The following is a 72,089-nucleotide window of genomic DNA, read 5'->3' as shown; positions in this document are numbered from 1 at the left end:
CAGGATAATGGACGACTTAGGACAGGGCAAGTAACAATATCCTATTTGAGAGGTGTTTCTGAGTCTATTCGCAGGGCCCTCGCCCCTTTGAATATCCGTACTGCTTTCAAACCCCATCGTAAACTACGTGACCTCATTTCTAAACCTAAAGATTACACCCCCCCAGAGTCCCAGTGCGGTGTTGTGTATAAAGTGAATTGTCTAGACTGTGACGCATCCTACATTGGGGAGACAGGCCGGAAGCGCTGCACTCGCTTAAACGAACACAAAAGGGACGTGGCGAAGGCCACGCATGCGACAAGAGCGAAGACGGAACTCGTAGACCATTGTTGAAATACGGGTCACTGTTTCGACTTTGAGAATGCGTCCACTCTGGCGCGCGAACAAAGGTGGGGTCCATGCAGGTTCGTGGAATCATGGTTCATCCGAAGTGACTCATCAGCTTGCAACTCGAACCGCGGCCCCCTCCCCGATGTGTACGCGGACTTGCTTAAATAGGACTGTTGAAGTTTTTTCTCTCATTCCTGCTTGTAGGTTTCACTGACGATGTTTTCTGCATGGGAGACGAAACGTTTGATTAAATTGTTAATCTTGTTGAGTAAAGTCGGAGCAGTTTTTTTGATCATTATGATTCCCGGCTTTTGGAATATTTTTGCGATCTACTAACCGCCGAATTCAGAAACCTCACTCAAACTACACTCAAACTGAAGGGCCCCTCCACTTCCTCGAGGAAGGCGCGAGGGCCGGCGCTGGCCAATCGCGAGGACGGATCCGTCCTCGCGATTGGCCAGCGCCGGCCCTCGCGCCTTCCTCGAAGAAGAGGAGGGGCCCTTCAGCTTGAGTGTAGTTTGAGTGAGGTTTCTGGAATTCGGCGGTAAAACTCCCTATTAGGGACTTTTAGTACACCGTAATTTATTGGCGGCGAGATGTTTTGGTAGCGCCCTCCTATGATTTCCTCTCGTGACGTCATTACTTTGAGAACAACAAGTTTGATATCGACTGTAATGAGCATGGTGGAAGCTTGAACTCATTGCGCCCTGAAACCAACACTGCAAACACCGTCAAAACTAAAGTTCTTCCATTCCTCTTATTTGCCTCGAAGAGAAATCCTTTGCTGACGTCATAGTCGTATTTGGCCAATCGTAGAAGGCCGACCACAGCGACGCTTTCGATCACGCACGTCGCCAATAGAGCTACGCTTTGCTAGTGTATAACTCGTGCCGTCACTCCGAAGCATAGAGTGAGCACGAGCACGCGTACGATCTGCTAAAACTCTCTGTTAGTACGGTGAATACGGGACACTCCCCAAGGATAGAGAGTTTTCGTAGATCATTTCCGCCGTCCCGTAACTCTCTCCGTAAACCGATACGAGATACGGAACTTTGCAGTCAAAGCTATAGCGACGCGCATGCGTAATAGCTGCGCCTTCGTTGGGGAGAGCTGAGCGAAGGGTGGAAAACGGATCTGCGAAAACTCCATATTACATAAAAAAAGATGACAACAAAGAACCGCGAAAACACGCGTGACGGCGGCTGCGGTGCCGTCTTCGCATACGCGACCCCGTCGACTTCACCACATTTCGAGGCGTCGCCTGTCACGTGCTCTGGCGGCGAGAGGAGGAGGAGGGTGAGGGCCGAGGGTCGCCAAATGAGGCACTCCACCAGGGGAGGATTCGGCGTGGTTGTCGATTTTGTTGAATGCAAATGGAGAGAGTGTCCCGTACTCGCCCTAGCAAAGTATTTGATAGTACATAGAAGACAAGGCCTGCCCCTTACGTCATCACTAGTGGATCCACTCAGCGGCGCCTAGCTTGCGTGAGCATCGTCGACAGCGCATCTTGCAGTGTCTCCCAACAAAAGCGATTCTAGAACGCGGAGACGTCAAGACGGACTCGTCTGACACCGTGCGGCGTCTGTAGTCAACTTGCGGCGTGTTTGCCGCTTGGGGTCGGGTCGGAGACCTCCCAACGATGACGTCATGCGTGGGCCTTAACTTGTAAGTGGTAATGGCTGAGTTGTTCCTGCGATCACGTTGCCACAGACTATGGTTCACTACTGGGAAGGTAAACGACGGGTGACCTTTCTCACTTTCGCTCATTTGTTGGTGTCAATGTTGCCTTGTCCCGTTTCAGGCCACCCAATGTAATCACTCCGAGTCCGATGAGCGGAGTCACGCAGCCCGCTTCGGAGGCCGGGTGAGCATGTCAAAGGGTGAACGCCAGGTCCCCGGGGAGAGGGCCTTTCGTGCACCGCAACTGAAGCACGGCACACACACCGCCGAGACTGCGGTGCACCGATCTCGCATATTCCAGGTCAGTTCTGCACTCGCACATCTCAGAAGCCTGCTTCGCCGCAAGGGATACAGGACAAGTAATAACTCCCCGTTTAATGCATGTACAGCTCGGCTCGTTGAGCATTAGGCGAACCTTGCTTTTGAGACAGCCAATTAAAAAAAACTGTCAAACGATTATACAGGGTGTTGCGATTGACAGCGGTGACTGTTGAATTGTTGAAACATGTGCTTTAGAATATTTGCTTTCAATCGATGTGCTTTAGGATATCTTCTTTGGGCGCTTGGCTGCAGTTTCAGAGCTGCTGCTGTGTGGGCGGCGGAGAAAACAAAATGGAGGGGGGGGGGGGCGTATCTGGATAGAAGTGGCATGGTTTTGCGAGGGACGACGGGGCTATAAGGAGAAAGCGACAGCAACGAGGCGATGGGGCGGCCCCGCGATCACGTAGTTTTTTGCGTACAGACGCCGCCGGAACATGGCGCTCACAGCTCAGCTGTCGCTGTAGAAACTCGGGACTGGATGATGCTTTCCCCTTTTTGTAACATCAGAAAACTGGTGCGCTTATACTGAGTTCCGTAGTGACACCATATCTCTCTGTAAATTTGTGAGTGGAGCCTCTCAATGCAAACCTTTTGTTACAACAGGCTACACAAACAAATTTTCATGTATACGGGGAGGTTACACAAAACGCAGGTAGATTAGTATATAGCAAGACTAATGCCGTATTGGGCACTCACTACCGAAGGACCTATCTTAAGAGTGCAAAGCGTTCAGTATAATTATGTGTCTAATTAAGTTAGAATACCCATTTATATACAAAAAAAATGTTATATTCGTAGTTATAAACTCGTACTACATCATTGAAAGCCTTCGCTTGATACAGTCAAAGAACGATTTAAGCCGAGTGTCGAACAACTCGCAAATTAGAGCGCACAACAGAAGCTGCCGTGCCCTGAACTTTTCTACCGACATCTTAGAGGAATTTCATAACTAAGCTATCCGCTACATTCCACGCAGGTGCCACGGTAGCGCTCATGGACGGCACCGAGCCCTGGACGACGGCAGCGCTGAACGTGACGGAGGAGCCGGCGCCAGCCCTGGCCATGTCCGTTCAGGAAGCCGTGTGCACCGCCCTCACGCTCAGCATCATCACGGCCTTCACCGTGGTCGGCAACGTACTAGTCATCGGTTCCGTCTTCACCCACCGGCCCCTTCGCACGGTTCAGAATGTCTTCCTCGTGTCCCTGGCCATGGCCGACATCGCGGTCGCGCTTCTGGTGATGCCCCTGAACGTCGCCTACTCCATCCTGGGACGCTGGGTCTTCGGTCTACACGCCTGCGAGCTGTGGCTCACGTGCGATGTCCTCTGCTGCACCGCGTCCATTCTCAACCTCTGCGCCATCGCCCTGGACCGCTACTACGCCATCCACGACCCCATCAACTACGCCCAAAAGAGGACCCTTCGCCGAGTGCTCCTCAGCATCCTCCTGGTGTGGGTCATCAGCGCGCTCATATCCGTGCCACCGCTCATCGGCTGGAACGACTGGCCTGAAGAGTTCGACGAGACCTCGCCCTGCCGGCTGACTCAAGAGGCCGGCTACGTCCTCTATTCGGCCACTGGCTCCTTCTTTGCGCCGCTGCTCATCATGAGCATCGTGTACTTCAAGATCTTCCTGGCTACCCGGCGGCGGCTCCGGGAGCGCGCCGGAGCGGCGGCCAAGGTGCCTTCCCGCTGCGAAGCCGCTCTGCCCCTCGATGTGCTACCGTCGTCCGCCGAGGACACGCCGCCCACAGGCCGCAGCCGGCCATCGTTGACTGAGACGAGTGTGGCTTTGAACGGTCGACCGCCGACGGTTAAGGTGTATCCCTGCTGGGAAGAGAAGCAGAGGATTTCACTATCGCGAGAGAGGCGAGCCGCCCGGGTGCTGGGTATTGTCATGGGCGTGTTCGTGCTGTGCTGGCTGCCCTTCTTCATCATGTACGTGGTGGCGCCCTTCTGCGACGGGTGCGTGAACTCGGAACGCTTCGTCAACTTCATCACCTGGTTGGGATACATCAATTCCGCGCTCAACCCGGTCATCTACACAGTGTTCAACACGGATTTCCGCAGAGCCTTCCGTAGTATTCTCTGTGGTACCCGCCGAACGTATCTGTGAGTTCACCGACCCGGCTGCGTCTGTGCAGGACCGTCACTTGCCAAGATACGTCCTTGTGGCGCTTCGGGACGACGCCTCTTTTCCTTTAGTGGTGACGGCTGAGCTCGCACACTTGTTGCTATCTCCCTGAGATGCTTCCGTTAATGGTCTTTCTGACAGTTCTGTAGCACACCTGCGGTATCTACAGCGTGACTTTTGTCTATACATGTATCGCTCCATGTTCGGAAGTAGCATTACCGTACATCACGTAAATCATAGGCGGATGGACGTCCTAGGGTACACTAAGGCCACTAAACGCGCAGCACGCGAAAGTGTTCGAAGTGCTTCCTACGTCAGAAGATTAAGGACATTCCACAGTGTCTGTTGCCTCCCCTTGCGTTAAGCCGCAGTGGCACTGCTCATACATCATACAAAAGACATAGAGACATGAGAGAATTATTTGCGAGCACGCCTCAGGCATGTTCGAAGCGGCTTCGTGCATGCTCCTAACTTGTCTGCAGAGAGTTTTCGTTTGACAAATGTGACAGGGTCGGCATACAAGGAAGAAACACGCCGAAGACAGTGTTTGCGGACTGTTGTTTTGTATGATGTATTCGCAGTGCGACCGCAGCCTCGGAGGCGGAGCTGGACCAACATCACGTGGTGCACGTCTGCACTGTATAGCCAGAGCATTCGATTCACTTAGGTCTTAGGCCTCCATCGTAGACAGCTGGCCAGGAGCGATGTCCCAACTCCGGAGATTGTTCGTCAGCGGCGTGGTCTTCCAGGCTGAGACCACGTCCAGCACGACAGAGAAAAGCGCGTTGGTACCTTACAGGCAGAAACGATAGTTTCTGTCCCCAGTACTCGTTTTTTGATTATACTCGGTGTAAAACCAGACTTTCTCGTGGTCACCACAGTCATCTACTCCATTCCCACCGTAATGAACGTCAGATCCCATCATAACGGTTCTAAAAACGGTTGTTTTTTAAATCAATAGAGTTTCACAAAACCCCCGCTGGCCATCTCAGTATTCTGTGAAACCCCAACTCGAAGCCGGAAGTTTCGTAAACCTGTGTACCTCCACTGTTCGTTTTTATTTTTTTTATTTTCTCTCTAAACAACAAACGTACACAGGTACTTCTTGCTCAAATTAGTTACGTTTGCATTGTATGTACATACATTTTGAGTAGAGTTGCCAACCAGCGACTAGCGCGATTAACATGATTTAATCTCGTTTCACTGAAAGACAAGGAAATTGCAATATCGAATGACGTGGCCAAGCCTAGAGTGTACCCAAATGAGTTCTCCCATTATAAATAAGCGTACTCGCTTATTTCCAGGGCCTTGAATGGTGCATCTGTGATTTTGCTCATTCTGTTAGTCTTTTCGATTCTACGAAAATAATGAGGCGCCACTAAGGTTCATTGTGGCGACCGGCGGGATTCAGTGCAGGTGGACGCGGCTTACAGCTGGACCCTCCATATAGACAGTTTAAAAAACCCTGCCTCAAGGACACACATTCGAAGGGTTTGACCTATTTGTTCCGACCCGAAGTCTAAATATTCATAGCAATTTTTTCTTGCCCAAGAAATTTTGTCACACACTTTCGAAGCTTCGAGGGACATTCTTATTACGACCACCCAAACCTCTGTTGATTCAGCAAGGCTCGTTGTAGAGGAACTTCGCCATAACCCGGGGTGCTTGCGTGAGGACAACATGCGAAGCGCCAAAGCTTCTAACAAACTGCTTATTTGTTTATCTTCAAGATATCTTTATGCATCCTCAGTTAACTATGTAAACGAACTGGTCAGCTCCGCCTTGGTAAAACAGCTCGTTTCAATGGCCAATTACTTTTTTCCCTTCTGAGTTGTTGCTCAAAGGAGTGAAGTGTGAATGGTTAAGTGCACTTTTTTCCTATCACTTGTTGCAGAGCAGATATACTTGTTTATAGAAGATTTTCTGGTGTATCTCAGCATAGAACAGATTCCTCAAAACGCAAGCACATAGAACAAGATTTTCTTTTTAACGGTAACCATTCCATCGTTACGATCGTGAATAGAAATTCACCCAACACAAAGCGAGTCATGTTTATGGACGGCGACTTATTTATTGTGATAAATAAGCTTAAAATCGCACAAGACACGAGTCGTTTTGAAAGAAGTAGCTACATGTGTAAAGTAATCAGGTAGTTCGTGTATTTCGAACACTTTTTTTTTTCAAACCTGAAGTGAAACTAAAAGCGAGAAAGAGTGCCGTCTGCGCAAGCGTCCAGATAAGAAGGAAGGAGGAACCACACCACGTATAATGTTTGAGTACTCCCAGTCATGATAGCATCTAGGCCATAAGTTTCATTTTGAGTGGCAGGTCTTCTCACCAAGCTAAGCGAAAACACAATGACTCCTTGCGCACGGTACTGTCAAAGCCATCTGCCGAATACTCCGCAAAGCTTAATGCCTGCTAAGGTCCTCACGGATTGTAGACGTTTATCAGTCGAACGCCGAGACTCGTGTCTAAATCTAGGCTCTCTAGACATATTCGTTCCCCCTACAAGCAAACATCGTCCTCCTAGCAGACCGACACGAGATGGACGAATACGGCTGGCGCTTGCGAATCGGGCGTTAGCTTGCGCCACTTGGCCAGTGACGTTGACAATGTCTTAATTGGACGACCACGCTGCAATTCGGTACTTCACGTATAGACGCAAATTGGCCCGACGAACCCACACCTTGTCGCTAGCATGCATCGAGTTTTTGCGAAGCATTTTTGGCAAGTTGCGCTCATAGTACGACGTGACACGTGTCGTATAGTTACGTATCTTCTATTGACCGAGGGACGCTTTTATTCATGTACAGACTATTTCTTTGCTCTGGCGGCTCAGAGATCGACTGTACGAGTCTAATATTTCCTACACTTCAAGGCGCGCTCTCGCTGCTCGTAACTCATACAAAAGACACGGTGTTCGAGGCAAACGCGATGGCGGACACGCCTTCTCAAGCATCAAAGTGGAAAATGTTGGGCCAGTTGGTTCATATTCAGATATACATAAAAGCGCCGAAAACGACAGGGACAAAGAAGAGTGGATACAACGCAAGGTTTCTCAAGCATGTTCGCTTCATGCATATGGTAGCTTCGTCACATATGTTAGTTTCTGTGCGTACAAAGTGACAGGATCGCCACACAAGAAAGAAAAACACGACCTCAAATAGTGTTTATAGGCTGTCTTTTGTATAGTGTATGAGTAGTCGGACCGTGGCTCTGTGGGGTATGGAGTTACTGGCGGGACAGCGGAGATACGGTGGAGAAGAAACAAATGCACCAAAACTGTATTAAACGCCGCTAAAGAAAACGCGTGAAATAAAGATAGAATGCGAAAAATCTCGCATACATAGTCCTCGTTCGGGGTGCATGAAAAAAAAAAAAAAACAGAGTGCTACAGTCCATGTCTTCCCACAACACGAAATGTGTCCAGTGAGAAGTGAAGTGAGTAGAAATGATTCCGAGATATGAAATAAAAGCGGCTGTGCGGTGTAATATGTTTTCCCTGATTTCGATCTCTAGTTTCTGGGTATTCATCCAGTGCATACCTTGCATGTTTTCGCCGAGTTTGGTGGACTCAACGTCTTCTTAACACGGGAACTGGGACACAAGCGCGAAAAAGTAAATAAGGAGCGTGTATGTTTAGACGACGTGGAGTCAGCATAAGCCCCATGCAGTGGGCGTCTAATGTACCCGCTGTACGTGAAAAATTTAGCCTGCGCAATCCCAGATCTATATAGCCTGCGGTCTCTAAAGGCCGGTTCTCACATGCAGCGAAGCGCTGATGTAGCGCTCCTCACGTGCCGTCAGCTACTTATCGTCTGCCATGAGCAACAGTTTTGACTGTGCGATACAAAGCTGGTGAACGCTTCCGTCAGCACGCGCTTAGCGCGAGGTAAGCGCTATGCTTGTAGCGCTCCGCTGCATGTGTGAACAGGCCTTTAAGCTATCGCTCTGCGTGCTGCGATCTGCGGTGCATTAACAATCGATCACTGATTTCCTCCTGTTATCCACGATCAGACTTGGGAAGTAATCCGTTACAAGTAACGGTTTACTTGTAATCCGTTACTTTTTAATTTATTTTGTAATTGCCACGTTACTTTTTTTTCTGAAGTAATTTGTAAACTAATTTCCTTACAAAATATTGGTAACGGATTACTTTAATTACTCGTTACTTTTTAAAACATGTGAGCATAATGCAGCAACTGGAGCAATACGAGCAGAACATTCAGCAGCATAAAGAGCGCAAGTTCAACAAAATAGAAAACATCAGGAACGAAAGAATAACCGAAAAGAAAACACGGTTTTTTGTATGACCGGTCACTATAGAACTATACTAGAAAAAAGGCAAGGGCATGTACAAATATACGAAAGTCAAATATCAAGTAAGACAACGCCGAGTAGGCTCTCCGTTGCCTTTCATTGTGTTTTTCTTCTACTCCCAGGCAGGAGAAAGCTCTTCGTGTTTATTTTTTGTCTTTTGCACCGTTTTACCCTTTCCAACTTCTTTGACGGCTCCCGCCACCCGCACAGACATCAGACGCGGGTTCACAACTCGCGTAACAGACGATGTAGCCTCGCGTGAGGGGGTCGAATTCTTTTTGTCTTTGAGGTGCGCTACTTTATTCTAGCACGTTCTTGAGGTACGGCTGATAAGCGCCTGGCACGAGGCTAAGAGCATCGTCTTCGAGGGTACGGATGATACTTCTTTCGGTTTACTTATCTGGCCATGGTGGTCGAGTCCATCCGTTCACTTTACAGTCAACTGTCAACCAAAAGGCGGAAAGGGAGGGAAGGGGGGGGGGGGGGGTGAGCCATTTAAGGAGTGCCGACAGAGAGAGAGAACGCGTATAAGTGCTGTGATCCTCTATTCTTTTGTGAGACCGAAGGCTACCGCTTCTCTCGCTTTCTATGCCCCCTCCCCTGGCCTCCACGAATACGGGTATAAAATTGAGAACCGATGAACGATCGATAACCCGTAACCACCCACTTTTTCTTTGATTGACCGAGTTTCGGTCATGGAGTGTCTGTCGTCTCCATGGCCATTTCTTAATGGGATGTTCAAACTTCAGGGCATTAAAGAGAAGGGAAACCTAGAGTTTCAATGCATACCTTGCTTGCCAAAAAAACTCACACATTGTCATTAGCAAGAACAAAAAACTGTAATCTACGGAAACAGATCAAGGTAAGTGGGACACTTGCATTCTGCATTGGCTATACATAGGGTTCCGTGTTTTCGAGTATTATTTTTTCGAAATTCGGCGTACTTCTTTCGGTGTTTAATTTAAAATTCAAGTTTTTGGTGTGTGTGTTTTTTTTTTGTGTGTATATTTATTCCCAAAAAAGTTTACCGTTTTTTTTTTTTTTTCGGTGAATATGAAAGAAACACCATCGGACACCGGATCAGATGATCCTTGTAGCTGTGATATTTGTCATCACTCAAACAATGACGACACATATACATATGTGGTCTTCGCTACAACTTCCGTCAGGACACACCTCAATATTGCGGAATTCGCGGGCACCTCCGCGCTTTTTTTCCTTCCCATTCTGACGACGTGACCGTCTGAGGGGATGACCGCACAAGTTCAGCGGAATGGCAAAAAAAAAAAAAAAAATCTGTTGTATTTATGTTTTCAACCACAAGGAAGTTTGAGAGAGGGTGTAAAGAAAGGTATTAGCGGCTTTCCTCGACGTGCTCTGAAGTGCATGAAGTGGAAAACCTTATACTAGCCCATGATCCGAGCTTTTTTTTTAGGACCGGGAACTTGACACACTAACCCGATCAAAGAAAGGGCACAGATGTCCCGTGAAGGCCAATGCAAGACCTCTTTTGTTGTACGTTGAACCTTGGAAAGGGGCAATCATGAAGACGTCACAGAATGTCGAACCTTGCAAAGCCCTTTCTCTCTCTGCCCCCGCCCCCCCCCCCCCCTCCCCTTCCCCCAGCCACATCGACGCGGCCCTAAAAAACTTACCTTTTTTCGGTTAAAACTGAATTTTAGAAAACGAATCAAACATATTTCTATCGGTTTTTATCGGTTTAAACTGAAAACGCCAAACCTACAAGCGGACCTTTTTCGGTTAAAACCGAATTTCTGAAAATGGATTTGGCGTACTTTTATCGGCTTTTATCGGTTTAAACCGCAAACTCCGAACCCTAGCTATACATCGTAACGTTAGAACCAAGTTTTTATTTTCTTGTGAATAGCAGGCTTTTGACTCGGGTGCTTCACCCGGGTCAAACGAGAGCTTTTGTAGATCGCTTCTTTAGCTCCGAATCTCGTAGCGGAGGTAGACGCTGCTACTGAGCATGCGCACCGCTAGCTTTGTCTGCACAATTCCACGAATCATTTCCGGAGTTTGTAAGCTAGCGGGATGGCGGGTGTGGTGACAGCTTCGGTGCCTTGTCAGCTTACAGGTGAAAGGAGTGCACCTACACTCTTTCTCTTAATTGCAATATTTTATTTTTACGAGGATTACCATAATACGGGCATATGAGAAATAAAAAGTAGTGTTGCACAACATTTTTGAAAAATATCAAAATTGTTTCTATTGTTTTCTGAATAAGGGTACGAAAAAAGTAACGTGAAAGTAATTTGTAACGTAACGAGTAAAGTAATCCGTCACTTTTCAGCGAAAGTAATTTGTAACGGTAATTCATTACATTTGAGGCTCGGTAATTTGTAATTGTAATCCATTACATTTTTTCAAGTAACGAGCATTATAATCTGTCCACGATGGTGCTCATCGTTGCAAAAGGGCCTAATATCACTACAAGGCCGTGGTGCCCGAGTTTGTACGTCACCTACCGAGGGCCAGGGCGAGGCACACGTCCGCTTTCTGTTCACGGCGCGCGGCGCACGCCGTGTGACACGGCCACGTCCGCTTTCTGTTCACTCGGCGCGGTGCGCACGAGCTGGCCTCCGAGAGGTAACGTAGAAACTCCAGCAACATGGCCTTAGTATCTAGGCGGTGTTGGTTTGCCCAAGGCCAGCGCCTTACGTCATCACTAGTGGGTTGACGGAGCGCCGTCTAGCTCGCGTCAGCCTCGCCACCAGCGTGCCTTGCAACAAAAAGGACGCTTGGACGCCTTCGCTACGTTTCCGTTTGTGAAAATAACGCTTCCGCCGAAGCGTATTTGGCGCTGGCTGAAAACAGGAGGAGTTTACATCAACGTTCTTAAAGGCAACTCCTGCCAAAAATTCAAAATGAAATAAATTACTGGTATCGCTGTAGTGACACAAAATACGACCCCAGCCAAAATATTACGTCCGTGGGACGCCGCATTCTGAACTAATGCCGATAATAAAATTGCGACCCGCCGCGAGCCGCTGCTCGTTAGCGGGCGGCCAGCGGGTTGCCGATCGCTAAAGCAACATTGGGACGTGACGTCAGTATCGTTCTCTTTTTTTCCTCCGGTCCGGGCGTTGCGCTGAGTGCGCTTCTTTGAACCGCTACCACCGCTACTTCGGCTTGTGATTGGCGTGTTTAGCCGTTGCTTTCTTCTGTAGCCCGTGTAGCTTCGGTATAGCCCTTTGTTTATTTGCCCCCTCCCTTGTGAACACTCCAAGACTCTTTTTAGCGTGCAACTCGGTGCGCACAAGACTGCCCGCTGTTCCTCGAAAGATGCCGAGTGCAACTTGTAGCGCTGTGGGCTGCTCAAGCAACCCGCCGCGCAACACGGAGGTGCTTTTTCACAAGTTTCCGACGCACCGGAAATTGGAGAAGGGGTGGGTGAACGCTGTTCGACGAGTGGACTTTGGACTTCGGCTTTTACGTGCCCGAGGAAAAAAGAACTAAAAAACAGACGTGTATAGCCCAGCACACGTGTGTTCGGGCGCCGCGGCGCGCGCGCCGGAGAGCCTCTAAGCTTCGTGTCTGGGACCGACCCGCAGCGCGGAAGCGAGAGGGCCCACAGTACTCTACATCACTGGCAGTGCGGCGTAGAGCAACGCCGCTCCATCCACGGAGCCCCGAAGACAATTTAGGCCTAGCGATGAGTACGGAAAACCGCACACACGGCGACAGCCGCCGAGTGCGGCACCGAACGAGTTCACTCGTTTTCCAGCCGCTAGCTTTTGGGTATACTAAAAGCGACAAGTACAACATAGCGCACGCACGGCGGCGGCCGCCGAGTACGGCACCGCACGAGTTCACGGATTTTCCAGTCGCTAGCCTTTGGGTATACGCACTAACTCTTGCTACATATGTTGGATATAACTACCACGTATGCAGAATTAAGACAAAATCAGCTTACCTCGTATCGTTAGACGGCTAGCGCAACAGAGGTAAGTACCGCTCGGCCTGCGTACTCGTTAAACGAGAACGATCCTGACGTCACATTCACATAGCGGCTGATTTCCAGTGTTGCCAGGGCCTTGAGCGGCTAGTTTCGGTTTTGTTGGCCGTGCCTCGAACAAAACTTTGAGGCGTCGATATCTTTAAAACTACGCACAATAACGAGAAAAAAAATTACATCTTGCAATTCAGGGACGCTGACTGCACTAAAAACAGTCATAATCCCAAATCGAAAGTATGCACCGGAGTTGCCCTTTAAGGCCCGTTCACACTCTTGCGACCGACTTCGACCGAGACAGACCAGACCGGTTTTTAAGCCTTTTGCGACTTCTTAGGACCGGATGCGCAGTAACGGAGCTGGTCCTAAGAAGTCGCACGAGGCTTAAAAACCGGTCTGGTCTCTCTCGGTCTAACACGGTCGCAAGAGTGTGAACGGGCCTTTAGATTAGCTCAGTTACGGAACAGCTCATAGACGCTGCATGCACGAGCAATAACCCCCCACCCCTCACTCACCGCCACTCGCCTCCCGTCGTTCGACGCGCCGGATGGCTGCTATGGTAACTGTGGTGTATTCTATGTAATATGCACGTTTCGACGCTTACAATCAAGATGGCGTTCCACCGTACTCTATGGAACACACAGTTTGTAAACAAAAATCTAGATGGCGCTTCGAACGATGGGAGGCGGACTAAAGTGAGTGAGGGGGGGGGGGGGGGGGGCACCCCTTTCCGCGGGAGTTCCACAACTGAGGTAATCTAGTATCCTTGGTTTACATCTATCTCTGTCAGTGGCGACCGTTTTCTCGTTTGCTCTTCGAACGTAGCGTCTGCGACGAGAAGGCGCGAGATTTCTTGTCGTCTGCTGCTGTCGGCCACTCTGGGCAAGATCTCAGACTCGCTCGGAGTACGTCCAGTATGAATACACGAATAGGTTTTATTCACGTTGTTTGACGCTGGATGGTGCACCCTCCGAGTTTGTTTCGCCCCACAGGAAGAACCGCGCGAAGATGGACAAGTTCTACCGAAAATAAGACGAGACTACGACGACTCGGTGTCTCGTACTTGATATCTGGCAGGACATGCAGCGCAAACCAAGGAATCAGCCGTGCAGCGTCGTCGACGGCGCTTCGCCCCGCACAACCACAACGAGCGTACGGCCCTGTGTTTCCAGTGGACTCTTTTCGCACGAATAGTTGACCTCGTTCTGGGGATTCGCAGGTTTCTTTTCGCTCTCTCATCTTTCCAGCGTTATTTCTTGCGTAGTAGAGGGCTGTGGTGTTCGAAGAGCGTGTGTTTCCTTCAAGCCGGTCGTGGTTTGAATGGTGTCGGACTACAGTCTGTCGGACGCAGCCGCTCGTCACAAAGTGATGCTGTTCACTTTTATACAGAACTCAAATGAACGCTACACAGATTACCTTTTGTCGATAAGGTATGTACGTACGTTTTACTACTCGAGCAGATTGTTCTCAAAAAGGCGACGGGGATCGAAACGTAGACAGGGCGATCATGTTAGCTACGCGATCACGCTTAAAACTTCTCAATCACACGGGCATTCATTTGCCGTGCGCCCTCTACTTGTTGCGTAGCAGGAGACGCAGCGCACACCAAAGAAGCAGTGGTGCCGTCGAAGGCGGTGATTTGTCCATGTCGCGAAAACGCTGTGCGCATGCACGCCTTCTCGTTCTGGCAGGTGACTGTCTATCGAGCCCAGAGCGACCCCACTGCTACAAACAAACAAGACAGACCTGAAGAACGCACCGGGCAACGAAACTTCCGGTAAACGCCGATTGCTTCGCGTCAGGTAAAAAAACTTCCAGCATTTCCACTCTGGTGAAGACGGAAGAGCAGAGGAGCTGTAGGTTCTGTTTTCAGCGGTGGCTTTCCAGGCGAGCGATCTGCTCTTCTTCCGCAAAGGATCAAATCTGAAGTCCTCGGACGCAGTGGAACTTTAGGCGATAGCGGCCTCGCGGCTGTTCCGGAACCATTCACGCTGCTGCGCACATCGCCGCTCGTTTCTTTCTTGCTCTTCTCCCTTCGAAGAAATGTTGCCGCCGTCTATGAGCGACGGCAGCAGCCAGTTGTCTGGTTGCCGAGGCCGGAAAGGTTGCCACGATCTATGAGCAATGGCGGCAAGCAGACAACCGGCAAACACAACACTCTGGGCAGCTACCGCCATCTATGAGCGACGGCGGCAAACAGAGTGCTATGTCCACATTTGTTTGGTACCGGACACGATCCTGGGGAAACTCCGCTGTAAAAACGACCGTTCCGAAAAATCCTCCGGCGACGAGCGGAGAACGCCACCCGGAGCGAAGATACACTCGCTGCCGATAGGCGGATCCGGCCTCGGATTGGCAAGTGCAAACGGACGCATCTGCCGCTTTGCGGCGACTCTCTGCACTCTCAAGAAAAAAGGGTGTAAAAAGGTGTATCGTTACACCTTTTGTTTCATATAATACACCCCAAAACTTTATTTCGACGTACAGAGTCCTATAGTCGAACAGACGGCCCCGAACTTTACAAGGGGCTTGATAACGGTGCCATGTAACGTTTTGATTAGCTAAAGTACGTATCAAAGACCACATAAAGAAAACACTGAGTTTTTGCAGTAGGGCCAAGAAAACTCCGATAATGTTTTTTGTAGTCAGTAATTAGCTATTTTAATAAGTTGTACCGCAAGGCTATCAAGCCCCTCGTAAAATTTGGGGCTGTCTGTTCGACTATAGGGCTCTGTACGGTCGAATTGAAGTTTTGGGGTGCATTATATGGGACGAGGGGTGTAATAATACACCTTTTTTTCTGAGAGTGTGGTCAGCTTCGACGTGTTTGCCGCTTTAGGGAACGATCGGGGGCCCACTAACGACGACGTCGTGCGCAGGCCATATCCGCGCATAACGTAGTTGGAGCAGCTGGAATGTATATTTTTTTTTAATCTATAGAGGGAAAAAAAAATATAGATCCCAACAAAAAGGTGAATATGCGATTTCCTGGTCGAACGCGATGGCAGTCTCGCAAACGCCTGTTTCAAGATTTCCGGGTTTTATCTGGTTGTTTTTCTTTTTGCTTACTTGTTTGTGCATGTGTGTGTGTGTACGCGTGTTTTTATTTGCGAATTCGAAGAGCGAGAGCTTGTTTAACAAAAGACGTTTAAAAAAAAACATTTTCTGTTTTATTGGCGTTTCGTTCATAAACTCAATTTCAATTGAATGCGTCTTTTTTTTTTTTTTGTAGTTATATATTTTTAGGGGTGTTTCGAGAATTTACAACGGGACGCCGGTTAATGGGTGTTGCAACAAAAATAAAAACTTGAGCACACGTGCTCGTCAGGACATCCGGCTCTCAAACGCAATCCCGCGGTAGTGGCATTAGTGGAGGAAAAAAGTGGAATATAAAAGTATAGTTTGTCGCTTAGATGAGGTCATATTCGGCAATCTGTTGAGAAAAAGAGGGGGGGGGGGGGGTGAGGTCGGTGTTAATTAACGGAAGGAAGACAGAATTGAGGCGTGAGAGATCCTCTAGTGTTGGACATTTAAAGTGCAAGAGAACGTTACTAGGCAGGCGAGCTGGTTGTTAATCGGCACGCTAAAACCCGAGGCGGAGACAACAAAGGAGGACAAGCACAAGTTTATAGCCTTAATAAAACATTCCCACAGAACGCATAACATGAAGGAGCGAAAGAGGGGGGGGGGGGGGGGGGGGGCAGGAAATATGGCAAGGAAAAAACTGCTTTAAATGACAGCCTATTCAATAGAACGAAGATTGATCACTAACAAATTATTTAGAAACGGGCTATACAGGATTAGAATGTAAAGTTATTGTATCAAAGTGAATATAACAAAAAGGCGAAAATCGTTTTCTTTTAGCCGAAATTATTGAGACATATAAACAAGGATGGGGTAAAATGTAAACATAATATGTGTGCGTGTGCGTGTGCATGTGTATGTGTGTGTGTGTGTGTGTGTGTGTGTGTGTGTGTGTGTGTGTGTGTGTGTGTGTGTGTGTGTGTGTGTGTGTGTGTGTGTGTGTGTGTGTGTGTGTGTGTGTGTGTGTGTGTGTGTGTGTGTGAAACAATGGACCGGGAAAAGTTAATAAGTCAAAGATGCCTACTGTCAGAGTTATTAATACGAAGTTTATTATGACGTTTCGAGCGGGGACCGTACATATATACATATATATATCACGGGCACATTTCATCATCATATTTGTACTCTGCATGAGGCATGTGTTCGTAATTATGTCAGTGATGTGTTGTTTTTTGCTGCGCTATTATATTTTGTGCTTACTTTATCGTAAACATTGATCAATGTATCTTTCCTACCTTGGCTGCACCACGGCGGCCGGTAGTATCAATAAAAAAAATAATAAAATAAAATAGTGCGTGGTCTCCAAGGGAAAATACTCGAGAATATGCAGATGGTCCAACCGACATTGGGGGGGCCAGAGTTCAAAACCTGGCTCCGCCGTATATTTTGGCTTTCGGCGGTTTCGTAAAACGTTGATTCATTCGATCAAGTACGGTTCGTTCATCTGTAGATTTGCGATTACATATATTTATAGTCCCGGGTCAAACGCAAAGATTTGCAGCGAAATAAGATTGGTCGCGTTCAGGGTCAAAATAACTAAAAAGAAAAAAATAGCTTTAATTAATATTAGACAGAGCGAGAGGCCAGTAGTTGAAGCTATTTGTGCGGCCAAATAGAAGTCCAAAAATTACCTTAACGCAAAAAAAAAAAATATGAGTAAGGGTTTTAGTGGTTATTATTGTGGGAGTAGTGATAACTAAAAATAGCTCAAAGAATATATGTGAAATCATAAAATCATGTCTAGGCGGATTTCAGTTTTAGGTAAGCGCAATCCTCACAACACGCGGTTTCATGTCTGGTACAGTGCGCGACGGCACACGTGCGTTCAGTGTTTCTCTCCTTCGAATGTAGGGGCATGAGAAGCGACGGAGAGAAACAGTGCAAACATTGTGATCATTTGTAATGTAAGCGGATAGAGAGCCCTCGGGTTGTGACGACATTTACAAAAGTGTAGGGTGAGAATTTCGTTGGTGCATCACGGCTTTCAACCTGCGGCTTTTAACGTATACGCAACACAGCTGGCGCGAACACGACGTCGGCACTAGATCTCAATTCACTCAAGCCGGGTATTGAACAGCACCTAATTTTACCGCTTAAGTGAGTGCCCCGAAATAACATTTTTCACCAAACCAGTACTTTAGTTTTCAGAGAGGAAAAAAACTATAAAATCCCGACGATCCCTCGTTCGCGCCAACAGTGTCACAAAGTGTGCGTCAAGCTACAGTGATAACGCGACAGCACGCCGGTACAACGCCCGACCACAACAAAAGCGGCAGGGTCAAGCTTATCATCCCCCACGTTATCACTAATCGTCCAGTCGTTAAATACGTGAGTACAGCCGATTTGATTGTTCCAAGCCGCGCTCGCAGCCGCATTTCAGAGCGGAGCGGCAGCGTCTAAAATCAGCGTTGACTCGGCAACGGTTTTCCCAGCCGACCAGGAACTGACGACAAAAACCAAAATAATAAAACAACCGCCGCAATGCCGCACGCGCGCGGCATGCCTGCTCGCAATTTCCCGCCCGTTGTAGATAACGCTTGAGGCATTCAAAGCTACGCTCTTGTTCACCCCTTTATCATTTTTGCGACAGTACTATTCCCCGTCTCCGGTCGTCGAGGCTGGGAGCGCCCGTCAGACTGCACTCCTACTCGGGTTCAGCTGCGCCTCGATGTCTGGTTCGGAAACGCGAACGACGCGTTCGGGAAGGAAGACCTCTGCGCTCGCGTTCGCACCTGCCTGAATCGACGGCGCGACGTGCGAAAAACTACTTCCGTTGTGAGCTCGTTCATAATTCCCTGAAGTGGTTATGTGAAAGGACGCGCTGATCATAGAATCGTTGTGACACAGCTGCTTGTGTACGAGGAAAGAGGGTAGTCGGTTAAGCTACGATTTTGTTGCCACTTCGTCGCGTGTCACCTGACTTTAATCCGGTTTTAGCCATCGAAAGGGACTCTGAAGGTTCGATCTTTTTGTGGAAAATTTCCCTAGCTGTATAAAAGTTCGCTATGGTGATTTTTCCAAGTCTACTCCTCGTCTTCGGCGCTGTAGCAACGGCGAGCATGTCCAAACCCGGTAAGTGGGCATTGTCATTGTCCTTAACTGTTTTGTAGAATGCGATTATTGGTGCTTCGTGTGTGCCTGCAGCATCGACGGGAGGACGAACAATTTCCTTTCGGCGGTCCATATCGCAAACATCGAGAATGTGTTTGGAAGAAAAAGCCCGTGCAATTATTACCGTGCAAAGTTATAGGGGACAGCCCTTAAAAATTCGTCGCTCTCGTGTTGTTTTCCTTGAGGCAAGGCATGTAACATGGCTGAATGGAAAGCGCCGAATACACAAGGACGAAGAAAGGGTCAGAGACGAAGCGCACTCTCAACTGAAGGTTTATTGAAACAAACATTGACTATTAATACCGTCTATCTGGGTGTTGGCTGAAAAAGAAAAACTATCTGTTAAGTGCAGTGACGGCGCACTAATACACACTCTCCCCTTACTCTCTTATGCGGAATGCCTCATGTGTTTCTCGCGCTGTTTTGTTTGCATATCTGCCCAGAACTGTTGTTTTTTCCTATTCCGGGCCACATGGGCACCTATCACAGTGCACCGCAAGATTGCCCGACGGGGACTGTTTCACTGACCAGGCATGTTCCCTGGCCCTCTCATTTATTCAACGCCCCGTTTGGCCCACATACGATTTCCCGCAACTCATTGGTATGTTATATATACCACTGACGTTGCACACTCACGTATTGCTTAGCGTGTTTCTTTCGACACACTTTACCCTCTTCCTTTTCGTTTTTTTTTTTTTTGAACATAAATGAGACAGCTTGTGTGGCGCCGACAACACACTGGCACTTCAAGATGAGCCGCCACTTTTTTTAGATTATGAGATAGATTATGAATGTAGGCAATCACCGCCGGACTTGTTAGTTGTCTGGAAGGAATATGGCCGTCACTTTTTTTTCTTCATCTTGGAAAGAAGCTTATCAGCTACTTGCCCCAAGAAGCGATCAGGGTAACCTCCGCGTTTTAGACGATTCACCTGCGTGAGGAAGCCTTCATCCGCGACATGGCGGCATGATTTTGTCAGCGAGGCTCTCATTAGGCAGGATGCTGTTCCCCTTTTAAGAAGTTTGGATTGCGCAGAATTGAAGTGCAGAACCCCTTTCTTAGTTCGCGGCTCATATTTCCAACAAACATGGTCGCCCATTTATTTATTCTACTACATGTAACATGATGTTTATAACGACCGTTATCAGCATACTTCAGAGGTGATCAAATGTGTGCCTAAGGAGAATTTGGACACGAAATATGACAAAATATGTTTTTAACGACTTTCAAAACAACGTGGTGGCGTTAAAAGCGCGACAGAAGCACAGGAACAAAATTAAAACGAACGTAGTTCTCTTGTTATTAAAAAAGGAAAGAAATACTTATGTAACTGCATACATTTTAAAGTTCTCAGGTTGCAAATTTCAATGTTCAATTTCCGTGTCCACCACTTTTCTCCCAATACGCTATCTTCTTCAAGCGGACGTCAAGGTATTTTATATTCACACGCAATACTGTCTCGGTGTTACCTCTAAGTGCTACACATTTTTTTTTAACTTCAACGTGGGACACGTGTATCAAAGCTGAAGGGGGAAAAAAAAGGAGGCAAAAACGTATATTCATGTGTCTAATATAAAAACATTTTGTTGTCGTTCTTTTTTCTCGGTGTTAAGCGTGCGGAGTCCGTGGCACCACCAACCCATCCGGCGGAACTGTCCGGATCGTGGGAGGCGAGAACACCCAGCCACTCGAGTTTCCCTGGATGGTCTCCCTCCGACTCTTCACTCCTCCGAACACAACAAGCACCCACTTCTGCGGGGGCTCCCTCATAAACAGACAGTATGTCATCACTGCGGCACACTGCATATTTCCGTGAGTAACGCATACAGACTGCGACCAAGCAGATTTTATTACTGTTCGTTCTAATGTTTATTGCTCGCTCTCTGACGTATATACGTACGTACACATACACAGCGGACACTGTTAGCGCGAACAAGCGACCGCCGGTTCTTTCTGCTTACCTCTCGGAACCAAAAGGTCGTAATCAAAACTACTGGCTTTGCGAGAAGTGTTCATTAAGCCGTCGCACTAGCTGTTTACACATCGTGAAAAAAAAAAACGCGGGTTTGCAGAAAAGATAATTATATGCGGGCACGCATATAATTACGCGTGCCCGCATAATTAATAAAGGCGGAGTCGCACTGCTAACATACAAAAGACAGTCTGCAAACGGATTCGAACGCCAGTCGCCACGAGATTTGTGCTTCGAATGCCGCGTGACAACGAAATAGAGGAGAAAACTTCGCGCGCTTTATTCGAACCACGGATATCACGGTGACCGATCTCTGAAGACGGTTTTTGCACAATGTATAGGAAGTGTTCACTGGACGCCATATTTGTGGGTGCTGTTTAGAGCGCATGCTCAGAACGAGCTCACATCATTAGGCCGCTAAGACCGGCACTCTTGGTGGTGAGGAACGCAGGTTGCAAAAGAACTGTGGAAGCTCGCCATCAGCACGCGCTCAGCATTCGCGCACACAGCTATGGCCGCCAGTGAATACTCCCTATACTCAGTGTGACCCAGGATTTAGGGTCAGTAGGCAATAAGCGGTAAAACTTGGAGTTTCCATTGATATTCTTTCGATGCAAAATGCGTAAAAAATGGCGTGTGAAACCAATGAGGGGTGTCTGGCACGCCCGTGGGAAAGTCTTTTTTTCACGTGAAACAGGAAAATCTCGGCTACACGGTGATACTTGTCCGTAATAAGTCTCCTGTCAAATTTCGGGCAGCTCGGCTGGGATTCGGACCCGCCAAAATGGATTCGGTGGTACTGCGCATTGACTCGGATGCACCGAGATAGACCCAGTCTCGCAAAATTAACTTCTGAATACTAATTCTTCGTAGATTTGTGAACGTTCGGTTTACCGAACCACGCCCCAACATTTTATCAGTTAATTATAAATATACTGTCGAGACCGGTTATAACGAAGTCGGCCATAACGAAATGGCGGCTTCAGCGAAGCGATCACGATTTCCCATTCCCGTTTGCAATTTTCAATGCATTTGTGTCTGATTTTAGGGAAGGAAATGGAACGGCTCCCGCCGATACAGCGAAGAAAAATTTTGTGATAATTAAAAAAAAGACAAAAATTCGGAAAATTTATTAAGTCTCGGACTGACGCACTTTGCTGCCGCGACCAAGGAGCCACCCAGAACAGGCTGCAGATGATGCAGGAAGTGCCGCTGGCGGCAGTCCCTGCAATGTCGTCTGCTCACCCCTCCTTATCTGGGAAGCGGCTTTCCGCATCGCACGCCTGGGGGCCGTCGTGGCATGCCGATAGGGGCGTTCGGAGCGCTAGCGACAACGTTCCGGCGGAGATGACGGAGAGATTTGATTTGATTTGATTTGATTTATTTTGCACAGATCAGGCACGTACACGGCAGCGTGCAAGGCGAAGCAGAGAGGTTAAAACCCTTAGGCCTGTGCGCCTGCTTGCCTGCCACCGTGTACATAAGAGTCACAAAATGACGTCCACAAAACTAAAATAAGATGCGACAAGGAAATAAAATAATGACAATGAAGCTAAATACAGGGTGAGAAAGCTGAAAGTTTGCGCCAGTTTAGATTAGAGCGCAGTTCACACCCGCAACCGAGTAGGACGGAGAGAGGCAAGACCGGCCCCCAAGCCCCCCGTGACGCCCTAGGACCAGCTCCGCAGCAGTGCGTCCGGTCCCAAGGCGTCGCAAGAGGCCCAAAAAGGCCCGGCCCCACCCCCCCTCCGTCCCACTCCACTGCAAGTGCGCGAGCGGCGCCTAACCCTGACTCGAAGACATTTGTCCTGCGAAGACTCTACAGAGAGCCTGGGACTCCTCAGGCTCCTTGGGCAAAGGACTACGGGCAGCCAATGGTATGGTCAAAAAGTCCCTGATAGCCGCAGGCAACAATGATTCGCTGTGTCGCAGAGTCCTGCCACGGAGTGGTTGAGGCTGCCCGGTCCTTTTGCTGACACGTACGAGGGCGGACAGTCTGTTGCCAGGAAGTGACCCGTCGAGCAGATGGCACAGCACTCGGACCCGCGAAATTCTTCGCCTCTGGTCGAGAGGACGCCAGCCAAGGACCTTCAGCCTCGCGGGGTACGATATATCAGCATGGCCTGAGGTCCGAGCACAGATGATGCGTGATGCACGACGCTGTACACTTTCTAGGCGGTCGAGGAGGTGTTGTTGAGGAGGCGACCACACTGCGCAGCAGCATTCTAACGAGGGTAGGACCAGGGCAGTATAAAGTGTGCGCAGTGCCGCCGGTCCACTCGGCCTTGTCACTCGAGAAACAAAACCCAAAGTCCTCCGGGCAGTTGCAACAACAGTTGCAACATGTGCGGAAAAGTCCAGGTTCCACGAGAAGGTGACACCCAATATAGTCAGGTGGTCCGAAATAGCAAGAGGAGCACCTCCGGCAGTGTAAGAGTGTTTGTCGCGTTTTTTACTGTTCGTGAAGCGCATCACACCACTCTTGGAGGTACTGAGACGAAGGTGTTGCGCTGTGGTTCAGTCCTCAACCTCAGCAAGATACAGTTGGAGGTGATCTGCGTCAGACTGTGATGAAACTGACGCCACAATTGACGTATCGTCCGCGTACTGCACCAGAAGACACTTCTCACTGCGTGGCATGTCGTTCGCATAGAGCAGGAACAGAGTCGGACCAAGGACCGAGCCCTGCGGAACACCAGACGAGATGGGTGTCCGTGCAGAGTGTGTGCCGTGGTACAGAACCGGTTGACTGCGATTACGCAGGAAGCCAGAGACCCAGGTAAATAAGGAGCCCTGTACCCCAGCATGGGCGAGCTTCTCCAGCAGGAGTTGAATGTTCAGGGTGTCGAATGCGTTGCTAAGGTCGAGTTGTATTAAGTCCGAAGTGCCTTGGTTGTCCATGTTGTCGCTGATTAAATGTGTTATGGTTCAGAGGGCGGTTTCACAGCTGCGGCCCTTACGAAAGCCGTGTTGACTATCCGAGAAGTATTTTGATTCTTCGAGGTAGCTTAGAAGTTGGGCTTTAACAACCCTCTCAAATGTCCGGCACACAATTGAGGTGATTGAAACCGGACGGTAGTGCCTTGGCTCGTCCACTGGCTTCCCCTTTCCCTTGCGGAGTGGAGTGACCAGCGCTTCTTGCCACGCTTCTGGGACGACCCCACTGTCTAGTAGACCCTGAAGTAACTTGGATGTGGTTGGAAGAACATGCGAGCAGAACAGCTTAGACCAAATGGGAGCGACCCCATCTGGCCCAGGACTGCAAGAGTTCTTGATTTTGGCGAGTGCCTCCTGCAGTGTTTTCTCTGAAAACAGCACCCTGGAAAGTTCTTGTCGAACGTCATCTGCATACACAGGCAGGGGTTGTGGTGCAGATAGTTCCGGTTGACATACATTTGGTGCTGTGAATCCCGAGGAACTCGGAGGCGGACTGTTGTTGTTAATAGAAGCAAAATGGTAAGCAAAGAGGTTGGCTATTTCTTGTGGGGAGTTAGCTGCGCGACCACTGATGGTAAAACTCGGTCGCTGTGACGTAGAACGCAGTTGGCTAATGAAGGTCCAGAAGACCTTTGGATCGGTCTTGGCTCTTTCTGCAATGTCGCGAACATACTGCTGGTGGGAGACGTAGATAGCAGCCTTCAGCGTCCGCTGGTGCTCCTTCGCCAATCGTAGGGCGGCTGGGCAATGAGATCGGTGTGCCCTCCGAAACAATATCCGCTTGGTTCGGGCTGCCTTTATGATGTCGGGCGTGATCCATGGCAGACGTTTTCGTTTCGATGAGTGTGTGGAGCAGGGCACACACTCCTTCTGGATTGCGAACATGAAATCACACCAGAGATCGTAATTCGATGACCAGTCTGAACCGGTGGTGGTCATGCACCATGGCGTCAGGTGGGCCAGCTGAGCCATGTGCCCGAAGTCCAGCTGCAGGAACCTCCACAACCTAAGAGCGTGATGCCCAGTACGGGGCAGGGAGACTGCATAACGTAGCTCCACGGCCAGATGGTCGCTGCCGTGGAGGCCTTCGGAAGTCTCCACAAGCTCTATGCGTGTTGCGTCGGATGTGAATACGAGGTCGAGAAAACTCGGTACACCCTCGCGGGACGTATACGACGGCTGCTGACACACCTGGACCAGGCCCGCAGCAGTCGTGGTCTCGAGGAGCACATCGTCCGTGTTGTCACGAGGGACAGGAACCTCGTGGGAGCACCAGTCTACGTGGCAGTTGAAGTCGCCGAAGATAAGGGTATTCACGTAAGGCTTTGAAGCAGCAGCCTCCAGGGAACTGTCGAGAAGTCTGTAGGCTTTTTCACGTGAAGAGGGCGGGCAGTAAACGCAACACACGAGGATGGTTTAACGGGGAATGAAGAACTCAACAAAGAGTGCCTCAAGGTCCTTATGCTCAAGGTCGCACCGGCGATTGACGCGGAAACTCGACGGGATCGCCATGAGAACTCCGCCACCTCTCCCACCTCTGTCCCTGCGGAACACCGTGTAGGCGTCGAGAGAAAGTAGCTCGGTGTCGGCGACACTCGCATCGAGCCACGTCTCGAATAGCAGAATGGTGGAGCAGTGTGGAAGCGAGGACGCCAGCGTCTGAAGGTCCGGGATCTTGTTTTTTTACACTCCGGCAGTTGTTGTACCAGAATGTTGCTGTCTTATTAATGTCGTTGTCTTGCGGCTCAGGGATATGTCGGGCGAACTTGCTCCAGGATATACCGGTTTTTTGGACGGGTGGGTGTAGAAACTTCAAAGATGTCGTCAGCGAACTGCGGCAGTGAGCAAACCAAGCAGAGCCACTGGTCGCTGGAAGAGCCCAACCGACGGTATTCACTCAAGGATAAGTGGACGCAGCCGCGGTGAAACCAGCCTTCGCAAGAGTCGCATAAGAGCGCGGCTTGGTTGTCCCGCATTCGTTTCGTGCAGCAGGCGCAGACTGGACGCAGCGGGCCGGGGTTAGACGACACATCGCCAGCGAGCAGAAGGCACCAGATGATATGGTGGCGACGAGCGTGGCTCGTAAGGTCCCTTACGGAAGTTTGGCGACATACAACTGGTTCAGCCGAAGAAGAGTGATTACGCCGGCTAGGCCTCGTCAAAGTAGCCCTAACGGCGACCCAGCTGGAGAAAGACGAAGAAATACCGGTCCAACTGGAATGCGAGGCGTCCTGTAGACGGGTCGTGGGGTACTTGGAGTCTCCATGAGTCGAGGGGGTAGAGAAGTAGTCCACCCGCAGCTTTAAAAACGTGGCGAAAATCAGGAACAATTAAGAGGAGACGCAAAAAAACACGCGCGGCCATGATGCGCGTCCGTCGTTTGGCCTAGATTTAGAGAGGGAGCAGTAAGTGCGCCTGCATTTGATAGTCGCGTGGCCAGTGTGGTGCGGAAACTACGTTTGCAAAGGGCGAACGCGTTAAGTTTTTGATTCCTTGAATGCTGCAGCTCGTTTTGCAAACGCGGCCCACAAACCACGTGACCCGATCCTCGACTTCGTCTTCACCTCGACGGGGAAGACGAAGGCAATCGTCTTGAATCAAAAGCGTGCCATCCTCGACGCGGAGTGCGCATAAACGTAAAAAATGCCATCCACCGCCGGCGTCCTCCGCGGGGCCGTCGCAGCTGTCGACACGGTCCGTACGTAGCAGGATCGTTTTTCGAACGGAGCTTCTCGGCAATTGGCGAGCAGCGGCGCCGATGTAGCAGACGACGCGTGCAGGGAAGCCTCGCCCGCTTCCTTGCGGGCTTGATAAACATGTGTCCATGACAACCCGGGTTATCTTTCATTTGAAGTTATTTGTATGAGTTCATATATAACGAAGAAGCGGATGTAGCGAAGTGATTTCCGATTCCCGTTGACTTCGTTGTAATCGGGCTCGGCAGTATGTATATTTTGCTCCTAACGTGTCGATTTCGACGGCGGGTGCCTCCAGATCGCGCGCATTGCATTTATTACAACGCGTACAGTGAATGTTGTATTTACAATATGTTCCTGCCTTTTTCAGCCAATTTCCCTTTCCGGATAACTACACAGTTATTGTCGGAGAATACAACGTGAGGGTGAAAGATCCCACCGAGAAAAGGTTCCCCGTCAAAAACGTAGGTTTATATTTTAATTTCCATCAAAGCATGGTAGTTGAGAGGAGCCTCACGTGGTTATGGGCACAGTGTCAAAACTTCCGAGATTATATCATATGTTTTATCGGCTCTACAAGCCTTGTGCCAACATATTATTACTGCTCAAAAGAAACATCACTTCGTCAATAGGTTTTATGCCTCTATAAAGATGTCTTGGTGTTCTTCTATTTTCGTAAACCGTAGGAAAGAAAAATTTTGTGAACTAGGAAAATGAAGTCATTTGACAGTCTGCCCCTTCCATCATGTGCTTTCAACCCTTTGTTATCAAATGTAGTATTAATTTATTTTAATAAAAATTTCCGTTGCAGCTTGTATACTTCTAAACTTCAGAAAACCTAATGTGTTTCCGCGTTTCTTTTTTTTTTTTTTTGTTACTTCGTTGAGAGCTTAGTTAACACCACCAATAGAATAACCAAAGCCTGTGAACAGCTTTTTTTACATGCACGTAATGTCATCATGCTGTAATAAACCTGCAGCGCTGTTTGGTTTAGTGCTATCTAGCGACTGAAATAAGAAATATTGGGTGTGCATGGAAGTGGCGGCTGCATTGTTCAAAGGTGAGCTATTACTCTGGTGGCGCCGCTTAGCCTAGCGTCTGAAGCAAGAGATACTGGGTAGGCCAGGAAGCCGTGATTGGCCTTGGCGTGCCAATCGGAACGTGACTACGTATCACCGTAGTGCGCTTTTACACCGAAGAAGTATCCGTATTTTCGCTGCGTCATGCTCCAATATATGTGCGTTGCCTTCGTATACGTAGCGCATATCCAACGAGGTAGAGGGCCTTAGAGCGATAAACTGGTAGTTGAAAGTGACCCCCAATTGGCCGCCGCCAGGTTGTACATTTTTGACCACTAGACACGTGACTTTACAGTTCTACGTCTAGATTTTAACGAAGTGCCGCGCACAAATAATTGCTTATTGATCGTCAATAACAGTACCGACGAGTTAAGTCATGTTTCGTTTTTGTTACGTCCGAAATCTGCGTCTACGAAAAAATTCTGGCAGTTTCGCAATGCCTCCGCTAGATGCCGTCAGCGGCGATACTGTATTTTGGGATTTTATCGGAGCTAGACACTGAACTCTTGGGCTGACAGTACTAAAAAGACAGGTTCTCATTTTTTTCTTTTTTTACAGCGATTGCAGTACAAATTTTGGCTCAGTTTTGCGTAAAAGTCTCAGGATCTTGTACAGTCACGTATCTAGTCAAAATTCTGCATGGCGGCAGCCAAGTGGGGGTCACTTTTGCCTGGTGAACGGGATACGAGTTTATCTCTCTACCTCGTTGAGCAGTTCGAAGTTGTCGACACGCTATGTGGGGCTTATCGCTCACCCTTTGCTAAGTTACAAAGAGACGGGGTATACGTACTTGTGCCGGATACTTTCCGGTGTTCATTTATGTCAAAAATCGGCGGATATTTTTCGGTGTTTATTTCTTCTCAAAATACCGGTGCATTTCGGTGAATTGTCTCGTGCAGACGCTTAAAACGGCCTTTATCGACGAAACATTCGTGAATAGAAACAAACAATCATCAAGACAAAAATGTAAAATTTTATTTACATCTGATACAAAATGTTACTCATACTTCATTATTGTGACGTATACTTCGTTTCAGCTTAATCAACAATCAGCTTAATCAACAAAAGGGCATAATGAGGCAAAACGTTTGAGGACATAAACAAAAGGTAAAAAAACCCAGCACTGTAGAGAAAAAAAAAAAAAAAAAGACCTCGATTACTAAGAGGCCTATGTGCTGACAATCACCCCAAAACGACCGTTAAAAAACAAAAAAAACAAGAAAAAAACGTGTTTGACGAACGTCTACATAAAACTTGCTCGGTAAAATACACAAAAAAAAAAGCACTGCCGCTAGTACAAAAATGTTTGAAATCCAGCATTTTTCGGTTTTAACCTATTTTTTATTTTCGACACCGGCGGTTGTTTATCGGTGTTTTTCGGCTAAAACCGGAAAGTATACGGCCTACGGCGTATAACCGTGGGCTCTCACTCTGCTGGCGCTGCCTGGCTGTTGCCGGCTGGCTATAGGATAGCACCAACTCAGCAATTGGACCCGAACCCTCTCTTGGCGTACTGATTGAACAAGAGACCCAGCCAAATACTGACGCCGCAGCACTCTTATTCAATCTCTGTCTGCGCTAAACTTGGCACCCTGATGACGCTGAAATTCTAGTGCTTAGGGTTTGATTATTCTAGGCAATGTTGGCTCAGCTCAGCTAAAGTTATGATTCCATTATAACTCCCGAAGGGATGAAGCTATCTTTCACTTACACGTGCAAAGGGTAAAATAAAGTGCCGAAAAAACACGGACCGAGACACGAAGACAACGACACAAAATACTTACACGTGTCTTCGAATTCTCAACACGATTTGCGATTTTTGATTTCCACCACTGCAGATCTTCATCCATCCTCGCTACAACGAGACGACTCTAGACTATGACTACGCTCTCCTTGAGCTGGAGACGCCGCTGAACTTCACGGGCACGGAAAAGGCCCTGATGCCCATCTGCCTACCCAAAAGGAACCAGAAGTTCGACGGTCAGACCTGCACCGCCAGCGGATGGGGCTATACACAAGACAGTGAGCAATTCCACAGTCACCATATTGCCCCCGCTCCTTCCAACGGAATGCAGTATTGGCCACAACTTAAAGGCCATAGCATATACCCGTGGCAACAGCAAAAGTTTCTGACAGAGGTTGTTAGTCTAGCAAAAGTTCATAACAACACCATTAGCTGCAGCAGATGTCCAGAACAGACATTGCTAGCCATAGCAAAAGTTCATAACAATGTTCCTTACTTAGCTAAAGTCTATAACAAACACAGTTAGCCAAAGCAAACGTTCATAACAAGCATTATTAGTCATTCAAAAATTTCATACCTAGCAGCATTAGGGAGAGAAAAAGTTGGAACAAAAACCGTTACCAAAGCAAAAGTCCATACCAAACACTGTCACCTATAGAAAAAAATATGCAGGGTGTTTTCTTTTGTTTGACTGCACCAAATTTTTAAATAAAGGGGGGAAAAGTTATATGAATGCGGTTTTCACTGCATGTTTATATGGTTCAGCAGACAATAGATGGTAATATAACCATCGCTATTATCAGGTTAGTTAAAATTCGTTCATTAACCTTTTTAATTACTGTAATTTAGATATATGTTTATATTACAAACTTTGAGACGGTAGTAAGCCAAGACCGTTCCACTTCGTAGAATTCGCGAAACCAGCCCGTGTTCAGAAATATCTGCCCTCGAGTTTTCTACTTTATTCGACTTCTTTTCCACTCAATCCGGCAAAAGTGCAGAATTCGGGGACGAATATCGCGGACCACTGGCTGGTTACGGGAATTCTACAAAATGTAACAATCTTGGCATACGACCGCCCCAAATTTTGTAACATAAGCATGATGATAATGCAATGAAAAGGCAAAAGTGCAAGCGAGCTGGACAATAATGACGAAAATAATCCCTGTACAAGGGGAACAAGGGCAACAAAGGACAAACACAAATCTCCAACTGGTGCGCGACCTTGCTGTGTTTGGAGATTTGTGTTTGTCCTTTGCAGGATGCATTAGTAGCGTGACCCCGGCTCTATGATGTTAAGCTAAGTCGCGTATAAAACGTCGGCTGCCGCTGTGAGGCTTAATCCAGTATATACACTTCCACTGAGGTTCTTCCGTCCATGGCGTCAGACACGTTCGTGCCTCATTGAGACAAGACGCCACGGTTCATAACACGCGTTAACGAAACATTCCCGTAGACTTTATAGCGGCCCTGACTTTCTTCCATTTACGCAAGAAGACAAACGTGCGAGTATATGGTGGCGGTTGCTCACGTATATGTATACGTTTATCACCGCGCGCGCCAGGTTGGCAGCGGGCTCGAAAGTACTAAGGGTGCGCGCTGTGCGGCGAGTTGTGCTGACATATAGTGAATACCGGAAGTCTGAATAAGCTCTACGGTGCCCGAAACCAATACCACTCCTAGACGAAGAGGTTAGTACGTGACATCCTCGTTGGTGGATTCCCCTACCCGTCCCAAAGCGGGAAACACGCTGACGCCCGTGTAACAGAGTCTCCGTAATGCGGCAAATGTGTGTGCGTCTTGGCGTCGGCGCGCGCGTGCGAGCGTCGCGCTCTTTGTGAGATGCTGTAAGACGGATTGGCGGCGATGCGGACGCAAGCTGTAGTCGCCGCCGCTGCGTGCATCCACGAGTAAGGACGTTTTGGGAGGGAAAGGCCCGGGCCTTGTCTCCTATAGGTGGTGTCCCATGGGACGCGCATCTCTAACTGGTGTGGTTAGCGTCTTCTGCTGCCCATCGATCGAACGTGCTCCCGAAATTGCAACAAATGACGTGACATAAACCGGAGTATCATGATGTCGGATGTCGTTAACTTGGCAATTAAACGTAAAAACCCTAAAAATATATTTGTTTTTAAACACGCACGAGAGAACGCGAGTGTCGTAGTCGTCGCGGCGTCCCAAGACTCCAAGCTCCTTGCTGACAAAGCTTTTCCGTGAACTGTTAAGCTGGAGAGATACCTTGCAGCGTCTCTCGCAGTAGCTACTCTGACGCCAACAGGGCTGCGGTCGGCGACAACCTGACATTTCTCTGGGGTAATCAGACGTAAATCGCGAGGGACCACCTTTTAGCAAAAATTCAACGCTCCAGTCGGACCCGCGTTCTGGGCGTCGTAATCAGCGCTGACGCGGTACTTGCTCATCTCAAAGTCCAGGAGAGATATCCTTGACAGCTTCAGTTCGATTTCCCGATTAAGCGTAAGAACGTGAATTCAAATCTGTCGATCACTACAGCGCCGTGTAGATTTAGCGTCCTGCCACGTGCCACGAAACATTCAAACGAACTTTTAAACGAACAGATGTACATAATGGGCGGCTTTCATGGCGCAAATTTCGAAGTCGCGAGACGAAGTTTTCAGCGCAACAAAAACTATCAGCCTTTCCACTCTGGTGAAGAAGGAAGAACAGTGGAGCTGTACAATGGAAAGTAATGGCCGGCCGCAAGTCGGCAAGCCAGAGTGGAAAGGCTGCCGCCATCTATGAGTGACGGCGGCAACCAGATGCGTAGCTTACCGCCGTCGCTCATAGATGGCGGTAGGTGTCCAGAGTTCGGTGTCTTCATTTCTTTTGCGGGGGACACAATCCTGGGGAAACTAGCCCTTAACAGCCCCGCTGTAATAATAATTCGTTACTCAAAACAAAACTATGGTAAATCTAGTTGACGCAGTCCTGCCCGAAATAATCGCTTTCAACAGAGTCTTAGTTCTTTTTGCTAAGCTCAAGTTCACCACAATAGAAGCTGAGAACGTAAAGAAAAACATAAAAACAGCGCATGGCGAGTCTCGGACACTTTGTCATCGCTCCGCGGTCAATAAACCCGCTTAAAGAAAGGTGCGCCATCTAGTAGCAGCTGCGCCAACTATCAGAGTCCGCCATTGTTTCGGCACGAACTCTTAGCATGTATACTGGAGGTCTATTAACAAGGTTGAAAGACAAATCACGAAGCAAGATGCGTGACGATATAGTATTGATACCAGGACACTTTCGTTGAATACTATATGTAGCAATATATATGTTACAAGAACCATTAATTCTTACGAGTTATGAATGGGGTTCAGATTCCTCGGTATACACCCCGAAAGCTTCAGGCACCTCGGTATACTTCATAAAACCTCCTCAAAACTATAGCTGCCGGATACTAGATTATAAATTCGGTTTAAACCGAAATATGCCATACTTTTTCGGTTTAAAAGCGGCAGGTGTACAAAAAAGAAACTGGTGTAGAAGTGATTCACTCCGTTCACTGTTTCGCTTTGGAAAACAAGCAGATGCCTCGAAGTTTTTGTTGTTCTTGTTGTTGTCTTTTTTTTTTTTTTTTGTTCTTTTTTTTTGAAGATTGTTCCTGTTTGGTATACGTACAGCGGGACCCACTTCGTCACGTAACTGACGAGTTTGCGCAGGTGCCGCGGCTACACATATTCTCCGTGTTTGACGACTTACACCGGCTATCAGCTGTAATGCCTTCAAACTGCAAACACGAGTTGACAAGCTTGCTCTTATGAACCGGAAACGACGAGGCTGGCGATAATGTTAACATGTGTAGACTATAACCTTGATTTAAAACGTCAACTGTAACGACGGAGAGCTTTTCGATGAAACTTTTGCCGGACGCGCGTCTATACTTCCAGCGGAAAAGTGACGTCACGACAGGCAAAATATCTCTATTCGGTTACCATTTTCTGGCCATCGGCTTTTATGCCTTAGACTCGTACTTATCTTATTGTCGTTTTCTGTTCCTTTTTAAATTTTATTGCTCTATTGTCGCTTTATTTTCATTTTTTTCACCTTATATCTACTTTGTTTCTTATTAGTATTTTCCCCCAACTGACTCGTAAATACTATCGATGTCTGCGTTGAAATTCGACATGTTTTATTGTTATATGCACGTTTCGCTCTTGAATTTGATTGTATATGACGACTTCACTAGCTCTCGTCTTCATGATTTTTTTTTATTTTTTTTTTTACGCTCATGTTTGCTTTTTTTGGTTGCTACTGTTTGAATATTTTTTTATGTTTGTTTCGGATTCCAGTAACTCCCGTATTTTCTTTTTTCGAAGGTGTCCTCGCATCTTGGCGTGTCTTATTAAGTGTAGGTTATGTACCTGCGCGTTCCCCCTTGTGTGTATTTGTGACGCTTTCAGCAACCTTTCGCTCACGAGTCTTGCCTCCTCTGTCTGCCAATATGCCGGTGCCGAGGGCTCGTCAAGTTTCCACTGATATAGCAGCTTATAGCAGCCTTTTCCCTCGGTCCCCACCATCAATGATGAAAAATAAACTTCTTCCTCTTAACCTTCTTCTTCATATCATTGTCATCGACATCATCATTTTTTTCCAATTATTATTCGAAGAAGTATTAAAATGAACCCAGCGTTAATGCCGGAAATATCTCAAAAGACAACGCGGCCCTGCGCAGGGAAGTTTTACATGCATTACAAATTTGTTATAAAAAAAGAAAGTTGCGAAAGCCACTTATGCGGTCTGTGCAAGTAAGTTTGACGTGCGGGGAGACACGACGTAGGGGCGAATCATTATGAAAAGTCGACTAATTTCCTCAGATGTGTTAATTCACCTTCTAATCAGAGAAGTAAAGCGTATGCTTCCAATTAAAAACTTCCTGGGCGTCATGAAAAATTCCCAAGTCGGTAAATTTTAGAAAGATTTGGAGCGTGTGGGAAGCAGCTGCGCTGCGCCGAAGTTCCCGCTCGGGCAACGGGCACAAGGCTACTGGTGCGATAGCGCGCCCGCACGGTTTTTCCTTTCTCTTATGATTCGCGTTTTTTTTTTTTACACCGCCAGCCTTGCACTTTCTGAATTTTATGAATGACTTTCTGAATGACTTTCTGAATTTTACCCATTTAGTGGTTTATGACGATGCTCGGCAAATTTCTAATCGGAACCATACGTTCATTCCATTTATTTTCACCAACTAAAAAGTGAACTAACACAATTTAATTAATTAGCCGACTTACCGCGACGATTGTCCCCCCCCTGTTATGTCAATCTGGAGATGTGACTCACCCCCAATATTCGTATTAGTGTAGCTCTCACATATTTTTTTCCAGACAAATTTGTAAAGTTTAAAGGGACACTGACAGGGTATTTATGCTCGCCGAGGTTTTTAGTTGTACGTGACATATGAGAGCTCAACTACCCAGAACAGAATTTGCGGCTCGAAATTCGGTTTCTTTCCGCCCGAAAACTGCCGATCAAGAACTGGCCGGTTCGAGTCTCGCTCACTCTCTTTTCCGCGGTCACGGGCCGTTTTCTAAGGTATCGATGCGACCACCAAATTTAATCAAAGTCGTAGGTCACTGAAGGCACACACTCAATATTAAAAATATAAAAAAATATAAAACCCATTTTTGTGGCTTCTAAAAAGCTGCAAATACGTTGATTGAAAAAAAAGTTCCACAGACAACCGGAAGCATTCTGTGCGTGCGTCGTTTCGCGTATCGTGGGACTCGCAGGGACGGCGATGGCAGCGGACGACGGGCGTGGGACCTCTATTTCAGAACTGTCGTTCGCGGTACCGGCGAATTTTGTCTGCCTTTAAAAGAGAAATTTGGGACTGGTCAAAAGAATTGGTATTCATCCCGTACGACACGCCCGACCACCAAGCCGATTTGCACGAAGACGTCGCCGAGCCGTCGCTCCCTTCTCGTGGCTGAAGACATCGCTCGCGCAAACGTCAAGCGCGACGTGTCTACTTCGAGTGGAATATGCACGCGTACGATTTCTTTACTAGGTGAGAATGTCGCCAATGCGTGGTGCATCCCGACTTCGACCCGGGAGTGCTTTTGCTAGAGGAAAATCGGCAGCAAACTTTTCAACTTACAGTTTATCGGCTAAATTATTACTAAGGAAAGAGATACCCCATTTCGATATGCCCCAGTAGCTCAGTGGGAAAGACGTCCCCTTCACACGCGGTAGAGCCTGGTTCCATCCCCCGTGAAACCCTCTTTTTTTTTTTTTTCTCTAAATACTTTTGATGTCTACATTTCTTTTTTTTTTTTACAATTATTACTGAAGAAACAAAAACAAAAAATAAGAAACAAATTTTGTGGACGACACGTCGCTGAATTAAATGGTATGGGATTTCCTTTTTGACACCTGCGAACTCAACGTAATCACTTTCCACAAAATGCAAGGAGCATATAAATCAGGTACCGTCCGCTTCCCGAGGCGCCCGTAAATGGTCTACAGGAATTGCAGCCAGCCATTGGTCCCGATCCCGTTGATCTTTCGGAAACTCTGTCGCACAATGCCACTTCTGTTTCGGACGCGGGACATGTGAGCCAGCTCTTCACGCAACATCTTGGGTGTATTCTTTTCGGAGCCGATCAAAATTCACCACGGGCACTCACTACTCATCTCCAACTCCTCAATGTACAAAACAACTCATCTTGGAGTACAGAACAACGAGCGGAACAAACATAACTGCAAAAGAATCCCACGGCGAGCAGTTCCCATACGCCGCATGTCGTCTGCTACCGGGAAGGAGAAAAAAAAAAGAAAAAAAAAACACACGGTCGGGTGCAGCCACGTGACTTCCGCCACTCCACTCTCTTCTCTCCACTTCTCCGACCTCCGTCAGGTTTCGGTTTCGGTTTCGAGCAGTTGCGTCTTTTGGCTTTATTAAAAAAATACGGTACTCTGTTGCAAAATATTAATTGGGTAGTCCTCCGACACCATAATGAAGCGCCTGGCAAAAAATTAAAAATAAATATTGGGGGGTGTCAGTGTCCCTTTAAGAATACCACCTTTATATTAAGTACTAATTAATTCCACGTTTATATTAAACAAATATAAATTACAATACATAACTACGATTTTAACCAAAAATAAAATCCGAAAACTCCAATCCCAAGTGATAAACGTGACTTTCGGGTTTCTGAACTGCGCCATGTGATATCAGCACCCGCCTCGCAAATTTTGCAAACTCAAATAGGAATATAGTAGTTTAAAAAAGAAAGTACTGTCAAATATTTCTTTTCTTAGTTCGCCTCTTAGACATGGATGTCGGTTCTTATGTGTGCCGGCTTCTCGAACGCGCAGCGTCGGTACCGGGATCCTCGCTGTCGGCCATCCTCCAGAAGGTCGACCTGCCCATTGTCCGCCACGCGGTCTGCAAGAAGTACTACAGGCATGAGAGACGGGTTCGGGAGAACACCATGATCTGTGCTGGTCCCATGCGAGGAGGCATGTCCACGTGCGAGGTAGGCCCACGACGCGTGCACTCCATTACGTTTTTATTTTTCTTTCTTTTTTTAACTCGCTTACTAAATATCAGCTGTATCATTTGAGGAGGGATCGGTGGCCGTGTGTGTTCACTTCCCACAGCTCGGAGCGCGGGGAGCGAAAGCTCGCGCTGCAGAACTCGCGGATCCTGGATTCAGTGGTCGTGTATCACTACTGCGTCCTGCCAATACCACCTAGAACACAAGGCCTGCGCGTTTCCTCCTCTAAACGTCATCACTAGTAGATCCCCTCAGCGCCCCCTAGCTAGCCCGGATGAGCGACATCGTCTGCTACATCGTCTGCTCCATCGCCTGCTTCAGTGGTTTGTGTAACAGATAATGAAACAGATGCTCACGCCGAGTGTCTCTTGCAAATATCATACGATGAAGTTAGACGTTCACGTGGAGCGTCAAATGCATGAGCGAAATTGCCTTACTGCTGCGCGAAGGACTGAAAAGCCCTTCGTTGGACGCTGGACGCTCACACTGGACGCCATTTTCGAGGGCGCTGTTTATACCTCGGGTAGCTGCTTCGAAGCGTTCTACCGCAGAACGAGCGCGCGCGCTAGAAATGCGCGTCTCAAAGCCACGAGCGCGTGCTAGCTCGCGCTCCTGGCCGAGGGAGCGTTCGCGTGCACGTCGCAAATGCACTTGGAAGCTCGCTATCAGCTCGCGCTCAGCAGGCACGCACACAGCTGCGGCCGCAAATGAATGCGACGTAGTTGCGACGCGGCCCCTACTCTCGTCAAGCTTCGGGGTGTTTGCCACTTGGGGCGGGTCGGGGATCTACTGACGAAACGTCATGCGCAGGCCTTGTCTTCTAGGTGGTATTGGTCCTGCACGCTAAACGGACCCCAGGTTGGCGGTTGTGCTGCACTGGCTGTATTTGTTTTGTGTATAGCCGAGATACCAGACGCCCGTCGAGGCTGACTCACTTCCGGCTGTGTAAGCATACACACAACACAATTACGTATCATTTAGAAAAAGAAAAATATGAAAGACGGTTTTCAATTCCCTGTAATGGCGAATTAGAGCGCAGCACTTGAGGAGGAGGGGAGGGTACGGAGGGGAGGAAATGCCCCCTCTCCTCCTCTTCCTCTCCTGCTCCCCTCCCATTTAGCAGGAAAATTACCAACATTTTCCCGCTAAATTTAGTGGGGAAACTGATTTGGTGTTGAGGTCCACGTGACGTCAATTTCCCCGCTAAATTTAGCGAAAACATGTTCTCGTTAAATTTAGTGGAAAAATTTTACCCCCCTGACCTAACATGTGACGTCACGTGTGGCGTTATTATGGGGAACGTCCCATAATGCAACGAGTGGTTGCGCCGATGGCGACGGCGACGGCGACGCCACTGAACCCGGAAACTGCCGCCTAAAAACTGCGCTCTAGAAAAAAAAAAAAGAACAGGGGCACTTGCAACCATGAAAGATGACAAAGAGGATGACAAAGCTAAGATAGCGTACCTTGGTACCTTGGCAGTGCCCAGAATGTCATTATTGAAGTGGACTACAAACGTATAAAAAAACTTCTTTTTTTTTTTTTTTCGAAATGAGCCAAATTTAGAAAGTATACCTAACATAATTTCGCCTGAAAGGCGGACTATATCCGGGAATCCATCGTTGCCAAAAGGTATGCGCCCTCTTTTTGTTTCGCCACAAACTCAGTGGCGTCGTCTATTGGGTAGCCCCTGCACACTTGCGGTTCATGTATATTTCCTAATTTTTTTTACTGGTCATTCTTTTATCGTAAGGGTGATTGAAGCCTGATAGCACTTTAAGTGGCCATTTACAGAATATAGCCTGCATATTTTATTTCGCAGATACTGCGAAACACGCCGTCTATAGTTCCGAACCGGAAGTGGTTAGAAGCTATTTGCACACTAGCGCCACCACGTTTCAACTCACTCGACGAAGAGCGAATAGGCGAATAGGGAGTATTCACTGGCGGCCATAGCTGTGTGCGCGCGCCTGCTGAGCGCGTGCTGGCGGCGACCGTCCGCACCTCGTTAACGGGCTTTCCACGCCATCAAGATTGCTCGCCTCGGCCACCTATTTTTGTGAGCTTGTTCTGAGCATGCGCTCTAAACAACACCCGCGAGTATGGCGTCCAGTGAATACGCCTTATTAATCTGAAATCGGTCATATGCGAGACAAAAAAAAAATGTAAAGGTGGCCGCAGTACAGGACTCTAAGCTAGTCCGATAAGCACACATTCCTGTTTATCCCAGTTTCGCTTCAATGATTTTGGCTCATTTCGAAAGAAATAAAAAGAAAAAAAATTCGCATGCCAGGGAACCTGATTCAAATGTGTGCCATCTATGCTTCGTTTCAGCCTAAGTCCAGACGTAGCCGATGGTACAAGCACGAGCATGTGGCCCTAAACAGTGCCTGCACTGCACGAGCTCGCGCGTGCTTGGCAGGGACGCTGAAAGCCCGCAGCTCGCACTTGTAGCGTTGGCTGCGTCTGGACTGAAGCTGAAACGAAGTATAGGAGCTGCTTCGGCGCGCACTGGCAGCAGGTGCTGAACACGAGGGCTTCTTCAGCGTCCAGCGTGAACTCGGTCCAGCTCGTATATTGGAAACGAGTGCGGAAACATTTCCCACGAAAACATAACCCCAAAAATATATATTTGTTTTTTATTTATTTACGTGTTGACTACAACTTGACGATTTTTTATGTGCAGTTGTGTTGTATGTAAATAAAATAATCGTCAAACAATAAAGATATATGTAAGGTAGAACACGAGCACACCATGCAGTGGTCTTCTGGGCAAATCGGAACATTGAGCTTGCTTTCTACGTTTCACTTCGTTCGCAAGTTTCGTAACGTCCTATTGCAGGGAAATCAGAGCGCAAAATAAACGAGATCTAAAAAAGTAATGACCTATGACAAAACAAATCAGAACGCGAAAGAAAAATATTAATGAAACTTTTTCACTCTGCAAAAAAAAAAAAAAAAAAACAAGAATCGAGCTTTTTTTTTACTACTATGGCGGGGTTTACCCAATAAACAGTTCAACCGTCGTTAATTAAACTGTACTTTGAATTCCCAGTTATATTTATTACGAATTGTTTTCTGTTATCGGACGGGTTGATCAACTCAATCTCCCCGGTCTAAAACACATCTGGCGCTGAAAAAAAAAACTATTTTATAGCTACAGGTTTTTGAATAAAATTACTCCCATTAAAATAAAAAAAGTCTGATTAAATCAAATAAACCTGATACCAATCGAATCAATTTGATTTATTTAATTTTACTAAAAAAAAACGTGCTTTTTTTCGTTTTACCTTGGTTCAGCTTATGTTGTCCGCGACTGTGCATGGTCCCCCGAAACAAGACTAACGGCGTGCTCTTTCAGGGCGATTCCGGGGGACCGCTACAGTGCCCCCGACGTGACGGTCGCTACGTCCTCGCCGGCAGCACGTCCTGGGGCGACACGTGCGGGGCGCCGCGGGAGCCATCCGTCTTCGCCAGGACGTCGACCCAGTTGAACTGGATCAGGAGAATAGCGGGAGCGACTCCGTGAACGCCCCGAAGCTCAACTCTACACCGAGGAAGACCCTCTTGTCGATCCCCGAAATAAATTGACTGGTCGCTTCGTCCGCGTCCCCGTACCTGCGCACGTGCCCCAAGCATGTTTGAAACACGCTTTCTTTATACATTTATTCATGCTATGAACATGTATGCGGACAGCTTCTGTGTGGCCGATGTGATGGGCTCGTCCTAGAAGCAAGAAACACGCCTCGGGCAGTAGAGCGTTTTAGGGAACCGTTCTTGCACATTCGATACGGTGCACGATGGGCACCGCGGTACAAACTGCGCAAGTGCGAGTTTTCTGCGATAGCGCATGCGCAGTTTGTACCGGAGGGCCCGTCGTGCCGCATAGGATGTTCAAAAACGGTTCCCTAAAACTCTCTACTGTCTGCAGAGTCTCTGCTGTACGATGTAAGAGCAGTCAGACCGTGGCTTTATAGGTTCCCACTGTCAGACACACGCGAAATCACGAGATTTGACACGTTGTCTCAGCACGGGTTTGCATTCGTTCCGACATTTTTTTACAGTGGTTACGGCATAGATATTGGATTTGCGATAAAGAAAACAAGGAGGATTTTAGTAGATGACCCGAGCTCGAGCAATCCAGCGAGCTGGACGAAGGTGAAGGAAAAAGAAGCCTGCGTGGCCCTCGCGTTCTCTTGGTACTATACTACATCGGTCCTCGGTCAGCCGACCTGCGCGTCTGCGTGTAGCGCCAACAACCTGTCTCTGCCCGGGAACGTCGAACCCAAGCACAGGGGGCAGTCTGGAGTCGAGAAACAATCCTGCCGTAAACCTCTATTTCGAAATGTGAGTGACGCTGCCTTTTCCACACCGGAGTAGTATAAAGAACGAGTCAACCAAAATGTCGAAATTTTTGCGCTATTTTCTAATACATGCTCGAATCGAAACCAGAACCTACAAACAAGGTGGACGGCGAACTTTGCAGCCCATAGGAGATCGCGTGTTCGCGCTAACTGTGTCCTGGGGGGCTATGTTGCATGTTTTGGACTCCCAGGAGACTAGGGAGAAGGAAGTGACGTATAGTGTGAATGAACGTATCTTAGCAGCAACGCGTCATCAGCGACTCCATCAATCAACACCCAAAGAGCGTTGTTGACGTCACTTCCTTCTTCCTAGTCTCCTGGGAGTCCAAAACGTGCAACATAGCCCCCCTGGTATTCACTGGACGCCATACTTGAGGTGACTGCTCACAGTGCATGCTCGGTATGAGTTTTTATCTGAAAATTTCTAAGTCAATTATGATCTTTTTTTTTCGAGGTAACATCGAATGTTAGCGGTTTGGGCTTCATTTGTGTTATTTCCTCCCAGCCGTTTGATGGTTTCTTCTGCGACCATCTAGCAACACTGAAATGCACTCGCACAACTTTTTTATTATTATTTTTATTTGCAGAATTAGTTTTCAGCTTTTTATCGTCCCCGTGAAAACTATGGAGGAGAGAACCAGCCAAGTCGAAATAAAGCACCTTCCTGTTTCAAAAGTAGCGCAAGGTGCGTCATTACACGAGGCACGTGCAACATGCAGCCCTTTGGGAAGATCATGGCGGCACAGCGCAGCACTGGGCTAGATTTCAGACGCCATGTTCTTCCCAGATGTGGCGCGTGGCACCTGTCTCGGGCGTTCATGCAACAATGAATGACGCCACTTTTTCCAGGATTGAGGGGCTTCAAGTGGAAGCTTCTGAGAGCGCCGCTGTGCGTTCTCGAAAAAGAAAGCTTGAGTATAAGAAGAAATACTGCGATGTATAGAGAGAGATAGACACCATAAATAATAATATTTCGTGAAGTGTCGGGCACGAAATGGTACTTACTGTGTGTCGTGTTCCGCGTGTTCAAGTGCGAGAACTCGCTTGGTTTACACCTCTTGTTTTGGAATGACTATTATAAGAATCACTAATGAAGTTATTAAAGCAGTACTGTGTTCTGGTGACGTGCATATTGTCTAAAGCGAAGATAAGGTTTCATTCGTCAGTTTGAACCTCCCGGAATACTTCACTTCGCCAGATTTCCTTTGGCCACGGTTTTTTGCCCGACAAACTCGTTTATGCGAAACGTACCCGGGGCGTAAAGGCTATATAATTATCGCTCATCGTAAAAACGGAGGTGATTCAGAAAACAACGATTATATATAATTATTTAGATAAGAGAGAGAAACATATGTAGAAAGAGGAAAATTTCAGGCGTCCGCTAGGGAAATGGGCATTCGGCTGTACAATTTAACGTCTTGGAGGAGGCAAGTTGGTTTACAAACTATTCGAAACATTTTAACAGATCTCCCGCTTTTTCTTTCTTTCGGCGTTCACCTGGAGATATGGTGGTTAAACGTTTCGTGGACATTTTCAGAAGCGGTGTTAAAAAGGGCTCTGCCCTTTTCTTTTTTTTTTTAGGAACTTGAGGTTTTCTGGGGCATCAAAGAGTGGAGCACCGCCTGATGGCGTTTGCCATGAAAAGGGTCTCTTAATACAGCTCACAGTGTAAGATAATACTCTTCAGGTGAGGACAGCGCGCTCCTCGCGCAGTGTAGATAAAGTTCGCTTTTCACTCGCTCTCTTTCTCTCTCACTATGGTTTCAAGCGGCGCCGGCAGATGACTCGTCGAACCGTGGGCACGGTGCAAGACGGCTTGTGCCGCCTCATGCTCCACACGCGCAGAGCTCCAGCGAGGTTGTCGCTCGTGCAGAAAGACCACGGTGTACCGGGGTGTCGTGGCAAGAAGATAGTTTTGTTTCGCTTTCACACAGTTTCGCCGTTTGGCCGCCGGCGACACTGTCAGCCGCGGGCACGGTGGCCGCGGAATAATGCAGCCTTTCGGATGCCCGTCGAACGAACACTATCTGAAGCGTGTTCCACATGCAGCGGTTTTGGCCCTCGAGCGGCGCGATTTCTGCCGTCGCGGCGCTCTGGCCAGCACCAGCGGTTGAGCGGCACGAGCGCCGCGACGGCAGAAATCGCGCCGCTCTAGGGCCATAATCGCTGCATGTGAAATACGCTTGATTCCTCGCGCCGCGCGTTCAGCCCCGCCGTGTCCTCACTTAAAGGGGTATTCACACGAGGGAGAAATCCCGGGGATTTCTCCCCGGCACGCGCATCCCACGACGAAAACGTCAAGCTTTGCGATGTGCAAAAGCCTCGCGTTTTCATCTCGTGATGCGCGCGTGCCGGGGAGAAATCCCCGGGATTTCTCCCTCGTGTGAATACCCCTTAAAGAGTGTATCTTACACCGTGATACAGCTGTAGGTAGGTATGGGTAACGCGAAGCTATACCGCCAATTTCGATATCTCTCTGTTTGACTTTGGAGTATCGGTGGCCGAGTGGGCTAGCGAGGCTAGAGCACACCAGCTCGGAGCACGTGGAGCGAAAGCTCGCGCAAAAAGAAACCATCGATCCTGGGCTCAATCCCCAACCCTGCCCGTTTCGATCTGGATTAGCATCGTACCGGCGTGCGGTTGTGTATCACTGCTGCGTGGTGCACGTTAAAGACCCCAGGTGAGCGGTTGTACCGCACTGGCTAAACTGCTCATCTACAGCTGAGACACCAGACGCCCACTCAGGCAGACTAACTTCCGGCTGTATAAACATACACACAACAATTTGCTTTGCTAATTGACTTTACACTGAAACGTCGCAACTTTCGGCGATGGTGGTACCGCGGTGAGAAACGCGCTCACTAGCCTCTGAATGATCGGCTTCCCAATAAAGGTGCCTGCCTACACCTTCCTGACGTGAAAAAATAAAGTAAGAGTCTAACCCTGCTCGTATATAGCAAAACTTAAAGTACTCAAGCGTCGCAGACCCAGCGTCGTACTCCTGTTATACGACGATCACCCAGATGACATCCATTTTGATAGGCGCCAGTCAGTGTAGGTGGTAGCGAGTCACAAATAGCAGCGTTACCGCTAACGCGTTACTTTTTCCGGTAACGTAGTAACGTACTCGTTACTTTTTCCAAACAGTAACGTACTTACGTTACTTCTTTCAATTAACGGGTAACATAGTGACGTTAAGTCCAGGCGCAGCCGATGCTACGAGCTGATGGTAACGATCAGACAGCGTTAAAATGGAGACATCATGACGCTCATCATGTTTATGTACGTGTTCCATCATTACTGAAGTCGTCATAAACAAAAAAAAAAGGGCCAGTGACTTGCGGTTTTGACGCCGCCCTTGATCGGTGCCATTAGCTGGTAGTGTCGGCCGCGTCTGGACTTAAAGGAGCTGTGCAACAATTTTTGTACTGTGCACAAATACCGCTTAAAACGGATCCCTAAAGTTAATGACCTACGAAACACGCGTTCGTTTTTCACCCCACGCAATAGAAGTCCCAGAAAAAAATTAAGAAAAACGAGCAGCGTTCACCCCCTCAACTCGCAGCCAGAACAAGCGGCCACGTGATCTGGAGCCGATTATATGCCGCCAGTGTTGATCATAGCCACGCGCTGGGGTTGGCAAAGCGCAGGACACGCGCTGAGTTCCAGACATTGTTAGGGCTCGGCTGTTGTCGTCGTTGCAGCGATTGGACACGGGTCACAACGGGAATGCTTCTCGAGCTAGCAATTATCACGAGCCCAAGTCGAGTGCCCACGCAATGCTCGGGTCCAATCTATGAACCGCATTCAAATATCGTCACTTGGGTGTACTGCGATCCCCGAGTTACGTCATCAAATTTTGCAAAGGAGAGATTGAATGAAAATGATCGTTTTTGTCCTTGAAATTACACCGCAACAAAGGAGTTTCTTGGCGAATGGCGTTGCGTGTGAGTATCCTTGAGTCCCACTAGTGCCAATAAGCTCGAGTAAAGTGAAAGAGATTCCAACTGAATATCGTTGCACAGCACCTTTAAGCTGGAACAAAGTATTAGCGCCGAGTCATTCATTATTGCACACATTCCAGGTACCATCAAAATTTTGCCCGCCTTGTCCCCACGCCAAAAAGCCCCACTTTAGAAGAACCCCAACGCCTACGCCCTTTGTTCTAATGTCAAAAAACATTTTTGCCAGAAAAAAAAAAAAAAAACGCCGTTACCGCTACTTTATAAATAAAAAGCTACGCAAAAGTAACGTGTTACTTTTTATCGGTTTTCTTTTAAGGAAACGTAGATCAGCAACGCGTTTCTTTTATTTGTACGTAACCAGTGACGTATTTCGTTACTTACTTTTTTGAGTAACGCCTCAACACTGGCGCCAGTGCGTTCCCTTTTCGCTCTTTCTCGCTTCAGTTGAAACGTAGTGGCGCCAGTGCACAAAGGGCCCTCCAACGCTTCCGGTTCTGAACTATACGGCGGGTTTCGCAGTATTTGCGACATCAAATCTACGCACCGTTTAAGGGAACTGGTCGCTGATGCCACTCTTAGGCCGCGTTCACACTTGCCGAAAACTCTCTTTTCCGCCGACCAGCGACAGATGAGTATGAATCAAAGCCGACCATCAACGCAACGCGCAGTACCTTTCGTAGAGGCGCGATGTTTCCATCGTTCGTAGCGACCGAGGCCTGACTGGCCCGATGCCCGTATCTTCGCGTATAGTGAACACGGTCGGCACGTGGTCCGAGTGATTAGATCCTGTCCAGCGACGGCTCTCCTCTATGCTAAAGGGACAGTGTTGCGATTCTGCTTTCCGGAAGCGCGATTAAAGACACTCCCCTGTTACGAAGTGAGCACCGTATATTCGGGACTGCCTGCTCGGCTGCCAAGGCTTGGTCGGGTGTGACGGGTGCACTCGCTTCACTTCGCGGTCCACGCCAATCTTCGAGAAGACAGTCTCTCCGAAGGGAATTGAAAAAGACGCTTCCTATCCCCAGGCCGGGGCCAACTAGAAAAACCAAAAGCCACACAATTCGTCGGTATCCCGAAGAGCGTGACGAGGCGCCAGCTATCTCGAGCAAAAACGCGGCGCAGTTTTCCTACGACAAAAAATGCTCTCGCAGTCTTCCTTTCGCAGGTAACGCTAACCCGCTGTGCCGAGAAAATGGCCAACGTCCTCACGGTGATAGGAGTTGTCAATAAAGAAATAATAAGCAGACGGAGACAACGTATGCATGCACGTACCACTCGCGCCAATGGTATTTCGTACATCTTTCGGGACACTGTCTAAGTTGCTCAGATGCCTCAGGTCGAAAAGAATTGAGCAATTTTGTTTTGATTAGCATTTCTGCCGACACAACGATACCAGCGACTGGAAATTCCCATGGGCGGCTAGGCCAGTATGGGACGCCGGCAGGCGCCATTTCCTCCGCGCGTTCTGGTTGGCTGCGGCGGCGTGGCAAAGTTTTCTGCGCTCGAAAAATCGGTCCCGGAACGATTTCTCCGGCGGTCGAATATTCTGCCACCGGCAGGGCGATTTCCCCTACGCCGTCAAGTTCCCCGCGGATTGGCCTGCGGATCGGCCTGCGGATTCGCAAGTATGAACGAGCCATAACACATAATTCGATTTTATGGTCAATGAATACTGCATCAAAAATTAGAAAACATTCTCGAACCGGAGGTATGCCAGGGCTACCCCATAGATGGCGCCACCGAGTTGGTTGCCATAAAGCCCCATTCATTGTTGTGAGAATGGTCGAAATACGTGCCGCGCGCCACTTCTGGGAAGAACATATGGGGTCTGAAATCTAGCTCAGTGCTGCGCGCTGCGCTGTGCCGCCATGATTTTCTCAAGGGCTGCACGTTGCACGTGCCTCGTGTATCGACGCACCTTGCGCTACTTTTGAAACATGAAGGGGCTTTAGGCTGCCAAACAAAAAAGTTGGGATTAGCTGAATCCGCGGATGCTGAGCGCGTCCTGACGCGAGCTTCCACAGTTATTTTGCAACTAGCATTCCACACCTTTAGGATCGCCGGTCTTACCAGCCTATAAATATGAGCCGTTCTGAGGATTCGCAAGGAACAGGGCACTTAATGGATCGATCTCACTGAGCGTTCCACGCATGCGTGATGCCGCCATAACTGTAGTTGACAAGAGGTAGGCGCCTATGCACGAGACAGCTCGTGCCGTCTCGTGCTCTCCTCACGCAGACCTCCAGTGCGGTTGTCGCGCGTGCAGAAGAAAAAAAAAAGACTACAATTCCCACGATGTATGGCGATCGACAACGGTGACGTATTCACACTAGCTGGTGAGATCAGCGATCGAAAGCGTCGCTGTGGTCGGCTTACCACAATTGGCCGAATGCTGACTATGACGTCAGCAAAGGATGTCTCATCGACGGAAATAAAAGGAATGTCAGAACTTCAATTTCCACAGTGTTGGCAGTGTTGCTTTGAGAGCGCTATGATTTCAGGCTTCCACCGTGCCCATTACAAACACCATCGAACTTGTTGTTCACAATGTAAAGACGTCACGAAAGGTAACCAAACGAGGGCGCCACCGAAACATCTCGCCGCTAATAGCGTCCAGTAAATACTGGACGTCATATTTGGGTATGCTTTGTACATTCCTTGAACTTTATCGCCGAAAATGTACCGATCATTTATGGGCACCCGGTATGCTCAAGTATAATCAAGATTTGCGCGACCAAAAGCGTCGCTGTGGGCAGATTCTTACGATTCGCCAGACACTCACTACGACGACGTCTTTTCTGTTTTTATAAGGCTAACGTTACGCTATAAGGCTATAAGGCTAACATTACGCTGTCAACGCTGTCCGTGTTTGTTTAAGAATGCGGTGACTACAGGCTTCCGACGCGCTTTTTACATACGCCATGGAACTCGTGACTCGAAACCGACGATAAGTATCCAGGATCTCAACTTATGGTACATCACCACACCCCGCTCCCCAAGCCCATTCCTCCACGCCAAATGATGCCAAGCCAGGCTGTGCCGGGAGAAATAAAGTGCTTTACATTGTTGTTACGTAGAGGAGCTATAAGAGGGCGCCACGGAACATATTGGTGCTAATGAGGCTCATAGTTCGCGCGCAGATACACTTGACATAGATGTAAAGGCTGGTTAAGACACTTGTGTCGGTTGCGTCCAGAGCACCAAAAACGACAGTAACGACTGTGGAACACCGGGAACACCGACACTCATGATCGTTTCACGAAGCTACGTTGTATGCGACGAGCACTTCACCCGGTGACTTTGTCATTCCTGTCGTTTCGGTTGCTCTCAACGCAAGCAAAGCAACTGTATTGAGCCAGGCTTTATGCATGCAGATCCGTCAACAGCGAACAACCTGCGAACAATACGAAGCACGTAAAATGCCACCGGCCGACGCCGAGGAGCAAGAACGTTTCGACAGCGTCGACGACCGACCTCCCTGGTTCCTCCGAGGGTTCTACGCGATGGTGCAGATGGTCATCGTAACCATGTCCAGGCTTCCCGACAACACCGGTGAGTTTTCCGTACACCGCGTGTGCATTGCTTACAAATCAGAGGAAGCGACACAGTTTCAGGATAGTAATACGTAAAAACTGACAAAAGAAACCTGCATTTTGAATTTGATGCGTGCCATGGTTCACGACACTTCTATCAGCTTAACTCGACAAAGGGGCGAAAGCAACGTCACGAAGCACCACGAGAGAAGCGCACTTTACAGCGCATTTTCACGTGCCTCGTTCCGAGGTTCCGATTGGGTCGTCGACGCCGTAACTTTCACCGTTTGCCAGGTTAAGCTGATACAGAGTATAAGGAGCAAGATCGGGGACTGGAGCTAAAGTGCTCCAGCCCCCATGCGACGAATAACTGATGAACGTCGCCCGACGGCAAGTTCCCTTTGCGCGCGACGTAGCAGCCACTGCGCTGATGCCACGCGCAGAGCAAAAGCTGCCGGAAGAAATTTGTCGATTTTTCGCAGCATGTACGCCCCATGCAGTCCAGCCTTTACGATTAGCATGTCCTCAGTACTTTCGTGTAGTTTGGATCGGCGGCGGGGCCAAGAGAAATATTTTCGACCTAAAACTAAAGTTTAGGATGTGATTCTGACCATGACTTGAGCATGGAAAACGACATGGTCGGTTTCACATTCAAGACTTCATTTTTCTTCTATAGGTAGAAACTTTCATTCTAGGACCTCGTCATTCCCTGAGTTCTCTCCATTAATCTCTGTGAATGGCTGATTGAGTTTTTTGTAGTAAAATGCACTCTAAAAAAAGGGTGTAGTCTTACGCCCATTTGTCCGATATAATGCATCCGAAACCTTAAGTTTGATGTACAGTGCACGGCCGTCAAACTGACGGCCCCAACTTCTACGAGGGGCTCGATTATGGTGCGATATAACTTACTAAATAGCTAAAGTACTTATCAAAAACTACAAAAAGATATATTGAGGTTTTTTCAGGAGTGCCAAGAAACCCCAAATTATTTTTTTATTATTTTCTGTAGAGAGTAATTTGTACATTCGCTATTTTAAAAAGTTGTACCACTCGGCTATCAAGCCGCTCGTGAAAGTTGGTACCTTCGGTTCGACGTCAATGCGCTGTACGTCCAACTGAAGTTTTGGGGTGTCTTATATGGGACAAGAGGTATAAGTACTACACCCCCTATTTCTGAGTGTGGGCAGACATTTCTGAATTCTGGTTAGTGCCGTAGTCTTATTAGTAATGCCCATTAAATTGAGACACAAACAAGCAATCTTACGAAGCGCCCGTGCTCGATCACTTCTCCAGACAACCCCGCGCGCTCTCCTCTCCTCCTCTCCCCCAGTTTCTGCCCTCATTGTCGGTGAACGCTGCTTGCTTCGTGATTCGTTCATCGGCATCTACTGTCGCGAAATGATTGGCTACGGAGTGGCCAATCAGATTGCTCTCCTCAAGCTGTCAGTCACTACATGGTAATATAATTATTTCCATTAGATTGGAGCAGAAAACGCCTGCGCCTCCGCTTCTTCAGAAAGCACGTAATGTAAAAAAGTATTCAGTTACTTAATCACTCCAGACAAAATGTAACTGACCGTTACTTGAAAAAGTGACCGTTACTTTTTCGATTACTTCAGATTTTCAAACTAGAGTTTTCTGCCGCGGTTTGAAAGCGGGTGTTTCGTGCTCTGTGACTGAATGAGAATCAACGAATTAATGCACTACACTTCTTAATCCAGCAATTTTGGCAGACCATTCTTCTGTCCGAGATTTGGCTCGATGATTCCTCGATAGAAAACCTGTGCGAACAAAGGCCGCCATTAGAAAAGGAAAGGAAACAAAGTAACGGTTGTGGGTAATTTTAGTTCTTCACAAATGTAATTAAATGAATCTTACGAATAATTCCTAATAAATATAATCAATTTATTACAAAGCTACTCTAAAAAGTCATCAAATACAAGTAACGCGATTACTTGTAACGTAATCTGTACAAGTCTGCATATAGATGGCCATATGGCGACCCTCTAAGAGTCTAGATGCTCCAAGTATACTTGCGTAGAGAGGCTGAGGAACAGCAAGTGCTGTTGACTCGTTACAAACGAATTTCTGCGAGCTTTTAAAAATGTTCCTGAAATTTGTCGACCGCCATTCCGAAAACACTGAGGAACGCGTCTGTTAAACTGACACAAAATCTGCATCTGAAAAGCGCTTCCTGGAAGAACGGCTGCCCGCGGCAAAATAAGGAGACAGGAGGAGCTGCCGTCGCAAACGGACACAACAGGGTTTCATGTTAATGTCGGCTGATGCATAATCACCTCATTTGCATGTAAGTGGGAAGGAGCCTCAAGTAAATTGGCTAAGTAAATCTGAAGGGTAAAAAAATACAAACAGTTTAGCATAGCGGAATTTTTGTGGAGCCGCGCGCAGTCGCCATTATATTATCTTGCCGAAAAAAAAGAAAAGGACGACAAACATTTAAATTTTTGCTGGGGGTATTGTGTGCCTGTCCGGCTCTCATTTAAACCCGTTTTCATGCACTGAATATAAAATTTAAAAACAAAACGAGTGCGTGTTTATTTTTTATTTTTTTTGCAAATTGCGCGCGCAGTCAATCACTGCAAACAACGCTGGTAGAATCTCAGCTAATGAAGAAGCTTAGAACTTTGATAATGGCTGAACAAAAAAAAATGTGCGTGGGAGCAATGAGTGGGTTCACACATCATGCTCAACGTGTGTGCGAACATTTAACAGCGTTTTCTCTGCAGTGTGTGGTCCGTGTATTCCACAGCACTCCGCAGGTGCGCCGAGCCCAAGAGACAAGGTGGGACAGCGGCAGTTTATTCAAGGCTCGCTGTCAATATATGGTTATATCGGTTAACGTCGGTGGAATGGTACACAAAGTGGTTACCAGAGCCGTGTATAAGGAGAGTCTGGTCAATGGGAGGAGCCGGCGGAAGCCGTGTGGAAGCGGCAAATTACCCCCCCCCCCCCTCCCCCCTTTCATGAGGAACATGCGAAGAATGCGCTGGGATGACCTTGAAGGATTCGTGTAGCGTGGCGGAGGTATCTTTCGTTTCTCGATGAGGCTAAACGTACATCTATGTATAATTGTAAGAGGTTGGGGGCAAAGGCAAGTTTCAAGGTGCTGAGTGCGTTTACTGAGCCAGGAAAGGTGACATTGACGAGAAAAATTTTTTGAAACGTGAGGCGACACTGCGATTGTGGAGTGCGCGTTCGAAGTTTGGGTCAAAAACTCCCACGGAGCTGAATCTGCAGTTTTTACGGGCCACTCCGACGCGGCCGTGGCCGCCGTCAAAAGAAAGTTTGAGTGCGTTGTGAATGTCGCCGTGACGACAACGTCACGTGCGTTGCACTTTCAGTTACGAAGAGTCACAATTTCAACTCTACCCTGCTAAAATGAAATACTTGAATTCATCCTTACCTAGAAATTGTGATCGGAGGGTATATGTTTAGCTCCCCTCGGGGAATATTTGAGCCTAGTGGTTGGTCACAGGAGCTGTCGATCATCGCTCCTGAGGTCATTGAAGCGATTTCGGCCAATGACGTGCCCTTATTTTCTCTTTATTCTTACCAATTATTGACCAAACTCTCTACGTATACGTCTCCTGTGGTTACTATAAACAAACGCCATAATCATCAAAGCCGTAGCCTCCACTATACTCACAATGCCTGGCAGTTCGATGACGGAGCCATAGAGTGCCCGGTCGCAGATTTGGAACGCGAAGATCTGGTAGCACAAGGCATCAAAGAGCCATTTCTCGGGGAACCTGGACGTCAGCGCACAGCTTTTGCAGCGGCGAAGACGTGAAACACACTTGTTCGCTCGGGAGAAGTGTGTTTCGGCGTCTCGCCGCAGCGGGGCACCAGTCACGTAACTCTCCTCTCATCCGTTGTCTGCCGCTCCACCTTTTCCATTTCGGCGGCCGCTTTTCGTGGCGATCTGCCAGGCTTTGTCAGTACACAGGAGGTTATTTTAAAGCCCGTGCACCAGCATTTCGAAGACATCACGGCGGGGTCAAGCGCATGACACCTATTGTATGCAAATGCTTCTGAGTCAGCGGTCGCCTGCAGCAAGTCGTGTCCAGTGAATGCGTCAAAGGACGTTTGGCGTCGGTCTCTCGCCCCAGTTGCCGAGTTTGGTGACGTCCAAGTGCAATGACGATACGCTCGATGCAGAAGAGGCAGCTCACAGGCTCTGGTCATTTTAGGTGGTGCTTACGTGCTCCGTTTCATTTTAGGTCCGACCGCATGCCGAGGCGTATATACACGACCGGGTGGAGTCAAACAAGCCGCGCCAAAAGACTATCGTCTCGGCGCTCTGCGCTTTTGTGGGTTTGTTATCGTCAACAATCACGCGCAACGAATGCGCCGCGAGAAGGAAGGCCATGGGGCTGGAGAAGGAAGGCCATGGGGAGGCGTCGTCGAGAAAAGGCGCTCGCTCTGGTCCCGTAACCGCGGGACCACAGTGCAGCCCCCGCAGCTCCCCACACTTTTCTAATGAACCGGCCCGAGCAGCTTATTATGGCTGCATTTTCTTCCCTCACACGGGCTCCAATTGTGGTGAATTTCCGTTTTCTGTGAGCTGCTAACCGATTGAGAAAGGACGCCGAAATATTTCAGAAGAGATGGGAAACGAAAAAAATCCAGTCACCGCCACAGGGGGGCGCACGCAAGCGAGAGATGGGTCGACAACGTTAAGGCTTTCGTTCCAAGCTTCTAGCCGCTGCACTTACGTGTTTTTCTAATACTACTGCATTTACGTCGATTCGCGGTTCTGCTACGGTGTGAGTGACATGTGTGGCCATATACACTCTAAGAAATGCCTGCGCGTCCGCTTACCCGCAAAACACTCGAAGAGCCAATCTCTGCGTTCTACAAAATCAGCTCAGCGAATGATGAGGCGGAACATCCGTTTAGACCTAAAAATCAAGTCAGCGCTGTGGCATTACGCAATGCAAAGCGTCATGCTTGCATTGCGTGATGCCACAGCGCAGACTTGAATTTTAGGTCTAAACGGATGTTTCGCCTCATCATTCGCTGAGCTGATTTCCTAGATCGAAATGATTGGTTCTTTTAGTGTTTCGCGGGTAAGTAGACCCGCAGTGCATTTCTTATGTAGTCAACGATTACACTGGTCGATTATCGAAAGACCTCTTTCCCTCGACAGGGAGAAAAAGTTCTTTGAAGTTCGTGTTCAAATTTTTTCGTGGCGGATATTGCGGGACGTATGGATACGATCGACAAGTGAGAAATAACTTATTTACGAATTTTTTTGGTCATATAGGACGCGAGTAGAGTGCTGCAGTCGGTTGCTTTAATCTCGCGATATAATGAAATCTCGTTCCTCGTCATTATCCGTGTGCAATTCAGTCCACATTAGTAAATGTGCGCGGTAACGTTCAAGTTTTTACTGGAAGGCGGATAACAATATTATCTGCTAATATTGAAAGTGCGTTGTTTGTGCTTATGTTTTTATTTATACTAATGTTATTTTATTGCCTTTACCGCGTTTATACTGCAATCCTAGCTGTATCAAGGTAATAGTATGATAGAATAAAAAATGAAGTATTTTTGTTTTAAAGCAGCTTGAGGCCATAGAGAGATGTGGATTAGTTGATGGTAAGTAGTAAATATAGTACCCTGCGAAACAGAAAAGATAATACATTTGCATTAAATGATATTATAGGATTGAATCCGCTCGCGATCTTGCGAGTTGATTCATTCAGTACGAACGTCGCGAGCTAATTTACCGACCGCATAATGACATTCGATGGAAACCACTAATTTTTCCATGTGGCCGGGGTATAATGCAAGGATTCAGTGATCGCATGCGTTAACATCGCTCACATTATATTAAGTGACACTTGTTTAGCCGCGTCCGCGTTGACTACGTCTACCTGATTGTTACTGTGATTCGTTTTGCTGTGTCCAATCCACTGCGTGTCTCGCCATTTTGAGGAAGTAATGCGGTACAAAATATGCATTTCTACAGCGATAATGGCGTGGCTCATTATTTTCGGCTTAAAACAATCACATTTTTTTGTAACGTATTATATGCATACCTCGCGCCATTTTATACAGGTTATGACAGCGGTGCAATATTTTGTCTTTGTACTAAAAGGTTTTGGCCCAGTTGTTATGTGCAACTTTCATTGTAGCTAATTAAGACACGCTTATGTGACTAAAAGTGCGTTGTTACGACGGTCGACCCACGCGTGTTGCTTTCGCTTCGGCGCTTCGACATGCGCCCCCGATGACCTTCCTTTGCGACGTCACAAGAAGAGCGGTACGGCCTTAGCTTCTCGTAGGTGCTGCTGATGCTATGTATGTTCACACTACGGACGCAACGCGTGGATCTTTCGTAACTTGCTCAAACCTAAGAGCAACAAACGGAACGAGTTCGTTCAGCCCACGATTGCTTGTAGTTTGAAAGTCGTTTCGCTTCTTGCTCTTACGTTTGTATGTGCTATGAGAGGTCGGCGCGGTGCTGCGTTCGTAGCGTAAACACCGCGAGACGCACACACACACTGCGAACTGAAAGCAACGAAGGACAGGCGCGAGTCGCTCTAACGTTACGCAACGCCTACCAGAGATAACTCACGGAGTCGAATACGACACGCTACTACAAAACTCCAACAATAACAACAACATAAGGCAACCAAACTTGCAGACCCGAAAAATCCAAGGGACAAATGTCAGGTGGGAAACAACAACCACACAATAAATGACGTCCAAAACTTCTTTTTTTTTTCTTTTTTTTTTTTTCTTATTGTGTTTGAAACTTTGTCTGCGACAATAGCTCGAGGAAAAACGGAAACTAAAAAAAAATCAATGAAATTTATCTTGTGCGGTGACGGGGAGGGGAACAACACCAACCGTCCTGACCACCTTCAAAAAAAAAAATGTTACGTCAGGTTCTTCCATGACTTCGGGTTGACTTTTTTATTTTTATTTTTACGAGAACTACAAGAACAAACAAAAAAGACGAATGGCTATGCAGTGAAAAATTACTGAGGCGGTGTCTCGACACCACATTTATTTGCTTCGCAAAAACAAAAAATAAGCAAAACATTTGGTCGGTTACGCCATTTTCTGCATTCATCCCGTAATAGAGTGTTGTCAGCACCAGGTACAATAACATTATACCAGAGCACTGCCGCTGACAGCCTACGAAAAGACGTGGTGAGACTTATTTGTCCACGCTCCTTGTTCCGTGGTTCGAGTTCTTCACTGGCTGCGAAGTGGTCATGAGACTCTCTGGACTTGCCACACCCCTCGATTCTTAAGCGGTCAGTTGCTCCCTTACCCTAACAGAATAACAGTAAATTGCAGCAATAGTCCTCTTCTTTCCCCCTTTTTTTTTCTTTATGTTTTAAGCCGAAGAAACAACAGTAAATTGCAGCAATAGTCCTCTTCTTTCCCATTTTTTTTTTTCGTGTTTTAAGCCGAAGAAACAATGTTCATCCTGAGGCAAGAATCTCCACCGACGTAGATGTGACTCTTTCCTCCTGTACGCTTACCGTAAAGCACTTTCTGTTCGCGCAGTATTTCTTTTTTCTTTCTTTCTTTCGTTCATTTCTTTATGTGTTTGTTTATGTTTTGTTCTTGTGAACAGCTAATGCCTTGGCAATGATGCACGAACAGGGAGGTTACAAAATGGCAATATGTAAAAGCGTAAGATGTAAAGAGCGATTTTGCACCAGTGCTACAGTGTCACGGACAGGTCAATGAAGTTCTGAAATGTCCCTCACAATCACCGCAGGTCTGATCACCGCCATAGCCGGCAAAGGCAAGCACGAGGTGGCGTACGCATCATACATCACTGCCGTAAGTGGAACGATATTTCGATTTACACGTCGCAAAAAAAAAAAAATAACATGTTTCCTATAACGCCGATCCCATGCCCCACCAACGAGCAGTTTTCAACAAATTCGAGCTTAGCTCTGTCAATTTTTTTTTTAATTTTTATAGTGTTTACTTTGAATCAGTGTTGGAACTATAATGCGTTACAAGTAACGACGTTAACGGTAACGCGTTAGTTTTTTTAGTAACGTACAGACGTACTCGTTACAATGCCAAGTGACTAACGAGTAAAGTATTTTCGTTACTTTTTTACGGTATCTCCTATCAAATTATGTTACCCGTTACTCGTTACTTTTGATTAAAAGTGGCCGCATGATTGTTTTGAAAACAAAATAATTTTTATTCTGTAGAACAAAGCTATGTCCAAACGGCCTCATTTCAAACTCCTTCGGAAGAGTTCCCACCACCGGGCCCAAAAAGCGCGAGCTTATCGCCGCGCGTATGTGTGTCTGTGTGTGTGCGCGTGCGCGCGTGTGTGCGTGCGTGTGTCTGTGTGTGTGCGTGTCTGTGTGTGTGTCCGCGTGTGTGTGTGCGTGCGTGTGTGTGCGTGCGTGTGTCTGTGTGTGCGTGTGTGTGTGCATGTGTGGGCCTGCGTGTGCGTGCGTGCGTGTGTGCGTGTGTGTCTTTCTGTGTGTTTGTGAGTGTGTGTGTGTGTCTGTGTGTGTGCGTGTGTCTGTGTGTGCGTGTGTGTGTGGGCGTGTGTGTGTGTGCTTGTGTGTGCGCGTGTGTGTGTGCGTGCGAGTGTTTGCGTGCGTGTATCTGTGTGTGTGCGTACGTGTGTGTGCGTACGTGCGTGTGTGTCTGTGTCTGTGTGCGTGCGTGTGTCTTTGTGTGTATGTGTGTCTGTGTGCATGTATGCTTGTGTGTGCGTGCGTGTCTGTGCGTGTGTGCGCGCGTGTGTGTGCGTGTGTGTACATGCGTTTGTCTGTGTGTGCGTGCGTGTCTGTGTGTGCGTGCGTGTGTCTTGTGTGTGTCTGCGTGCGTGTGTGTGTGTGCGTGTATCTGTGTGTGTGCGTCTGTGAGTGTGTGCGTGCGTGTGTCTGTGTGTGCGTGCGTGTATCTGTGCGTGTGTGCGTGTGTGAGTGAGTGCGTGTGTCTCTGTGTGTATGTGTGTCTGTGTGCGCGTATGCTTGTGTGTGCGTGCGTGTCTGTGTGTGTGTGCGCGCGTGTGCATGCGTGTGTGTACATGCGTGTGTCTGTGCGTGTGCGTGCGTGTCTGTGTGTGCGTGCGTGTGTCGTGTGTATCTGGTGTGTGTGTGTGTGCGTGTGTGTGTGTGCGTGCATCTGTGTGTGTGCGTCTGTGAGTGTGTGCGTGCGTGTGTCTGTGTGCGCGTGCGTGTTTCTGTGCGTGTGTGCGTGTGTGTGTGCGTGTGTGTGTCTGTGTGCGCGTGTGTGTACGTGCGTGTGTGTATGCGTGTGCGTGCGTGTGTCTGTGCGTGTGCGTGCGTGTGTGTGTATGTGTGTGTGTGTGTGTTTGTGTGTTTATGTAGCATTACTAGAAACCCATATACGAGCCCGACCTCAGAGTTATACTGCGGAATCTCTTAATACCCCCTAAAGAACTCAAGAGGCACGTCTCGGAGTTACTCCATATCATCTCACGGACTGAAAGACGTATTAGGGAGTCAATTGACATCCTTTCACCTCACAAACCTAAAGTGATATTGTCTCGAATGACAAATGGTTAGGCGGTGAGCAACTGGAAAAACTAAATGTTGAATGGGGCGAACTTGTGCCCAAAACAAAATAATAACAGGCGTCGGAGTCGAGCGTCGATGTCGGCGTAGTAGCAGGATCGAGCCCTGGCAAAAAACTGACTTCGTAGAGAGCCACGTGGAGCGCCTCTTGTAGACGCACGGGTTTCGCGAACATTCGAACTAGAATGTTCGGCCTTCGAACATTCGGAACCAGAACCTTCACGTACATTGTAGAAACTATTATTACAGCCCAATAATAAAAGTCGCGTGGCCCTCAGGAATCGCACCTGGGGCATCTGCGTGCGAGTCTGGTGCGTTGCCACTCGGCCACGCACGTGGCAATATCACCGAATCGTTCAATATCATCTCATAAAACTCAGAGTCATTATCGGGAAGTCGCTCAATATCATCTGAGAATCACGCTGACTGCATGAGTAACTCCGGGTGAGTAAGTTGGTGCACAGAGAGTGAGAGAAGGGTGTTCCCCACCGCAGCTGTGCGAGCACCAGCCGTTCGTGTGCGGGCTGGCCTTCCTGCAGGCGACCATCGCCCTCTTCTCCTTCGTCGGCGGCTTCTTCTTCGTCGTCCTGCGGTTGGTCGGAGCCTTCGGCGGCCGCAAGGTGCAGGACATCACGCAACGCTACGGGCTGGCCTTTCGGCTCTACGTCTGCGCCATGTGGACCTTGACTGCCGTCAATGCGTGAGTGTGCGCATCTTGCTTGCATTTTGTGTGCGTGGGTAATGCTGCAGTTTTGCAACCATCAAGAGCCGAGGACACGGCGTTAATATGCATGGCTTGCAAAGGACGTCATAACTATAGGTTTTCTGTTTTCGGGGTTTATTTTTCTTCGATTCGGTGTATTTTGGTATAAAATCGGTGTTTTCGTTTTTTGTTATTTTGTTTGTTTGTTTGTTGTTGTTGTTGTTGTTGTTTTTTTTGGGGGGGGGGGGGGCGCGAAAATTTGGGGTGTATTGGATTTATGCTTACGAATATAGGACATACGCACGGTATTGCTTCAACCTCCAAGAATCGCTCACTTAGCCCGAATACTTAAAAAAACGCCTCCGTTCCGATAGGAAAGAAATAAAACGTGATAAGATGTGCGGTTCTAAAGACAGAAACAGCCTCATGAACAGTTCAATGGGAACTTTGTTCCGAGCTAACACAAAAAAAAAAGTTGTAGATAAACAGTTTTACCCAATTTGATCAAACCGGGTTGGGGGATAGTCTTCCGTGGTTTGTAGATATTTACCGGAAACTCAGAACCCTAGTCGTAACACCATGCTGATGGTCATTAACCCTTGTCTTTGTAGAGAACAAAAGGCAGTGGTAACACAAAATGTATCCTGTGTTGCTTTGCGGTGATGCCGGACAGATGAACATGGTATGCATCATGTGCCTCGGCGGCGCAAACATTGTCGTTCACGGCGTCTTTGAGAAAAACAAATCCATGCCAAAGCTAGAACCGGGGGTGGGACGCGAAGTCCGCACCTATTGTGGTCCCACACGCAAGCTTTGAGGCGGGTATTTCACTTCTCTCCGTTTCCCCCGAAGCAGGTTAATTATTTCTCTTCCTCATCGTCTCCTCCACGCTCTCTCACCACACGTGCAAGCGCGCTCGCTGGCACCCTGGTAGGTAACAGTCGTAGTGCTGGAAGGAAGGCAATGAACTACAATAAACCACAAGCCGCAGAAACGTTGATGAGCCGCCTAAGTGCCTGAGCTCAGAACGTCCCCGAAGAGACACTAGGTCGCATCGCGTCACTACACATCCCAGATTTGTCACGGGAAGCGTTCGCCAGTCTGCAAGAGCGGGACGAAAAGCTCTTGCACTTACGTGGCTCATCAACGTCTCTACTACTCACGGACGTTCCTGATTCCACCTCGTCGGGCGTCACCATCGTGCGCAGAACTTCCACCAGCAGACGACGCCCATTCGTCCCTGCAGAGCTACGCCGTCTAGTTTTGGACCCTCTCCCTTCTCTCGCTCATCCCGGAATTCGAGCTTCTCAAGAACTCGTTGCACAGCGCTACGTCTGGCGGGGCATGAACATTGACGTCCGAAAGTGGGCTCGAGAATGTTTGTCATACCAGCGTGCTAAAATAAACCGGCACACGAAAACTCTTTTTACCAAGTGTATCACCCCCGACCACCGTTTCAAGAACATCCACGTCAACATCTTCGGACCTATATCACCCTGCAAAAGGTACCGATACCTCCTCAGTGTTGTTAATCGGTTTACCCGTTAACCGAAAGTGACGCTTATTCGTGACAACAGAGCCAAGACCGCTCTATCAGGATTCGTCGGCACTTGGGTTGCACGCTGTGGAACACTTGTCGAGTTTACAACTGACAGAGGCCGACAGTTCGAGTCGGCACTGCTCCGACGTCTTTCCAAGCTTCTGGGAACCACACGCATAAGCACGACTGCCTACCATCATCAAGCCAATGGTCTCGTCAAGAGAAATCATCGTCAACTGAAGGTTTCAATTGCGGCCCACCAAAATCCCCCTCGTTGGTCGGAAATTATCCCGATTGTCCTTGGCATTCGTGTGGCCATCAAAGAAGACCTCGCCTGTTTCCCAGCCCAGCTCGTATGTGGCACTTCACTACGCTTGCCGGCCGAGGTGGGAGCACCTTCAGGCACTGCAACAGCGCTTCCCGAGACCGAGATATAGGTCGAGAGGCTAGAAAAGTTCTTTAGAGACATTCGGCCAGTACCCACTCGTTCCGAAACAACCACTCAACCTTTGCCAAAGATCTTCATGACACCACGCACGTTTTCTTTTTTTGAAAGAACACATTCGGTTCGACGCTCCTCCAACCACCGTATACAGATCCACATTTTGTACTCGCGAGGAATGAGAATACTTTCACCATCAAGGTTAATGGACGAGACGAAGTGTTTTAACGGACCGTCTCAAACCAGACTACATCGAGCAACCTCAAACAGCGGGTGTCCAAGTGAAAGCAACGCCCTCACTATAACACAAACGAGCCCACATCCTCATCACAGCTTTGAACGGAAAAGAATTCGCTGGAGCGACTTCGTCTCTGGATGGGGAAGTTATGTAGCGTCGCCGATCGGCACTAAAGTCATTGGATCCTTCCTGCTAGCAAGGCACAAATCACGAGAGCAAGTCGTCTGCTTCTTGCTCAGGAGTTGCGTTGACGTCAGAACGACGCCGAGCTCTCATTGGCTGATTGAAAAAAAAATGGTGGGTAGACCTCAATGCTAGATATGCCTCGAGGTCTACCCACTATTTTATTCAATCAGCCAATAAGAGCTCGGGGTCGTCCTGACGTCACCGCCACCCCTGCGTAAAAAGCAGACCGACTTGCTCTCCGTATACTAACATACAGACGACAAAACTACGCAAAGTAATGGGCCGATCGGTCTCGGTTGCCATGGCAACTGAGACCGATGGCGATATTCGTGCACGACAATCGCCATTATGGTCCATTCAAAGCCTCGAAGCTCTGAACCAGTAGTGCCAAAGATCGATATGGAGCATCATCGTACTGAAAGCGTTCTTCGCCAATATAAACGTATTCGGAATGGTGTTTGCAATTAACTTATCAATCATGCTTATCTCCACATATATCTTACAGTGATATTGCTCTTCTTACATATTTAAGAGACAGTAAATTATGATTTAATGCAAGTAATGCAAAGGTGCAAGCGAGTTGGACAAGAATGGCGATAATAATCCTTTGAGAAGGGGACCAAGGAGGACAAAGGACAAACACAAATTTCCAAACACAGCTAGGTGACTGGTGGGCGGCCGAAAACGTCTAACTCCTGGATAGCTCAGTTGGTAGAGCGCGCCACTGGAAATGGAGAGGTCCCTGGTTCGATACCCGAAACAAACGGATTTCTTCGGTCGCTCACTAGTCACCTAGCTCTGTTTGGAAATGTGTGTTTTTCCTTCGTACCCCTTTTTGCCCTTCTCCAGGCATTATTCTTCTCAGAAAAATTATTTTTCAGTGCCTCCAGTTACCGACGCAGCATGTGGTGACGATACGAAGGTGTAAACGCTTGTTTCGCCAAAGTCTGGATAACCAAATCTCGGAATTCAAGACACGTTTTTATGAAGCTACTCGCCATGAGCAAATTTAGATAGGCTCACCAAGAGGTCAAGGAGAGACTGTTATTTCGATGAACCAAAATGGCGACCATACGGGAAGCTTGGCACTACTGTCTCAAGATCCACTGACTTTAATCGGTACGGGCGGAGAGCGCGTGCCGAACGCAGGCCAGTGCGCGCGAAATGGAATAGATCAGTCTTAATTAACTAAATCTTCACGTTGTGTGACTGCGTTTTCTCTGTCCTCCACTACATTATCGTGTGGATACTTATGATATTGTTGCTTGCCCGAAGCACGTATTACAATGTACATCGTGCGACACTGTTAGTGCAAACAAACGTTTGCCAGTTTTCACCGTGTTTTTCTTTTAGAATATTTCTCAGAGGGGTGTCATCGGTGTGGTCAAAAATGCTTATTTGCGGCACTAACCCTACCGCTAATAAATTTGGAGTCCTTCAATACTCTGTCGATTCAAAATGCGACAAAACACCGACGTCGTGTTCGTCCTAACAGTGACGCGCGGTGCACATAAACGCAACGCGTTCGTTTGGAGATTCTGTTACAAGTTGCGATCTTGGTTACCATTTCGGATAGTAACCAACAATGCGTTTACCTTTGGATCACTAGAGTGTAAGTTTTTGCCGTCCAGGCTCTTCATCTTCTGGCTTTGGGGCAGCGCCACGGGACTCACTTCTTCTATCGACAAGAGCGCCAAGATCATCGATCCTGGAGTTCAGGCGGTTCGACAGTACATTGTCCAAACCATGACCGTATGTTTAACGTCACCTGCATGCGCGTTCTCCTTAAAATTGCTATCGCCACGCAAAAAAAAAATATATTGATGTCCAGTATTCAACTATATTAAGTTTTAATAACAAATTGTTTTGTCACTTGACACGTGATTGAAATAAACTGTTTACCAAATTTCTGAAGTAGTTCAAGCTAAATAAAATTTTGAAGTTTTACGTGCCAAACCAACGTAAGGCATCCAACAAGCTCCAGCGGAGGCTGGCGTCTCTGTGTAACCGAAGCTGCACGTATAATAGCCCTACTATATCCCTGCATTCAAGCTGTTTTACAGGTCGTTTCATTCTTGTCGTTGTGTATATTCTACAATACTCTGTAAAACGTGCCATCGTATTTATACTTAATTATTTCGCTTAAGAGCTCTTTTTTCTTTTTCTGTTTATATAAACTAAGAGACCAGCATCTTTTAAAGGTTATGAACCATTCGCACTGACCAACCATCGGATCCTTTTAGACGAAAAACAGAAACAAACCAAAGTATTTAAAAAATTACACAATGTGTGTGCGTTTGTGTGTGTGTGTTCGTGTGTGTGTGTGTGTTCGTGTGTGTGTGTGTGCTTGCGTGTGCGTGTGTGTGTGTGTGTGTTTAAGTGCCAAAATGCATTAATTCACAAGCTAACGCAACCGTTTGCTGAAAAGAGGGGAGCGCAGCACCGCGCCGAAGCATCAAAAAGACCATGTTCAATTTAATTTTTTTTTTTTGCACGAGTGTTTATTATTGCCACTTGTGAAAAAAAAAAGGCTCGAGGTACACCTAAGCAATCTATGAGTTGTGAATGCGAAAGCACGCACGCCGCTCTTCGCTCCCTTCTTTAATCTGCGGCGTACAACGCGCTGACCTTGGGCGTGGAACGGTGGAGCAGCTGCCTCGCGGACACGCAGCGCCATCGGGTGAGCGATCGTTCAAACTGTCGTGTGCATTGCGGCGCGAGGAAGGAACAGACAGCAACGTAGTTCTCAGCAGGACGAACCCCTTGGTTTATTCCATGCGCGGTAAATATTCCCACGCGCCGTACAACCGATAACAGACGAGCGAATACGGTGATCAGTGATAACACAACAGTGTGATAACACAGTCAGGATGACACCACACAAACTGACGTGCAGCGGCCAATGGGAACCTCGTCGACGCGCGCCAGCCAATGGGACCGAAGTGCAAAAGGTTCCGTTGGCTAGCTTTGCGCATGGTTTCATTAAGGTGCCGTTTTGCATGGTTTCAAAGCTGATGACGTGGGCTCGCTCCATGATGAAACTATAGTTATAACAAAATCTCTGGAACTTCGATTGTCTCTGGTCCATTAACCTTGATTTCTCCACAGACTGAATCCCATCCCAACTCTATGACTTTCACTTTGCGTTATAAGCCTGCAACATGGAATTACTAATATTAAATATTTATATATCTGTGCGTTTTTTTTCCTTGGCTCGCTGATATCAGTCTGCCAGTTGTAGGGCTGCAGAGGTCTGGACAAGTCAATTTCGCCCCTGGAGCACACGTCAGTGTCTGATAATGTATGACGTAAGCTCAAAATATCGATTGATTGATGCTGGCCGATTGTAATTGCTTACTTCCGTTTTTTCTTGGTGTTTTCTTCGACAGTATTCAAGTCGAAACAAGACAAATTTATATTTCATGTTTTTTTGTTTTTTTAGGAATTGGACGCCACGGTTCAGAACATCAGGGACAACAGGAGAATAATGATCAGCGGCATCAAAAGTTCAAACACGGGTAACACCTTGTTTTTCTTCTTTCTCTGTTTTTTTTTTTTTTTTTTATCGTCTGTGTTAAGTTCCGTAAATTAAAAAGTTAATTAAGAAAGTTTTTTAATTATCCGACTTATCGCAAAGATTAGCCACCTATATATGATGTCCCACTGGCCGTATAACTCACCTGCTTCAACTGTATTAGTGTATATTTTACTGATATTTTGTAATAAGTCTGTTCGAATTAAAATGGAACACCCGGGATATTATCCAGTCAGCCGTAGGCGATAGCAAACAAGTACAGCCCGGCAGGCATTGGGCTGTACTCGGAAGGAGAGCGAGGGTGATCACCCCCTATGGAAATCAGGAAAACGCGGGGAGAAGGGAAATCGCGCTACATTTCAGTAAACGAGCGCAGTCTAAGGGTTTGTCTGCGAACTACAAATGGAGGGCAGTTCAGCATGCCTCCTCCCGTCAGAACACACATTGGCATCGCGCCGTTGTACCGGTGTTCATTGCCTTTTTATGCTCTATACTCTCGATGTTAAAAAAAAAAAAGAAGGGGGAATCCTCAAAAAAGAATAAATGCATGCAAACGTAGATGCCGAAAATATCGGTAAAGCGAGACGGTGCCCTCCGGAAGTGGTGACAGCAAGAAGCAAGGCCAGGGGAGAGGGTGTACGCATGCGCAGAAGCTTCCCGGAAAAGAGCTCCGTTGTTTTGAGCAGAGAGCGCACCACCAATCACATGGTACCGTTCTCTTACGTACCAATTCACTTCAGTCTACTGTTGCAGATTACCGAAACAACATATACCAAAGCTCTCGTCAGGTGCTCAGCAAATGCGGTCTTCCAACGGACAACGACCTCGCCTCTTTGGACGCTTGTATGTAGAGACATTTACGTTAAATGAGTATCGTGTCGTACGAACCTTTCTAATACCCGAAAATGTGCTTTCCATTCCAGTGATGACGAAGATGCTCAGCGTAAGTGAATCGAATTTATTTATTTTTATTTTTGTTAGGCAATTCCTTATGGTATCAGAAGACTACTCAGTCAATATTTCGCTAGAGCGTCAAGTATATTTCTAATAAAGTCAAAAAACGCAACTGCTCCAAACCGAAACTGGACTGGGCAGAAAGAAGAAATATACAGAGTTGGCCAAAGCCACGTGGCTATGCAACTTTTTTTTCTTTTCGATCAACGTAGATTTGAGTTTTTAGAAATCACAAAAGAAAAATAGGTATCAAATTTACTTTCTACCTTCAATATTTAGTGTGGGTCCTCGATGACTCACGACTTTGATTATCTTTGGCGGTTCTCTCTAAACCATAGGAAACGGAACGTGACCACAAAGAAGGGAGTGTGCGCGACTGAAACCGGCCAGTTCCCGATCGGAGGTTTTCGAGTGGAAAAAAAAAAAAAACGAATTTCGAGCCGCAAATTGTGTTCTGGATAGCTGGGCTCTCAGATGTCATGTACGAATATAAACCTTGGCGAGCATAAATACTCTGCCAGTGATCGTTCACGTTAGTCACTCACGGCGTGGTTGAAATTATCTTCCCGCTTCGTGATTGGTGCGTCGCCGTTTCTGTATCTGCTAATATCGCAATCTGATTGGCTTCGAAGCGATAATGAGATGATAATGAGGTGCTCGAGATTCGCTACGCCCTGAGTTTCTTAAGCTGTCAATGACGGTAGAAAGATTTATTTCTGTTTTTACCTAGATGTTTTGAGTGAAGGCCGCTTCACACATTTGCGTTTGAGTACGACCGAGCGCGTTGACCCTGCTTGTGACTGCTTACCGAGAGAGAGCCCACTGGCGCCATCTATCGAGCAGCCCAGGAACTACATCGAGTCTGCGTATAATTCATTTTTTTTTTCTTTTTACGCGTGATTCTTTTATCGTGTGCTTGAAATAATTCTGACAATCTGATGAGCGACCATTTATCGTAAAAAATTCGAAGGTTTGATCTCAGAAATACTGCAGATCCTTCAGTCTAGTCGTACCCAGTTGGAAAGCGATTCCAGAGCCACCTTAAAGATGGCGCTGCTAGCATGCAAGTGTGTTCGTTCTCTCGTTGTAAGTGTTGGCAAGTGGTCGATCGCGCTCAAACGTAAATGCGCGGACCGGCTTTCAAACGCCGTCTTCAGTTATCATCCCCATCACCGTATGAGGGGTCACGTGAATAAAAGCGCGCCCCTGATTGGCTGCATGCAGCCTAAAAGCTCCCGAGTTGAAGCAATCGAGTCGTCTGTTTCATTCCGAATTGATCCGAGCGATTCGTGTCGCAGCAAACCCGGATAACCTCTAGTAGCCGCTGCTGTGCTCGCTATCATATTTTGTGCACTCACTCTGAGTGTATGTACTGGACACGGAGCGTCGAGTTCGGGCTGGAAGCTATGTCCGCAATGCGGCGACCTCAAATGCTGCTTCACGTAGTTTTGTAAAAAGTCTATTGAAGGGAAAATTGGTTCCCTCTGAAGTGGGTCTTAGTTCTGCCCTAAGGCGGCGTTAAAAGGGCCGTCCGCGCGTGCTACCTTTCCGGGCAGCGTATTCGGAAAAGCTTGTTAAGTAAGTCACCGAACCATTAGACTCTTTTTTCTTTTTTTGAAAACCCGATCAAGCAACATTGACGGCCGCCATCTTTTTCTTTTTTTTTTTTTTTTTTTTTTTGTTTTGGCAGCTAGGATGCATATGATTGGTTCGGAGCCCTCGCCGAACGCCGACGCCGCATTCTTTCACAATACGAGCTTAGCCGAATTCACGCCGAATGCTGACGCAGTGCTCGTGTCGAATATAGGCTCAGAGTGCGTTCTCAAACAACGGCGCGTACTTGGACAATTGGCGCAGCTGCACCTACTATGTGGCGCGCGCTTTTGAAAAGGGCCTATTTCGACACACTGATTAGTGCGTTTTTACGGAAGTCACACAACATGGTTTCGGTTTACGGGGGAAGACATAGGATTGGAGAAGGGGGGAAGGAGGGAAGGAGGGGGAGGAGGGGGAAAAGGGAGAGGGGCGACTAGGTGAATTTTCCTCGGTGACTCACGCGCTAGCCTTTAATCAGTTCCCAGATTTTAACACGCTTACCGGGTAAGCAAACGTGGGGGCGTCCGAAGGCTATAGCACCTCAATCACCGAGGCATGTTTAACTATAAGCCTCGACCCTCCTCGTCCTTCTCAACCTGTAAACCAGACCATTTGACGTACATGAAATCGCACCAATCAGAGTGTTGAAATTGGTCCGTTGACTTACTTCGCAAGCTTTTTCAAAGACGCGCTTCCAAGCGCACCTGCATTTGCCCACTTCGCTTCGCACTACTAATTACTAATTGTACGCCATGTGATTTGCAGGGTAAGTTTACTTCCAGATCTTCGCAATAACATCGTAGCCGAGCTCACAACCTTTAATTTCCGGTCGCACAGTGGCAGGTCGGACATCGGTCCTACGGACGCTCGACCTTGTCCAGGTACGTTAAGAAAAAAAAAACGAAATCCTAGGATCACACATTTATATTTGCATGCGCTGTGTAAAGTAGTCCGTACAAAATTTAGTTTCCGGAGTAAGAAATTATGTTTTTGACCTTTGAAACGTGTACGTCTTATAAAATGAACGGCAATCTAGTGTAAAGCCTGCATATATCTTAATTCTTAAAATGAAAGTAAATCAACAAACTCTAACATTTTTATTTTTACTATTGTTTTTGAGGTATAGACCTTTTTCGTGTACTCTCGTTCCCAGCCACCTAATAAGCATATCCGGTAGGGGTGACGAAAAATGATTAAAACGTTTCAACCAGTAAATAGTAAAAAAATAGAATGGAGGAAAAATGAGAATGTGTGACGTTTATGCTTTTGTCCTAAATGTCTTCTATTCGCGTGGCGCCGCCAAAACAATGTTTTCACCCATACCGGAAGTGATGAAAATTCAAGATGGCCGCGCCCTCGCTAAAAAGGTCTATAGACCTTTTCATTTCAGTCCTTGCCTGACCGTCGGCTAGAGGGCGCGGGCGCACTCGCCGCCATGGGGTTCCTTCCATTTGGTTGGTTTCGGTTTAAACGTGCACGCGATTGTGTTGCTATTTCATGCCATTTTCGTATGAAACAGCAACAACATTTGAAAAAGCAGGTTCACAACATGATTGCTAATGCTCCGAATCACGAGAAACAGATGAAGTGACAAGTTTACTGCTCGATGTTTGGGCTTCGTACACAAACTTTTTGTGAACTTCACAGAATGGAAAAGTCTCCTATAATGACGTATACACATTATAAAAAATAAGTGTTATTCTCTCGGCCTATTTTATGTAAATAAATTAAGTTCCCGAGAAATATTTTAATAGACCAACCTAGGCCAACTAGAAAATTTATTTAACTAAGTACTCATTAAAAGGATTTCACAATCTTCACTTCGTAAAATAGACTATTTGTTATATGGACATCTGCTTACGACGTTATCAAGGTATGAGATAAGTGACAGGCCCCTTAAACGAAGCCTGACATTCATCTTCCGTAAAATTTGCCAGATAAGATTAAAGGGCGCAAAAGAACTGATCTCCAGTACGTTTGGCTAAAGTCGAGCGCCAGGCACCACACGATGGACCTGTGTAGAAAGCTCTTTACTGGTTTGGTCCGACCCGCTTTGTAGATTTCGGCGTCGCCAGCTACTAAAAGTGAATCCATATTCGTCGTCCACAACGCTGCACTCGGGCTATTTTCATGCAGACGGTCTCTTTTTGGCGCCGCATATTGTGGACCCCAGGCCTTCTCAAGCTGTCTGTGACAGTTTCTTACACGGGGAGTCCCAACCTTTATGCTGAAATGAATTAATTGAATTGAACTGGTTATCTGAAGAAAATCATTTAAGCGATTAAAATACTAGACATGGGACCAATTAGGCACGGTATGCAGTTTCTCGGAATTCATAAATAAACCGATCAAGCGAATGTTTATATCGCAAAAACAATTAAGAACGTCAAACAGATGTAAATGTGATATTGTAAACCCATAACTTGGCCTGATGCTAACGTAGCATTATTTCTAGCATTAGAAAAAAAATTCAAATTAAACGTTTATTTCTTTGTCCACGAGTACACCCATATAATCAAGAGAAACTATTTTCGATCTGTTATAAATAGAAAACACGATGCTTTCAGTGAACACACGCGGTTATTTACGCTGCGTATTTTGTCACCTTCCTTGATATCTCATATGCGCGATCATTATATACTTACAGTGGCGTACGAACTTGTTTTTGAGTAGGGGAAAAAACCAGAACCCCTCCCCCCCCCCCCCCCCCCCAGGGCCAGGGGGCGGTGCCCTTGGTATCCCTTGGGCGCCGCCGGCCAGTGGCGGCTGATTTAGGGGGGGGGGGGGGGGGGGGGGGGGGGGGGGGGCAAAACACATGCCTTGCCCCCCACTCTGAAAACTGGGGGGGCGGCAAGCTTGCCCCCCCCCCCCCCCCGGGTGGTATGCCCATGTATACTTACTATTGTGCTTGCTATTGCGAATGTCCCGATACAATAAGTAAGAAAACCTGAGTTCTCGTAAGTTATCGACCTCTGTACCCCTTGTGCTGTCTTAGAGTTATACATACTTAATGTGCGTGAGCGCTAACGCCGATTCATATTCCTATGCATCTTCTTCACACATAGACGGCACGCCGATGGTAAAAAATAGTCAAAATGTGTTACAAAATTAACTGCAGAAGTGTTGCACATAATGATGTAATGCAATTAGATGGTAAAGATAAGTATCGGACGACACTTTACGGAGTAAGGTAAGAAACGCGGTGAAACACGACGAAAAACACGAATTCAACGCATCCGCCAAGGCGCGGGGAAGCACGGAGGGGAGAGCAAACGACGAGTCGAAGCAACCTAATGGCGGCCGCATCACGTGATTCCAAGATGGAAGCCCCCATGCGGCGGAGGGTTAAAAGGTCTATGAAGTTAAACCCCCTGTACAAAAAATAACAAAAACCAAAAAATAGTGTAACGACACTGTTTGCGACATTTTCCCCTCTCCCATCCATCCTCTCCCTCGGCGGCACGCCGCCATTTATGAGCGAAGGCGCCGGCCAATCACGGCGTCACATGCTTTCACGTGACACCGTAATTGACTAGCTTTCACGTTTTTTTTTTTTTTTTTTTTTTTTTTTTAACAAATTCGTGAAGCCTAAGAAAACAGAAAAATATATAAAGAAGTAAAATATCAATAAGCTAAAATTAATTAGTATATGTTTACTATAGTCGGGGGGGGGGGGGGGGGGGTGACAGGTCAAGAACGAACTGGAAGTGCCTCCCACCTTTTTCGGCTTTAGTAGTGCGAACGCAGGAGAGGAGGCAACCTCCTCTCCACCGTTCGCTCCGCTGAAGTGGAAAGGAGTGGGAGGAGCTTCCACTTCGTTCTAAGCATATGGCAAAGATAGCAATGTGTTGTAATTTTTTTTTTCGCTCTGAGTTAGTTTTCTTTTTTTTTTTAATTATGAAAGTTATCTCAACTCAAATCGCTTGTGTGTCGCGTTGTCGTCCAGGTCTGCAACGGCGCTGCGTGCGAGAAAAAGGTTACCGATGTTCAAGACGCAATGAGAAGCATTCAGCATGTAAGTGCGTGTTAGTTATATTTCTGTTTTGCGATCGGCTAGAGATTGCTCCAAAGAGAAAAAAAAAAAAAAAAACTACACCGCACTAAAACTGCAGCGCTAAAACTAGCCTTGTAGCCCCATTGTATCTAGAACACTCGTTTCATCACTACAGTCACTGAAAAGGTGAGAACGCCGGGACAGGAGCTTCGGGTGTCCCGCCCCTGGTGTGAGCTTCCTACCTTCAACAATGCTTCGGCGTCTCGCGCACCACGAGCGTGCACAAGCAGCCAAAGCACGGCGGAAGGCGTGGAGCGCGTGCCATTCGCGCTCCATGGCCAGGAGTTCGAAAGACACGCCGTCGTTTTCATCTTGCCAGTGACTCTAAAAAGAAATGCGCGTGCAGAGATTTAATCGTCGCTTTATGCGCACGAGCACATCGTCCCGAAATAATAGCACCAAATAGAAGCACGTCGCAATACTCAGAAAAGACACGTGACCTAAATATTGCGAAATTTGTTTCCCTTCTAAAAAAGCTTTCTTTCTTTCTTCCTTTTTTTCCTTTTTTTTACCAA

At 47.5% G+C, this 72,089-nt stretch overlaps 2 protein-coding genes across 2 annotated transcripts in view; both read left to right on the top strand.

Moving 5' to 3' along the window:
* Positions 1–4,446, top strand: part of LOC8030033 (tyramine receptor 1) — an 8,174-nt gene extending 3,728 nt beyond the window's left edge. Inside the window, exon 2 of the mRNA XM_042286521.1 lies at positions 3,308–4,446. Within this exon, the coding sequence (XP_042142455.1) occupies positions 3,308–4,446 (1,139 nt within the window). The remainder of the gene's footprint in view (positions 1–3,307) is intronic.
* Positions 4,447–18,384: 13,938 nt separating this feature from the next.
* LOC8039440 (plasma kallikrein) lies at positions 18,385–40,548 on the top strand. The gene is made up of 6 exons (XM_029969498.4): positions 18,385–18,919; positions 20,573–20,771; positions 26,935–27,028; positions 29,482–29,665; positions 36,720–36,880; positions 40,263–40,548. Exons 1-6 carry the CDS (start codon positions 18,853–18,855, stop codon positions 40,428–40,430), a joined length of 873 nt encoding a protein of 290 aa, XP_029825358.3. The 5' UTR covers positions 18,385–18,852; the 3' UTR covers positions 40,431–40,548.
* Positions 40,549–72,089: the final 31,541 nt, after the last annotated feature.

Source organism: Ixodes scapularis, unplaced genomic scaffold (genome assembly GCF_016920785.2).
Source record: "Ixodes scapularis isolate PalLabHiFi unplaced genomic scaffold, ASM1692078v2 PGA_scaffold7__128_contigs__length_106722199, whole genome shotgun sequence".
NCBI lineage: Eukaryota > Metazoa > Arthropoda > Arachnida > Ixodida > Ixodidae > Ixodes > Ixodes scapularis.
The sequence above is the reverse complement of the archived record's forward strand: the minus strand, read 5'-3'. Positions and strand labels throughout refer to the sequence as shown.

Excerpts from the sequence above, each read along its gene's own strand:
- LOC8039440 (XM_029969498.4), top strand. The coding sequence starts at position 18,853 with ATGGTGATTTTTCCAAGTCTACTCCTCGTCTTCGGCGCTGTAGCAACG. Across the intron at positions 27,029-29,481 it reads AAAGGTTCCCCGTCAAAAAC|ATCTTCATCCATCCTCGCTA; the intron begins GTAGGTTTATAT and ends CCACCACTGCAG. Across the intron at positions 36,881-40,262 it reads GAGGCATGTCCACGTGCGAG|GGCGATTCCGGGGGACCGCT; the intron begins GTAGGCCCACGA and ends GTGCTCTTTCAG.